Raw genomic sequence first — 72089 nt, forward strand, 5'->3', positions numbered from 1 at the left:
TTATGAGTAAATTTTATTAATTTCTACAGAAAAGGAAGGAAATGCTCTTCTTATTCGAATGTTAATATTGATATAGTACGGAAAAAGAAGGACAAAGGAGAAGACGACGCAGAAGGAAAAGAAGAGGGGAAGAAGAAGGAAATGAGAAGATGGAGGAGGAAGAGGAAATGAAGAAAAAAATGAAAAGAAAATGAAATATGAGGGGGTGAGAAGAAGAAGAAGATAAAGAAGAAATAGAAGACAAGGAGGAAGAAGAAGTGAAAGGGGGAAAAGATTACGAATGTATAGAAGGAAAGCAGCTTAAGAAGACGCAATAGACGAAGAAGAAGGGGAGAAGAAGAAAAAAGAGAGAAAAGAAAGTAAATGTAATAAAAGACAAAGAAGAAAAGGATTTGCTAAATCTTCGATACTTCAAGGCAAGAAGTGCACTGTTTTCTAATCCGTGTAAACCCCGAAGTCTTTTCACTTAGTGCCGCTCACCAAGGCATATTTTGTTTCTTCCTTAGGCGCACCGATACTTAAGCCACATAGATCCCGAGGCAATTTTAATTGGGCGAGATGATATCGTAGTCTTATCAGACAGACCGTGGGCGCTCTCCGTCTACCGTTGTCATAATATCTTGCTGTTGTATATATTCTCTGAAGATAAATCAATTGATTAAAATTGTCATCCTCTTGAGGATAAACAAGATGAAGTAAGGTATGTTGAAATAGAATATTAAATTGTTAAACAATGCAGGGAAGTTATAAACTGAGAAAAAAAAATGTCAGAAAGTGTCATATAATAAAAAGAGATAATAAAAACAAAGGAGAATAAGAAGAAGCCAGGGTAAAAAAGGAGAAGTTGGAAAAGAGAAAAAGTAAAATAAGAAGAAGGAGGAGGGGGTAAGGAAGACGAAGATTAACGGAGGATGAGAAGGAAACGACAGGAGAAAATGGGAAGAGGAAGAAATGGAAGAGGACGAGGATAAGATAGAGGGGATTATAAGAGAAAGACATAAGAAAGAAAGGAAAGAAGAACGAAAAAAAGCCAGAAAAATGAATATCAGACAAGGGGAAATAAAAGAACAAGAACACGATATTGAGATCTCGAGGAAAAGGAGTACATAAAGAGAAACGAAAAGGGGAAAATTGGGAACAAATGAAATTACAAGATTAAAATGAAACACATCATGCGTAACCTATTTCTGGGAAGCCACGAAATCTATAATATCGATGACCGTGTTTATTTTGTTTGTTTAACATCCCTTAACCATTACCATTCGAGGCACGTCTACATTCAAAAGACGGGTAACACAACTGAATATTGATGCTGAAATAAGCAGACTTGTTTTTGGTAAATGGGCTTGATTTTACACAAGGGATCTCATCAACATGATTATTACATGTACTGGCTTGAGAGAAGACTACGTCACAGCTGACATTTTGTAAGTGAATGAGAAACAACTAGGCCACACAATCATACCCTTGGGATTGGGTAAAAAAGAGCACTAATTTCAGCCCATTGAATATCTTACTTAGCAGTACTGAAACGCGCAGCGAGATAAACTGAAGTAATCGCCTAACAGTGGTGACAGTGTTTGCTAATTCCTGCCACTTCCAATACCTTAAAAGTATTTGCTCAAATGTGAGAGGCCATTCTAGGGTGAGGATCGACGAATCAAAATCAGAGCCGACAAAAGTAGGCCCACGACCATCGGCAGCGATTTCGTCTGATTCTGATCCCTGGGGGGAGAGGACAAATGCCCCTTTTCGATAGACTGCTGTACAAAATTCCAAATTTGAGCTCGTACTCACCCACCCCCCCCCCCCCTTATCCTTTATTTCAGGAGCAAAATTAGATTAACCTTAGATTTTATTCAGGTTTGATACGCCTTATATTCTTATTTCAAGGTGTAAGAATGAATAAAAATTAGCGATTAAAGACAGATTAATTCTGACTAGATGTAAAACTAGATGCCTTCATTTTATATCTATGGGTTTTTTCCAAAGTATATACATAAAATAGAAAATACATATTTTTTTCAATATGAGGAATAAAAGCCGATTATGTAATTTCTGAGGTGTCCATGGTAAAGAAAACGATATGTAGTGGGTTACGGTACACCATGTATTTTTCGTTGACAAATGTTGGTCCTGAAAAGACCGCCAGCTGATTAATTTTGACTACTTTTTAACGTTGGGTTGCTTAATTTTATTTCCATGTTTTTTTTTAAAGTGTGGAAATAAAATTAGAAATTCCGATTGCTGTCAATTTGAGGAGTAAATACCAATCAACTTTGGCTATATTTAAAGTTAGGTACTTTTTCTTTATATTCATGTTTGTTTCAAAGTATGAAAATTAAATTGATAATTAGTGATGGTTGCAATTTGAGGAGAAATATCAGATTAATCTTTCAATATAATTAGGTGTAGTACCTTTATAAATTTGACATCCATGTTTTTGTGGGGTTCTTTTAAAAGTAATGAAATAGAAAGTTATTTATTGTTGCCGATTCCAGGAACAAAGGCAGATCATCTTTTACAATATTCAAATTTGGATACCTTTATTTTATATTCACGTTTGTTTTTGAAGCATGTAAATGGATAGAAAATAAACGGTTGATTCCAATTTGAGAAGCAAAAACAGAATAATTTTGAATATATCTAAAGTTAGGAACCTTTATTTGATATCCATACTTGTTTGTTTCCAAAGTATGGAAAATAGATATAAAATTTTGAATTTTTTAAAGTTGGTTACCTTTATTTTATATCTGTTTTCAAAGTATGAAAATAAAATAAAAAATACTGATTGTTGCCAATTTGAGGAACAAAGGCAGATCAAATCTGAATATATTCAAATTTAGATACCTTTATTCTATATTCACGTTTGTTTTTTAAATATGTAAATGAATGGAAAGTTAGCGTTTGATTAACTTTGACTATAATTAAAGTTCGGTGCCTTTATCGTTTTATATCCATGTTTGTTTTCAAAGCGTTGAAATAACATAGAAAATAATGATTGTTGCCAGTTTGAGAGCAAAACGTGACCTATTCTGCATTGCGTAGACCCTAACCCACAGGCGTTCATGAATTCTTAGAGCGACGTCAAGTCAGTAACCTTTCTCCTCGATTTGCTTGAAGGCAACTCGCTCTGACGGGGGAAGATGAATGCTATGAATATATGCAGGAAGTCGCCGCTATCCTGACATTTTGGCACAACATGATATGCAAAGGAGTGTAGAGGGGAAAGATGATTCATGGATATAACTGTAAAGGTGCTTTCATGAACTGCACGCATGTCTATGGCAAGCCAAACGTCCTGTCATACTTATGATGGAACCGCTCTTATGAAGCGCATCTTGCCCATACAAAGTATATGAATTTAATTAGTATTTCTCTTAAAAAAATATTCAGAAAGTAGTCACACTTACATATGAGCAAAACATGATTTCCAAAGGATTGTAGAAGTGGGAGATGATACGTGGGTCCATTCAAAAAGTTGCATTCGTGAACTACATATCTATGACAAGCCAAACGCACATGTAAGTCGTGATTGATTTACTTTTCAGGGGGGATCCAGGAATATTTGAAAGGGGGTCGTCCTGACGGGGAGTCTGGTGGCCCTCGAGAGAGATTTGGAAATATTAACCGGCTTATATGCAATTTCAGTATGTGTGATGTCATTCACTTTATGTCAAAAATTGTCGATTTCAAAAGTAAAATGTGCGTTTTGATGACCAAAAGTTGACGCTACGGAGCTTGATTGAAATAGAAAAGTGATATTGCGGCACGCATATCGCGCAGGTTCGGTAGCATGGTTTGCATACATGTGAACCAACAGAATGCGGTGCCACTGCGGGTAGGCCTATGGGGGTCGGGCCGGCCTTTACGAGGTCGTAAATTAAACATTGGTATAATACCTCCTTACTTTTCTTTCTGTTTTTAAGTGTTTCTCTCAAGTTAAATCGACAACTTCTTTTACTTTATGGTAATCATAGCCTTTTTTCAAGTAAACTGGCTCCATGGAAGATCAGCAGCAATGCATTATTGCAGCTGAATATGGACTAACAGCCGTATAATTTACTTTATTTCTTACCTTTTATTATTGTATCTTAACATTGACCTCATCACCTCATGTTATATGTATTTGTATGTGCTTTGTATATGTTATTTATATATATACGGAAATAAAACAAACAAACACTTTTTCTGCAGGTTGCGCAATAATAGAGGGACCGGCTCGCCCCCCCCCCCCCTGGATCCGCCCCTGATTTTTAGTAACGTTTTGATTAAAGAGACACCTAGTAATCCCAATATAGAATCTTTAAAAGAATCGGTCAAAATTACCTTTGTTAGTGAATATATTTCCACCAATTATGCCACGACCAAAAATGGCCAAAATTAAAATCTTGGAACGATTTAACAAATATATTGGTAGAAAAAAAACCGTCACAATGTCAATCTTGTGTCAAACTAATCAGAGGGTAAGAGAATTAATGTCCAGCATTGATGTGGTCAGGGTGAGAAAAGATTTGAGTACGATTTAACCAATGTTCGATACAAAAGTGAAAATAAAAACAATTAAATTCAATTATTTTTTATTGTCATATCATTAAAAAAATCACACAAATAGTCTTCAGACTCTTAATAACAGATGAGTGCATAGAAAAAAAGTATATATCACTTATCAGTCACATAAATAATGAATGGATACATCAAAATAATAACAACTAAAATGCCTCTGGCGCTCTCACCTGCATCACGCGATTCAATATAGCAGCAGTGCTGACTTTGAAAAACACCATTTAAATAATTATTCACAAAAAACACCATTCATATAATGATACAATACTACGTTCATTGACATTGGACCTTGATCATGTGACCTAAAACTGAGATACTTGATTACCCCTATATCCACATTTTATACACTATATCTATAAACTTATATAATAAAGTTATGACAGCAATCTAATAATTACCTCTAAAATGGCCAAAGTACAATGACCTTTAATGACCTTTGACTTTGGTCATGTGACCTGAAACTCGCATGAGATGTTCAGTGATACTTGACAACTCTTATGTCCATGTTTTATGAACTAGACCAATATACTTACAGAGTTATGATGGTAATTCAACAAATACCCTCAACATGGCCAATAACCATTGTCCTTTGACCTTGGTCATGTGACCTGAAACTCGCACAGGATGTTCAGTGATACTTGATTACTCTTATGTCCAAGTTTCATGAACTAGACCAATATACTTTCAAAGTTATGATGGTAATTCAACAAATACCCCCAATTTGGCCAAAGTTCATTAACCGTAAATGACCTTTGACCTTAGTCATGTGACCTGAAACTTGCACAGGATGTTCAGTAATACTTGATTAACCTTATGCTCAAGTTTCATGAACTAGGTCTATATATTTTTTAAGTTATGATGACATTTCAAATACTTAAACTTAGGTTAAGATTTTGATGTTGATTCCCCCAACATGGTCTAAGTTCATTGACCATAAATGACCTTTGATCTTAATCATGTGACATGAAACTCAGGCAGGATGTTTAGTAATACTTGATTAACCTTATGAACAAGTTTTATGAACTAGGTCTATATACTTTCTAAGTTGTGCTGTCATTTCAAAAACTTAACCTTCGGTTAAGATTTGGTATTGACGCCGCCGTCGGAAAAGCGGCGCCTATAGTCTCACTCTGCTATGCAGGGGAGACAAAAACTCCTCCAAAACCATTGTCAATCGTTAACAATATTTTCAGTCAGATATTCAGCAGCACATAATTAGACCAATGGTTTATTTCGGTACATGGAATAAAACATTTCAGCAGCTCCTATTTTATCCGTTCATCTGTTTCCCATCACCATGTGGGGGTGTTTCAAGAAGCATTTTGCCAGTGAATTTTTCTGACAAATCTCTTCTGAGCCAATCAGATGCAAGGATTTCAGTAGCTTATAACAGTTGTCAGTGAAAGATCACTGACTGTTGTTTCGTGAAATGCTCCTCCGATCCCGGCCAATACTCTCTGCGGGGTGCACGACCGCCACTAGGCCGACGTCAATTGAGAGCTTCTTTCGCCCGAGGGATGGGAATTATTAGGCAGGGTCATTAAGCTACTTGTACGAGCTGCAGGGATCGCATCATTTCAGAATTCCAACCATGTATACGGAGACTGAAAGATGAGGATGGGAGAAGGCTTTGAGAAGGATATTCCATATTCGGTTTGCTTTCCTTACCAACACTGCAGGCTTTCGTTGCTTAATCTATGTTCGGGGCCCGTATACACAAAACTTAGCAATGACCGTTTCACATTTTCTACGATTGATTGCATCGGCTACAATGTACAATCAATCGTGAAAATCAAGCATTCGATTAATCGAATACCTTTGTGTTCCGGGATCGACCCTGGTAAGTTTTTCCACTAAAAGGAAATTTCCCGACCTACGGGAAATCCAGATCATTTGGGGAAAATGAAAGAAATTCTGGGAAAACAGAAAATTCAAATTACACAATAATTTCAATATTTAAAGAGGTATTTGGACTCATGTAATTCAATACCAATTTTCGTCTCCGTAATAGCGCTCGCACTGATGATTTTGTCAGCATTGTAAGAAGTGCATGAACCAAATTATTTTTTTTTTTAATCCTTGATTATTGATCATGAGGCTCAATTGTTTTTTTTTTCATGAGGTTTTTAATAAAAAGGAAAGTTGAAGATTCCAGGAAGCTCCGAAGAATTGCTGTTATCAAAACCAAATAGGTAATAAGGGAGGACCTTTCCTTTTAAGTCACTTTAATACACAAGCCTATTATTTTTACCAAGTAAACTTACACAACTGCATCACGTACTGTTATGATAATTTTCTGTCACAAAATCGATAAAGCCCTCCTAGTTCAGTGATCTGAATCCATATGAATTCTTTATCATCAAAACATTGGCGTGATATGTGTCATTTATTAGCGCTCAGCAGTATAGGTCTGTTTTGATGTATATTGGTTCTAACCACGACAATACGACTCCAAGCGACCTTTACCAGCTTACGAACGACTGATGATCCTTTCTTAGGCACTTAATCAACACGGAAGAAAATGTGATGTATACCATTAACGACAAGAAAGAATCACCATTCGTTCATTAACTCACTCATAACTAACGAACAGCTTTATGAAACACCTATCAGAACCACGTCCACGATTTTAAAAATTCATCATTTTCCTACACTCTCAATTCTTTAACCAACTTATCGAGTTGGTTATGATATGAACTTACCAACTGTTCATGAAAAATAATCCTGATGCGATTTACACGCAATTTAATTTTAACCAACAGTTCGTGGGTTTATTACGTTACCCGACCTATTTATTTCTGAGAATGAATATTCCTTGTGACATCCAGTTTGAAAAAAAGGATATGCTGTTATTCTCGTAAGCTTTTTTTTATTCATATCGATTCAATGTTTGGGTGAGTTTGTCCTTGAATGAGAATGATTTGATTTTATACTTTGGAACATGAATGCACGGTATGAACTCATTACTAGATATCATCCGCATCAGTTGCAAATAGATACTGTGGTAATTGTGTCTCCATCAAGGTTATGCAGAAGCATGTCAAATATTCCGTGCTATGGGATGTGCCTTATAGGGGGCGAGCTGCCCCAAGATATCGGAAAATAAAGATAAAGGGCATAAATGTGAGCACAATAAGTAATAAGCCTATTGATATATATATATATATATATATATATATATATATATGAAGTTTTGTACAATAGAATAACTAATATAACTTATATATATATAATATAAGCTTACCAAAATGTGTAGCAATAATATTCCCTATCTTTTTCTCTAACAAAATAATATCAAGTAATATTTTTAGTCACTTCGACCCCTACCATTTACCCCTACTAAAAATACCCTTGCGTTGTTTTTGCTCTTGAAACTGTCCTTTTCCTTTCTATGTCGATGAAAATATCAGATGACTGGACATTTTCTTTTAATGTTCGGCGATACATTTTACTTCAGCGAAATTGATATTAAAATGTGGGTGATAATTTTATTTATTCATGTTTTATTTAACAAAAAATCGATAAAAAGAACGGTGGAGGGTAGTCCGGTTCAGTTACAAAACTGTTTTACAACGGAGCCCTCCACGAATAAAAAGAAACATAAACATGATAAATGAAAAGCAGAATACATACATAGTAAATGAATAAATTACAGAAAATGAATATAATGAAATAGATAACATAACACAAATCATAATTAAAATTTAAAAATGAAAACATAAACAAAAGCACAAATATAAACAAAAACCATAATTAAGTGTAGCTGCACATGGTATAGCCCCCCCCCCCCTCCCTCCCAAACTAGGCCAGGTTGTAAAGTTAGAGCTTGTTGATGAAAGTTTTGCAAAGTTTTTTTAAGTTATTTAGGGACTTAGAGTTTTGTACGGACAATGGTAATTTATTGAAAATAGAATTTGCAGTGAATGAGAATGATCTTTTTTTGTATTCAGATTTAGGGTATGGTATTTGTAGACGATTTTGGGCGGAATGTCTAGTATTATAAACAATGGGTCGTATAACAGATAATGGTTTCAAATATTTTGGTCCAGAATCATTCCAAATTTTGTAAATTAGAATACATTGTTGGTATTTAATCCTTTGTTCAACGGATTGCCAGTCGAGTGTAGTTAACAAAGAACATTGTGAAGTTGAATAATCTGTATTCAAAACCAAGCGAGCATATCCATTCTGCAATTTCTGTAATCGGGTTATATTACTTTTCGAACAATTTCCCCATGCTGTACAACAATAGTCAATATATGACAATATAAGCGCTAAGTATAACTGTTTTAATTGATTACTGTTGATTAAGTGTTTAATTCTTCTTATGCAAGCGATAGAGCGTGATATTTTACAAGAGATGTATTGTATATGCAAAGACCAGCTTAATTGAGAGTCGAAAATAATTCCTAGGTATTTAATATTATCAACATGTTCCAAAGTTGTATTCTCAAATTTTATTGTGATTGTATTATTTTGTAATTTACGTTTATTACCGAAAATCATGATCTTAGTCTTTTGTGGGTGTAAATACATTCGATTAATTTTGAGCCATTTGGCAATTAAGTCGTGTTCAAGATGTAACGTAATTTAAAAAAAAACATGGTAACCGAATTACCGGTGATAACACATTTATATTTTATTGCGACTATCTTGCGAAAATGGACATATAAGTAATATCCACTTAGGTCAAATGGTTTAGAAATCTTTTGGAAACACTTCTTAAGGACGTTCCTCAGTTGAAGTGAAATCCATGTAATTTTCACCAAACTTTTCCACGTAGATACTTTAGCACCTGAATGTTTCAAATATGCAAAATTTAACATGGGTCCATGTGCTTGATTTGTTTTGCTATAGAGCTTCAAACTTCACCCAAATGGATGTTCTTAAGAATTGCGCATTTAAAAGAATTTGGCATTTAGACTCACGAGATCACTACAATGGGTTTACACCTCTATTGCTCAGTCACAATCCATGAAAATTTCATCAAATTTCACAATATTCCGTTGCTCTTAAGTCTTACAGCACTGTCAGTTCTTTAAAATGGTGTGAAAGATAACAAAAACCCAATCTAAAAAATGTGAAATTTCATTAATAAACTTGAAAAGTACATTAAATGCTGTATTATTCAAAACCCATGTCATTTTCTCTAAACTTTGCAAAGTTTTAAAGGAAGTTATACCTAAGAGGTGCAAACATTAAAAAATAGGGGTCCATATGCTTGTTTTCAAACTATCAGCACTTTTATTGGAGCAAATTTACTTTTTAATACATAAAAAACGCACCAATTGCATTGTATCTATGTGAGAAAAAAACCCAAACCACTGTACATTTTTTTCAAACTCGGCGTCATATTCGTCATACTTTGCAGCACTGCAGAGGAAAGCATTTTGAAATTTTAGAAGTATCTTTTTTAAATGGTCCATGGAATAATTCCAGTGTATTTGTTTCATGAAATAACACATCGGATCTGCAGTGATAATGAGAAAAATCAGCTCATACTACAGCTAATTAATCACCTGTTCATTCATTGTGACGTCAGCGCGCAGAGTGTAAAATATGCGCAGATCATGATGCCCACAAACATAACTGTGGAACGTCCTTTGTAATAGCATTATCTTGCTAGTAACAACAGTAGAAGAGGTTGAAGTAGTAATAGTAGTAGTTGTAGAAGTAGTAATAGTCATAAAAGTAGTATTGTTATCCCAGCAATGGCGTAATTTCCTTCGGCAAGAAATTTATCCACACTGTGCCGCACTCGACCCAGGTGAGGTGAATGGGTACCCGGTAGGAAGAAATTCCTCGAATGCCGATCAAGGTAGCCGTGCTAAAGCCGGGGTTATGATAATAGCAGGGCCCGCTGGGAGAATAGTTTTCGGAACTGAAGTGGCTACCCTGGGTAAATATGCCGTTATTATTATTATTATTATTATTATTGTTTAGTATTAGTAATAGTAGTAGTTGTAGTTATAGTCATAAAATAAGTATTGTTCAGTATTAGTATTATTAGTAGTAGTATTTGGGATTTTTGGTGGGAGGCGTTGACAGGTCAAACTTATATATTTATCCTGCAAATTGGAAATTATACATGTACCATTAAAATAAACAGTTTGCATCTGAGAAAATACAAAGCCTTTAACAATATTTAATATACTATGACAATAGTGATAATAGTGATACGCTTGAAATCATCAATATCATTTCACTATCATCGCCATCATCCGGTAATACCGTATACCTGCTCAATGGAGTATTGAAAACCTAACGAATTCGCAAAGCAACTTAAAAAATCGCCATGACGGCATTTCAATTTATGCACGCATTAAATATGTCATCTAAATCCATGACCCCATTTTTCGGAGGACCCTGTGGAATTGCCTCCATTCGAGTTTGATATTTTGTCACCATAACCCCCTATCAATCAATCACGGTCACGTGACCAAGTGTCCACCTGTCACCATCATTCCATAGAGATTTCACTGTTTAAATGAATGACTGTAATGAAATGAAAACACCAATAGGAGGAATTTTATGATCTATGGTGGCCTCGAAGATCATCACCAGTTCTGAAAATCGTAGACAATGCAGCCACTTCCATGACTTCAAAACTCCTTTGCAAATGTGATAATCAGTTCAACCGTGGAACTCGCCGCAACGTCGACCCAGCGTCTCTTAGACGTCATCAACAGTTGACACATCTTCTCTTTTGCGTGTCCTCAGCATGGCCCTGGAAAGCGGGGGTGCTGCGTGTATTATTCTCTTTCTTATTTTACATCCGATTTTGATTAAATTTTCAGTGTTATGCTTGTATGATATTATCCCCATCTATTCAAATCAAAATTTTTCTGGGGTGGACTTGACCTTTAAAATGAAATTACTCTGATGGATTAGTGTGCACAATTGAACAGGGAGGAAAGGAAGCAATGGAGACGGGGAGAATAAAGGGGGAAGGGGGAAAAGAGTGGTGTTGAGAAAGAGTTTTAGCTAGTTAGAAGAAAATAATACACAGCTTAAGAAATAAAAGTATTAAAAAACATTCATCTAACCATGAAAATTTACAACACACAATTAAGTCTATACGATGTTTTAAAACACGTGTTCTTGTAAAAAAAAACCGGGTGTTTTAAAACGCGTTTTAAATTATGTTTTAAAACGCATTTAAAACATGTTTTAAAACGCACCGTTTAAAACGTGCCAACCCTGGAAGACAAGCCTCCCCGACAGCTCTAAAGCACAAGGCTTGCTTTGAATCGTGAAATACGAGTCCAGTGGATAAACAGGAAGAAAATAAAACTTGCCTGGCCATTTTGATTATCAACAATGAAAGACTTATACGCCAGTCAAATCAGCGAAACCAACCATTGGCCGATAACAGATAATACGTTACTACCAATGATACACTATCGGTCATGTTTAGAGTCGGTTTCGTTGGCGTAACTGTAACATAAAACAAGAGCTAGCTGGAACGTGGTAACATAACTTTAATTGTAATAACTGTTTCAATAACAACGGCAGATCCTTTCAAGTCTGTATCTCTACCACCTTCCATTGTTATCCATGAAAAGGCCAACCAGTATAATGACGTCTGTACAGGCGATGCTGTCTGAAAGCGCCTTCAGATTGATCTTTTATCGCGATTCCACAATATTGAGTGATGGAGCTTGCGGCGTTCCTTCGAGCACTGAGGATATGTGAAACCGATATACAGAGAAAGGAAGATATCGTATTATAATTTTCTTAGAAACAATTACATATATACAGGAAAAATTCGCCATTGTCACGTGATTTTGAACATCGGAGTGGTACTTGGAAAGCACCGAGATCTCGTTAATTGAATTGAATTTGTCAGCATCTACAAGGCAGAAATTTGTCTTCCATCGGATGAACCATTTTATGAACAGAAGATGTGCACAAAATGGAATTTGAATAGACATCCAAAACAGATATAGGGGAAGGCGGGGTAAGTTGAGCATAGGGGCAAGTTGAGCCACCACCCCCAGGCCAATAATGAATGAGTCAGACATTATGGCGGTGTCATGTATTGATGACCCATTACATAACACTTAACCCCACCACATTGATTTCAACTTTGAAACAAAAAGTACTTTTTTAGAGGGAAAAATAAAAATTTCAGCCAAAAAAGTGAAAAAGGGTGTGAAATAGACAAGTGTTTTTTACACACACACGTCTTTACATATAAAAAGACATAAGAACAACATTGTCAGTCCAGGTATGGCTCTTCATTCTTGCCACAGTCTTTTACATGATGGATGCATAAGAAATGTGTGGATTCGAAATTATCACATTAAGTTCGGACTGGGGTAAGTTGAGCCAGCCAACATGGGGCAAGTTGAGCCATTGTAATTCTTATGGTAATGTAAATAAAAAAACAAAACCTTAAAAAGCCTTCGATATGCAGGCAGAAAAGAGCAAATTCACATGACAGTTCTTTTACTTTTAGAGAATGTTAGTATTTATAGAGAATTAGCAAGTGAAAAGACTTTAAATAAAAGATTGACATGCTGGTTCTTCCCGCATACATTTTGTACATAGTTTTTGTGGCTCAACTTACCCTAGAAGGTGGCACAACTTACCCCACAGATGGGGCAAGTTGTGCCACTTGACATCGTTTTTTTCAAAGGTCACAACGACTTTCAGTGTGGGGGTAGAACGTAGTATATAGGTGAAAAAGATTTCCCAAGAATCATATTTAAAGGCAAGGTACTTATTTATACAATATTATTAGTCATATCAATTCTATCATGCAAAATGCAAAAAGTGTCACAACTTACCCCGCCTTCCCCTACCCATGAATGTTGTACTTTAACTACACAGAGGTGGCAAAACATTTTGGCATTGTGATAGCTTCATAAATGACATAATTGAAATTCATTTATTTCAAATCTATTATGTAAAAAAAAAATAGAGGATAAAAAATTATGAAAATGAAAGTAAACAGAGTAGAAGATGAAGAAAATAAGTCCCGACAGGAAAGGTTGATGGGCTCAGAAAGAAAAAAAAACACGCAATCAATTTCCCACCGTCCTCGTTCTCTCACCAGCAGAAATCCATTACTCTTAAATCGTCATGCACATTCGACCAATAATAAGTCTGACGCTGGAGATACTTGTCTGAAGTTCCTCTATTAACAGTTACGTGTTGGCAAGGTGTTATTGATGCGAGGTTAGGGTGAGATAAATTGATAGCAAGGTGTAAGAAAAGACGTGCCTCTCACTCTCAGAGTGTCAGATATATATGTATCGCTGCAATCTACATATGTGTTATTCAACCTCACGTCTGATATCTTAAAGAAAACATCGTCTTCATTTATTATTTCTTTCTATTATAAAGAGCGATTTCTCAAAAGTGGACTTAAATTTCTTGATATGGCATTTCAAAAACAGATTGAATCAACGATTGAATCAACCTCTGTATTTCAAATATGCATAGTAATTTCTTCTGTTTTTTGTAACTTTTTATTTTCTTTTTTTGTTTGTGTTGATATTCCCTGTTTTATGTTTTACTAGTATTTATTTATTTGTTTACACTGTAATTTTTAGAGTCCTGGCTTTGTTTGTGCAGTTCCCAATTTCATTTTAATTTCATTTTTGCTTATTTATTTTCTTATATTTCGTATTTATATTCTTAAGAGTTAATTGAATAAAAGCAAATTGAATTGGAGTGAATATGTTTGTAAGAGCTTTCAACATAATTGATACAGTGCGTGAATATATAAATTTGTCCTGTTTTATTTGTCTTTCTTTTTTTTTGCATTCTTTTAACATCAAATTATTTTTTTACTGGACGTACATTTCGAGGATATGCTTTAGAAGCTTATACTGATATTATTATACTGCATGGATAAAAGTCTTCCGCACTACCGCTACTGATGTACCCAGGTGAATTCAACAGGTTCCAAACCTGAGTACATGGAGTAGATGGTTTTAGGGAAAAGGACCAATAGCCAAACAGTTCTATTTAAATATAAAAGCTGGGCAAATATACCAGCTCTGGTAGGTCCACTCTTGGTTTGCAGTATGTGATGAATTGTTCGTTCCGGTGAATGGATGAACCTTCCTGCAAGGTTTATGCTGCAAACAAAATATTCACTATAGAAACGCTGTTTAAAGGTCAAGTCCACCCCAGGAAAATACTGACTTGAATAAATAGAGAAAAATCAAACTAGCATAGTGCTGAAAATTTCATCAAAATCGGACGGAAAATAAGAAAGTTATGACATTTTAAAGTTTCGCTTATTTTTCACAAAACAGTGATATGCAAAACTAGGTGACTCAGTCGATGATGTCCATCACTCACTATTTCTTTTGTTTTTTATTGTTTGAATTATACAATATTTCATTTTTTATAGATTTGACAATAAGGACCAACTTGACTGAACCATATAGTATTAAACAATGCTAATTCCACATGTTCAGGGGGAATTAATCGTTGTATCACTTGACAATCAAGAGAAAATTCGAATATTTAATATTTCATATAATAAAATACAAAAGAAATAGTGAGTGGATGACGTCATAGTCTCCTCATTTGCATACCAGCCAGGATGTGCATATAACTGTTTTGTGAAATTAAGCGAAATTTTAAAATGTCATAAGTTTCTTATTTTACATCCGATTTTGATGAAATTTTCAGTGTTATGCTTGTTGGATTTTTCTCTTTTTATTCAAATCAACTTTTTGTTGGGGTGGACTTGTCCTTAAAGAATTTTGTTTAAAGATAAATTCCAGTTGTGGTAACGATTTCAAAATGAATTCGTACAGAATCCAATGAAATGACTACCAAAGTGTTTGTTTGTATAGATAAAAATTATGTGCCAAAGGATTCTGGAGGAAATTGTGTAATTGCTGAGAAATTAGCAAATAAGCACTGGATTCGGGTCAAGTGTCGGGCCGACATTCAAAGCAATAATAATACACACTGTCCCACGTGCGCTTATCTATGTTGGTGATCTTCAGTGTGAACATTTTTCAGCGTAGATTTCAAGATTTCACAAAGTTCAGTTTATGTAACTACCAGATCTAGATCCTCGATGATATAGTGTCAATTAAGCTTGGTTTCACACACTTTCTCGTGAAATCAGTGTTTACTGCAACTACTTTCATCTATCTTTAAGCCCGTAACAACAAAAACAAAGCAATTGTTTGAACACTTTTAACTGTTTAGACGCTATGTAAAGCCCTTTGTAAATGATGTATTCGTTGTATTATCAACTACCTCTATTATCATTATTACCATTATGATCGTTATTAAAAGTAGTATTGTCACCATGATCATTATCATAATTATTTTATTCTTATTTCACCATTAGTATTTTATTACTATCATCGTTATTTCATTATTACATGACTATATATTACCATTATTATCATCATTGTGCATTATCGGGTGTATGTTCCGTGGTCCCTTTATAGAAAGTGTTTCGTTTGATTGCAACTCCGAAAAGTTCGCTGCTTATTGGTCAGAAATGATATTGCATTTAATTACAAATATATGCATTAAGCTTTCAAACATGTCGAATGTGTTAGATCTACTGTATTGCTTAAACATGTTATATAATGCGGTTTGAATTAGTATAAAACCATCTTAAAAACTACACAGTAAAAACTAACACGTTCCTCTAACAAAAGTTTAAACTTTTTTTGTAATTGTTGGTTAAAAGGTTTAAACATTTGTTTATGAAGTTTATACAGTAGTTGTTAGAGTGACGGACTCGAACAACGTGCTTAAAATTTTGAACAGCGTTTTTACAGTGTACATAAATGGAAGAATAGCTAATAATAACGTAGTGTTTGTGGAACAATCACATTTTAAAATGGAAATTCTCCTAATGAGCACAATGCGTTTCACGTGATACGTCAGAAATGCACAACTCCGTGTTTGAGGCATGTCCCTACGATTATCTTGGAAATATAAATACTACGTTATCTGCATAATAATCTAGGCAAGCGGCACCTTGGCCCATATTCGCGTGAGTCGTATCCCTTATTTTGGAACAGTTCTTTTGATTTCTAATTTTATGTCACGATGCGAATGAGGTGTTTTACACTGTGGCATTTTCAGCGTTATACCTGTTTGTTGGTTCCCCAAGTTCTATTCACATAAACTCTTGGGGTGGTATTGACCTTCAATGACAGTTTTAAGTTAGGTTTCATTTGCGATTATGTGAACGGGGTTGTTAAACTCCTCACCTTTGTAGAGTAAACTCCTTGGTAGAACGTGACATGGACGTCGAAATAACAGGTATACCAGTGTGTGGTCAAGCGAAGATGCATTTACACTACAGTATATAGGTGAGTAGGTGAACCAATTGCAACGATAGAGGAGGTTTGGCTATTACCCAAGACAGGGGTAACAGCTGCGCATAATTAGCTAATATTTCACCACCACAATTATACTCATTTACTTTTCGTATCCCCCTTTCTATCTCTTTCTCTCTCCCTCTTTTTATCTGTCGACTAGTATTTTGATATTTTGTAGCTTGAACAAATATCTCGTTTTAAGAAATAATTCCTTCATAACACTCAAGGCACTGAAAGGATCATTAAGACATGTGTTTAATATTTTGAGTTGCATCGCTTTATCAAATGGAGAAACTTGAAATCAATTGCAAGTAGATGTTAGGTTCCAAAATCGTTCATAATTCCCGCAATCAATTGTAAATTGTAAGTTTTTGCTGGTGGGTGTTTCATAAAGCTGTTCGTAAGTAAAGAGCGACTTTAAAAACGACTGGTGGTCCTTTCTTATGCGCTAAATATTCACCAGCATATAATGGTGAACATCATTTACCACAAGAAAGGATCACCAGTCGTTCTTAAAGTCGCTCTTAACTTACGAACAGCTTTATGAAACGGACCCCTTGTCTGGTTCTTGCAACAAGTAGTTAAATCAATTTGCTTTAGTAACAATTGATATATCACCCGTAAATTAGCAACATAAACTCGCCATTGATTGCAAATCTTTTCTTGCAACACCGCCTAGTTCTTTTTTATTCTCTGGTATAAAAAGGAGAGAAAAAAAAGACTTACAGACTTTATTCCTCTTTTTTGGTGCATTTACTCGTTATTTGTTAAATCATATACCATTTCATACTGGAGAGTCAGCAGTTGTCAACTTTAACAAAGTACCAAGGACTAATACCTTGATCACATTTGCTCTACGGCGGCCGTACGGCGAGTCGAAAACAGCCGTTTTATTAATTTTAATTCAAACCACCTAATGTAGTTCGACTCGCCGTATACGGCCGACGTAGAGCAAATGTGACCAAGGTATTAGTTGAGACTACACTGTTATAAAGAAATAAAAGATTTTACATAAGAAAAATGTAAAAACAGATTTACAGAAAGATATAAACCAAATCATTCTATACATTGTTATACCAGGAAAGATTTTAAACAAATTTTCTACAATTTTACAAAACAGGCCTGTTTAAAAAAGAAAAAAAGGGGGGGGCAGTTTTATCACAATGAATGTATAAGGTTACATACACTAAATATCAAATTTCTGTAATTTTACACAAATGCATGTAAGATTAGACAGTGCAGTAAGATTACAGGTATTCTTGAGACTGCTGCACGATTTTCTATTGACATTTTCTAACCGTGTAAATGCTGTAAACCATTGTGTGAATGCCACACGTCTTGACATTTTGCAAAAGAAAGGCTGCCTTGTCGATCTATACATTTTTGATTTACTCGTCAAACCCAGTTTGCCGTCCATTAGCAAGATGCAGCAAAGTAGTCCTTCGTTGAGACAAGACAGGAAATGACGTCGAGCTTGAACTTTACGCAACAATGGAGGTCCGATACCTACCAGAATGTGTTTCCTACATGTTTTCTCCACCCTCTCCCTTCTCCATCTCACTTTCGCTCCCTCTTTCTATCTCTTTCTCTCTCTCTCTCTCTCTTTCTCTGTTATATCCGCCTACTTATCCTCCTTCGTCATCTCTCTTTCCCCTTTCTTTGCTGCTCACCTTTTACCTGTCCTTTTGCGACCTCCTCATGTTTGGTGTACATTACTATTGAAAGTACAACCTACAAATGTATAGTATATTATGTGTGTTATGCATATGGTAGTTGAAAAATTGAAGTGCCATGTAATTCAAACTTGGGGTTGTGTGGTTTATTGATTAAATACGATTTACTTCTACTTTCACTCTATTACTACTAAATCTACTACTATCGCGCCAAGACCACTCTGGAGAGTGCTCAAGGCTCTTTTTTTTTGGAAATTATAAAGGAAATTAAGAAGAATTGAAGAGAAATGTTTTAAGGTATTGTTTGACAGTTTCAGAGGTCAAGCACTGTTTAATGTTTTCAGGGAGGCTATTCCATAACTTGGAGGATGAGTGAACAAATGATCTTTCCCCCCCAGGTTTTGGAAACTATTACTTTTCCTTCTACTATTCCTGCCACTTCTACTACTATTACTACTGTTACTGCTACTACTACTATTTCTACTACTCCTTCCAATACTGCTTATACTATTTTCTTACTACTCATTGGCGGAAATACCAGGGGGGACGCGTCCCCCTACCCAAAATAGTAGGGGGGACACATATCAAATGTCCCCCCTACCATTTCTGTTCTTTTATGATGGAAAGAAATACATCATTCAAAATCGAAATTAAACATGTATTTTGGACGAGATGACCTTACATTTTGGGTGATAACTGTTTTTTTTTTTGCTTGTTAAATTTATTTTGGTCGAAATAACCTTATATTTTGGGGTGTTAACCTTTTTTTTCAAATTTTCCGGCCCCTGGTACCCCCTACCTTCAGTGGGGAGAGATTTCTTCCCTTGTTACTACTACTGCTTCTACTACTACAACTACTACTACTACTACTACTATTACTGCTACTGCTAGTAGTAGTACTACTACTATAGTACTTCTACTACTATACTACTATTTCTAATACTACTACTACTACTAGTAGTACTGATACTACTTTTGTTACTAATACTACTACTACAACTACTACTACTTCTACTATTACAACTACTACTATACTACTATTTCTACTACTACTACATTACTGATACTACTTTTACTAGTAATACTACTACTGCTGCTACTACTACAACTACTGTTACTATTACTACTACTACAACTACTATTACTGCTACTTCTACTATTACTACTACTAAGTACTACAACTAGTACTTCTACTTCTATTCTACTATTTGTTCTACAACTACTATTACTACTACTACCATTACTACTACTACTTCTAATAATAATACTACTACTAATACTAATACCATTACAACTATAGTCGGTTGTGCTTGTGAGACTGTAACTTTAGTTCACGATTCGACCTTGTTTTCGCCTCTGGGGTATAATATTCCTCCACTGTTTGATTAATGACTCCGACCTCTGGGGGATTTAAAATGATATATGATGAATGAAAGTCAGATTGCGATGATCGTGATCTTCATCGATTCCCCCGGGTCCGTTATGCGGAGATTATGAGCCGACTTCCCCTAGTTAATCCCCCAATTTATTCACTGCGCGCGCCAGTAGCCACTACGGCACTGCCTCGAGCCAGGCTGTACAAACATCGTACACTCCAATGCGGAAACATGCATGTTTCTTGGTTTACATAACGTTGATCAAAGTGTAATTTTTACACAATGCGGTGTGGGTGTCCCCCATGAGAAATCTTGTAATCATGTACGTTCTCTTCTTACAAAAGGCCAGGGGCCCGTTTCATAAAGAGTTACAACTGTTGTAACTTTGCCATTATATGGCAACTACCATGGGAACAGGGCTCAGCAGCCAATCAAAATCAAGGTTACCATGGTAGTTGCCATAATGGCAAAGTTACAACAGTTGTTACTCTTTATGAAACGGGCCCCAGGTGAATGTTTACTCGGATACATACTAGACAATACTTTTACGGGAGGTACATATTTTTTTTCATTTCACGAATTGTTTCATATCTTCTTTAGATGTATGAAATGTACAATATTCTGTTTTTAGTATTGTTATGTGAAAAAATGTTTGAATAAACCCTGAACATTTGGAATTCTACTGTGATTCAATCAAGCTTTTAAATATGCAAAATTGAAAGGTTAAGCATTATGCTTTATTGCTTCCTTTGTCTTTGTATTTTGCCTGCTTGCGTTGTAACAATACAACACAAATGTCATGTGCGAATAATTTCTAATACAAAAAAAATGCTGATAACTCACCAGTGTAAAAAAAAACATGTATAATTAGAGGGGGTGAGGTTGTGAGATTTCTTATCATCCATCTTCTTCAAGTTCAGGGCTCCATCTTACAAAGAGCTACGATTGATCCAATCAATCGTAACTCTATGGAAATCCATCCGTGTCATATTTTTTTCCACAAAAAACTTGCAAAATGTCCTTTGTAAACAAAGGAGACCACACCAAAATGTCAAGAAATCAATGAATTTATGGATATACATTTATATCTAGAATTTTTTATGAACAAACATGCATTTATATGTTGACTTTGCTGGCTTTCCATAGTTGCGATTGGTCAGATCGATCGCTACTCTTTGTAAGATGGGCCCCTGAGGTGCGATGTAGAAAAAAGTTACGATTAAACGCAGCTATGACGCATTTAATAACATCAGCGTGTTGGCGCCTAAGCATTCTCAAATAATTGTGAATCTCCACCGGGTCCACCCTCATAAAACTAAATACTAGTTTCATTTCACATTGGTTATTCTCTGAGTATGGAATGCCGATGTCACTCAGTAGGGATGGTTTCACCGAAAGCGACAGCTCACTTCAATTATAGCTACACTATTAAATTAAAGCCACAATTTCACATGTAAGCGAGTCTCGGCCTGTCAGGGTCCGTACCACAATCATGGATATCAACGTGTTATCTTGTCAGCGTGGGCCCCATAAAACAAAGTCTAGCAATGATTGTAGACCATTTTTAGGACTGATTACATTGACTAATGTACAATAATTAATCGTGAAATCAATGGTACGATTTAATCGCATAACTTTGTGTTAAGTGTCGAGGAACAGGTCCATGATTTACCAAGGGTTCACCTTTAAAAAAATGACTATCAATAAAAAAAAGAAACACGTTGGCCTATCTGCAGTTCATGTCGAGGCCTGTATAAATGATGATTATCTTGTATTCCTTACAATTACAATAAATCACAAAACTCTGAAGTGAAATATAAGAGTGCGCTAATTTTGCTAAGCTCTTGTTTTCCATCTGTTATAAATTCTGTTTTCATTAGGGCTAAAACGCGGTTTTAGGAGAAAGAACACCATTCAGAACACGACAAGAAAATAGCTTATCTCCTGCATGTCCTGGTTTTACACTCGTCGCAGTGCCACTCTATCGAAACCATTCTTGTTAGGAAGAATCGGATTCAACATATTTCGTTTTGAAAGACGACATTTATGCAAACAGAAAGTACATTTGCCCGTTAGTTCAGGTAAATGAGCGACCGTGTGGTCCATTTCAGCCGATCCTTTATCTGTAAAACCATTTATAAAAATGATGTAAAAATTATCATTGTTCTAAACAAAAGTCTTCTGTTTTTTTCTTTCTCTTTCTTTTAGTGGCTGAGTTTCATACAGAAGTAGCCCTTACCCACCTCGAGTATTCACGCAGTTTACAGTCACTGGTAGAAACATTCAAAGAAAAAACACTTCTAGCCAAAGAGAGGTGAGTATACGATCCAATGCCCACTGGAATTAGTGGACATCCGTGGGTTGAAAGAAGTCTCCACGCACAGACCCAAGTTTGACATTTTAATAAAATATACCCTTTGATACATAAAACAAACAAGATAGAGCATCAACGCGCTCATTTGAGGCCACCGGAAACAGTTCAAAAGTACTCCATATTAAAGGTCAAGCGCGCAAAAGGTGCCTCATTTTTTTCTTCCGGGTGCATGTTGTTTCTTACGTGTTAATTGTGTCACGGAGTACATTTCCTGTACGTTGAATGTTAAGTGTGCGGCAGCATACAACAGCTATTTCATATATATCGACGATTATTCCATGTCTGGAGTGACGACTACACTCCGAGCTCTTTTAGTTAACTATATTATGCCAAATAAGATGCAGGCATATGCATAAGTGGATATAGTCTCACTACCTCAGACTTCTGATTATTATGCATTCTGTGAAAAACAAGGGTCTGTGCCTGCAGACTATGGCACAGGGGGCGCACGTCCTGTGTATATTTTGAAATCGACTATTGAAATTTATTTGATACTGATATGTAATATATATCACTTCAAAACGTAGGGAAATGAACTTCTCCAAAATTTAATTTTAATCCTTGAGGACCCCTCATGTATGACGTATGTGTTTTGCTTGTGAAATTTCATTATAACTATTCTCTGCTCATAGTCTTAACATTATCGAATGGTATGATTAAACGATTATAGATTGTGATATTTTGTCTTTTTCATTTTATGCTATATACTATGATAGTCGAACACAACATTGTTCATCGTCTATCAACTTCGTAAAAATCTTAATTAAAAGATTGTGAATGTGTATGTTGCCAAGAACAATTTGGATAATTTTTACGCATGCATAGGAATTCATCAAAATGCATGATACAATCTACTTAAAAGTGATATTACATCAGAATTTAGATTTATAGTCTACCGTACTAATTTTGAAAAAAATGTGAATTTTGCATGAGTAATTTTATTTTTTCTCTTCGACAGGTGGAAAGAATGTAAAAATCTCTTTACAGTTTGGGAAAATGTTCTGCAGGCGTACGGCTCGGCTGCTCAAGTAAATATATACATTTAATGTGTTTGTAAATTGTTGCAGTTGATCTAATCAACCCAAAATTATGGCAATCAATCGCTGTCATAACCTTTCCTACAGGAAAATTACACAATGTATTTTTTTTTACAAAGAGGGGCATACACGATGAATGTATGAACATACACATTAATAAACAGGACATTGTTTAAGCCTGTCACTCTAACAACAAGTTGTTTAAATCGTTGTAAGTGTTTAAACTTTAAAAACAACGTGTTTGTTCAATTTAAACAATAGTTTTAGAGTGACGGGCATTAACAACGTGCCTTAAATTTTAAACAGCGTTTTTAAAGTGTACATTATATCTAGAAAAGGTTTTAAACAAACATGCATTAAATAATGTTGGCCTTGCTGACTTTCCATGGTTGTGGCTGATTGGATGGACCGCAATTCTTTGTAAGACGGGGCCCTGCATGGCATGCCTGGGATCCGGTTTAAAATTACTGAAGATTATGGTATCGCTGCCAGTAGGATAAGAAAATAAACCTTGAAACGATGAGTTTGTTGAGCAGCTTAGCCTTGCTGCCATGGTAATTACCCTATTAGCATAAGGCTATCGTAATAGCCGAAGGATCGGGTTACCATGGTAATCTGGATTGGCTCCTAAGCCCTGTTACCATGGTAGTTGCCATGATGGCAAAGTTCCCTTTAGGAAATGGGCCCGGGTCACTGTGCTTCCACTTCAATAAAAAAATCAAAAATATAACAATATAGTCATGAAAACAATATAACTTTATGTAAATTGATGTACATCTATATGAAGGACGACCCTGGGATTTTCTTAACAGTGAAGGAAAAGGAGAAGAAATGATAGAAAGAGAAAGGAGGAAGATTATTATGACGAAGAATGATCTGGTTCATGTTGCCCTATAATGCCCCAAGGCTTGTTATTTAATTCAGAAAAATGACTTGTTATAGAAGTTATGCAGAACTTGTCTTGATGACAAGAAACTATGGCCATAAATTCGCTGACCCTCTTTCATTTCTTCAGGACCATAGTGACCTTGGTGAGGCTATTGAGGCATCAGTCACTGACCAGTTGGTGGAATCAGCGAAAAACAAACAGCAACTTGTGAAGATGTTGGACGTGTACAGAGATGATTATATCAAACAGTCGCAATCGCTCGATGCTGTCATTGATAAGGTATAGCATTGTACGCAGACAATGGCGGCGAATTGTGATGTATCCCGTTCTCTGATTGTTTTATATGAATCACATGATCTGAGATATTCTTGTTTAGTTACTGGTGCTAAGGAGAGTACATGTTTGGGTGTTTTGACCTTCCCCGCAAGAGGATCTGCAAGGAAGAACGTGACAAATAATTGATTATACAACTTTTATCGCCGTTTGTAAGTTTCTGTAATTTAATGAATATATTCTCCCAGGTGATAAATTAATGACAGTACATTTGAGATATTATTAGGCTCTTAAAATTGATATTATCACTATAGTGATCATAAAATAATACCAAAATAATTTTTACTAGAGTTTTGTGCAGAAAAATTTGCTCTACGTTTTATTGCTATATCAAAATGGGCAAAACCAAACATTGTATACAAACGTTGGGATTTCGAATGAACGAAACAAAATGAAATGAAATTATCATCATTAAGTAGTTATCTATTTAAATGGTTTAATTTGATTTAACTATTTATCCTTTTTCCAATACAGAGTGAAAAGGAATACTTTGAAAGCTGGTCGAAAATGAGCAAGGATGGGATGAACACTATAAAGGTATCGACCGTAGAGGGCGTGATCACTCTGCTATCTAGAAAGTGTTGACTGAAATGTGACTCCAAAATAGTGTGCATACACTGAGAAATTGCATTATGGTTGAGCTAATATAATCTTACCATCGGGTAATCCGACACCTTCATGCGTATTTTAAGAGTGTGTGATTTTTTTTTGGGATTACCTTTTTAAATGCATAATGATGATTGAATTCTGTGGAAATTAATAGCTATTATGTTATTATGTCTGATTACAATCCGTCCAATTTCTGTTTTCTTTGACCAGTATTTTCAGTTTTATTCTCCTTTTCTATTATCGCTTTACAAAGTCTGCATTACATGACCGGCGAACTGCTCGCACGTGACGTCACAAAGCAATTCTAAAATATCATATCTGTCACTAGATTGATACTTGATTCATGCCAAACCTCAAATATGTGCGTCATCTTTTCTGCATTCACTATTACAAACTTTAGATTTTTTAATCAACTTCTTCAATATATACCTTCACTATTAATTTCGTTATTTCAATTTAATGCCTTTCTTTTATTGATAATTGTATTTTTATTTATCTTTATATAGTGTTTTTTATGTAGTTTGTTTTTCTTCTAAATGCATTTTGTATATGATTCCTAAATGCGAATGTAACTATGTTACATGCATTTTTTTTTTCATATCCTACAGAATCACAATACGGCGTTCTGCTACAATAGATTAAATGATTATATCCTACAAATACAGTCAGCAAATCAGTTGAATGAATCTTTATCTACCGCAGTGCTTCCAAAAGTTAATTCCGTAAGTGTGTTCTTTTTTCTCTCTCTCTCTCCCTTTCATTCCTTTCTAGAACATCGGCCGTTTATGATTACACAAATGTAACAATCATCGTATCTTTTCAATTAACGTTATGTCTTCATCACTTTTATTTTTATATGTTCGTACCAAACGAACGAAAGAAGCAGTTATTAGGGTGAATGTTATCTTCATACCGTCCTGTACAATGTACTTGCTCTGTACCACTTGCTTTTCTTTTCAAATCATAGTTAAACTCTTGAATTCGAATGCTTGTATTTTGTTTTTCTTTAAACTATTTCTAAAGGGAATAAATACAAAGGATTCTATTTTCCATATTCTGAGTCCGACTTAACTAATGCCGTGATCTAAGTTTGTGCTAACATGGGAAACCAAAAATGACAAAATTGTATTTACATCATATGTTTCCTATCTTCACTAGATACTTTCCTCATATTTTATTGATAAAGAGAACTATTCCAGTAATTATTGCCAGTCAGATGTGAAGGAATAGACTGTCATATTAGCTTGCAAATTGAGCTGGTATATACTGTTTAGAGATGCCTGTCGAAATCGGCTATCCACAGGTCAACTATACCTTTAGACCAGGAGCCCGTAACACAAAACTTAGCAATTATCGAATCCATTGACTACAATGTACAATCAATCGTGAAAATCAAGTGTACGATCAATCGCTAACCTTTGTGTTACGGGACCCACGGCTCCGTAACAGAAAGGTTTGCGATGAATTGCAAGTATGAAAGAACGGCACCGATTGGTTCCCGGTCAGTATTTTAAACAAAGTGCGCTTGCAACGACGATCTTGATTGGTCGTTGGTATTTAGCGATTGATTGCAAACCTTTGTGTTACGGAGCCCTGAGCTTAGATTAAACCGGAGTGCAGAATACCGTCCTATGATTTTCAGACTGAAGATAACATGGCGCTTAATTTGAAGCATATTCATTTTATTAGAATGTTGTGCTTTCTTTATTGTTCTGTTCCTCAATTGCTACCACAATTTACATAAAATACTTAAAAGTATTTTCTGTTTATCCGTTGCAGGACTCAGATTTAGTCCGTCATGAAATTTCAGAATCAGGAATATCTGGACTAGTATGGCATTCCAAGGTTCTTATAGCAAAGGTAATTAAAAACTAAAAATAAATTGTGTACAATTTTCAGTCAAATCTTGAATTCAAATTTCATATGGTACACATAGGTACGTTATGGAGAGTGTGATGGTGTGTGGATGGGTGTGTGTGTTTGAGTTTGAGTATCAATCTTGAATCCAAATATCATACGTTATACATAGGTACGATATGGAGGGGGTCTGTGTGTGTTTGAGCTTCAATAATAAAATCTTGAAACCAAATATACGTTTTACATATAGGTACGATATGGAGGGGGTCTGTGTGTGTTTGAGCTTCAATAGTAAAATCTTGAAACCAAATATACGTTTTACATATAGGTACGATATGGAGGGGGTCTGTGTGTGTTTGAGCTTCAATAGTAAAATCTTGAAACCAAATATACGTTTTACATATAGGTACGATATGGAGGGGGTCTGTGTGTGTTTGAGCTTCAATAGTAAAATCTTGAAACCAAATATACGTTTTACATATAGGTACGATATGGAGGGGGTCTGTGTGTTTGAGCTTCAATAGTAAAATCTTGAAACCAAATATACGTTTTACATATAGGTACGATATGGAGGGTGTGTGTGTGTGTTTGAGTTTAAGTAGTCAAATCTTGAATCCAAATACCATACGTTATACATAGGTACGATATGGAGAGGGTGTGTATGAATGTGTGTGTTCGAGTTTTAGCAATCAGGGGGCTGTTTCATAAAGCTGTTCGTAAGTTAGGAGCGACTGGTGATCCTTTCTCGTATATGCGCTAAACCATCGCCAATGAATCTACCATAGACAAGAAAGGATCACCAGTCGTTCTTAAAGTCGCTCTTAACTTACGAACAGCCTTATGAGACACCCACCAGATATGACTATTTACGTCTGGGATCGACATTTAACGTTTCCATTCGAAAGACATGACTAGGGCTCGAACCTCTGCATCAATTTGTAATATCCCCAATGTACGTAGCTTGGAGTACAGGCGCATACTACAGCACCCAGCATGAAAGTTGTAGCTACATTATTTCATTCATAAATTCCAGCGGCGAAAAGTGTTGCCCTTTATGAAAACTTTAGCCGCGTGACGTAACATTACATATTTAGGGGAAGTCTTTTCATCTGCCAATAATGCAATAATAATGCCATGATGCTATGAATGAAAATGATGTCGCCATAAGCATGAAAAGGGGTCAATTTTCTGATGAAATTTTCTTCAAAGGGAGCACTTATCACATACGTTCCTGACGGAACGGAGGGTCTTTAAATTGCGCATTAATTTTGTTAATGGTTTCTACTCGTTCTATTCTTGCTAGTTATCGGATGAGATGCGAAAGCTTGAGGTCATCTCGAAAAGATCATCATCAGAGAAACCAAAGGGGAAAGCAGAGTCCTTTGAAGCCAAGCAATACACATTCAATAAACCACAGCCAGCAACAGGAGGGGTAAGACAGTGAGCCCGTTTCATAAAACTTGTTATGATAACAGATGTGCAATAATAGTTTTAAGCTACTGAAATCATTTGATTTCATTGGCTGAAACTTGTTCCAGAATATGTGAATTTGTTAGTATAAGTCTTAATGAAACGGGTCCATTTTTATCGGGTGTTCAAATGATGAAATCACAGTAATCATAATATATGAACAAAAAAACATACGAAATGAGTGATCAAATTACAGGTTGTGACATTAACATGATGACGAAAGACAAAGTTCGTATAGATATACTTCTCTCGACAATGTAAAACTCTGGGTTGTTCAAACTGGCAACAGTTGCTGTTCCTTGAGGACTACACCACGAGATGTTAAATTACACCTTAAAAATTGGACGTAACACCAAAGCGTGTTAAAATAACAACCGAGGGTGTTGTAATTGAGTGTTGAACTAAAACTGTAAAGAAGAAAAAGAAGAAGAAGGGGAGGAAGAAGAATTCTAATTTTTCAAAAGAAAAGAAGCTGATAAAGGTTAAGAGAAAATGAAAAATATTAAAAAGAAGTATTTAAAAACAAACAGGAATTGGAGGAGGAGAAAGAAGCAGCATTAGAGAACGAAACAAAAATGTCAAATCAATTGCGAAGTTCCAAATAGGTCAGGATAGTCCGCCCCCCCCCCCCTCCTTCCGAAGAGAAAGGTCACTACCCTCATTTTTTTGTTATTTTTGTCTCTCATTTTAGGAATTTGCTCAAAATAAACTGGTGCTCAACTCAGCTACTGAAGGTAATCTCAGAGAAAAATACGACTCACTCACCAAAGAGGTAAGCTATCTTCCCTTTCTCTCCTTCATTAAAAAAACTCCGATGTCAATTTAACACCAATCTGTATTTAAGGACCTTAAGCTTATACGTCACCGCGTCGCCATGTTAGAGGTCAGCGCCATTGCCTTGCTGCGTAAGTGAGCCACAGCTGGTGCATATCTACTATAGCCTCTGAGGGCGATATGAGATCATGACGTCACATGCATAAGGTCCAAGCCATGAAAAACTTCCTAACAATTATGCTCTTTAATATATTTTGAAAATTTTGTAAAATGTCTGGGTCTATTGATCAGAGATAAAATCCGTTTAAGTGACATTCACATGCACTTCAAGAAAATAGCACATTGTTTAAGCCAGTCACTCTGACAACAAGCTGGTTACACTTTTGTTGTTATTGTTTACAATTTTTAAACAACTTCTTTAAAAAGTTCAAACCGTTGTTTAAACAGATTAAACAATAGTTGTTACAGTGACGGGCTTAAACGGCGTGCTTAAAATTTCTAACAGCGTTTTGACAGTGTGCAAATGGAAATTATTATTCGTCAGTACCCTACATTTTTTTTAAAACAATGAAAAGAAAGATCTTTATGGCCAGGATACATAATAAAACGCTGTTTCGAATTTTAATACAACGTTGTTTGCTATATAAACTTTACAGTATTAGTTAAATAGTTTATACAAGTGTTTGAAATCTTAAACAACAAAGTTGATTTATATATATCGATATATATGTAAATATATTTATTAGTATTCAATGAATTAAGTATGTTTGTTTAAACTGATAAACGACTACTGTTAAGTTAAAATAGCATTGCATAAAACTATAAACAGAGTATTACATTGTAGTCATATTAGTTAAATTTAGTGAGCACTCATATCCAAATATAATTGTTCGAAGACGCGAAGTTCACTCTGAAAAACGAAAAGCGACGAAGAGCTAATTTAGCTCTTAACGTATCTTATAGTGACTGCACTTCGGGTTGCTGATTTATCTCGTCCAAATTTGAAGTAGACAGCACTCCGAAGTGCAGTCACTATACACTCTCTTTAAGAGCTAAATTAGCTCTTCGTAGCTCTTCGTTTTTTTAAAGTGTTCGTTTTCCGGATTTTTTTTTTCTTGTTTTCAGATCCAGTCACTAGAGACGGAAATAAATGTTGTCAAAGACCAGACTAATCGGTTAAAGAGACAATATGAAAGGTAATATATTAATAACCATTGTTCATTTTTATTGATAGAAACACTTATGATTTGAAGCCATTATCTAGACCTAAACATCTGTGATTTACTTTTTCCTATGATAATTCCATTTCTCGGACCAGGATATTTTCTTTGGTTTTCATTTTAATATTTCATCAATACATAAGTGTCCCTGAATTTTAGGGCGATTCCATAAAATTATCAACCTTTTTGTACGTCCGACCTCTATTTTTCTCCATTCTTACTTCACTTCATAAACTAACCAAGTCATATTCCTTTGAGAACATTACAGACTGTCAAAAGAACAAGAAATCAGAGACAGAAAATGTCATGAATGTCCCACATATAAGGGGTCGGACGTACATATTTTATGTAATTGCCCATTAGTGAAAAAAGTCGAGTATGCATTTTGTTTAATATTTCATTGAAAAAAAGCAGTTCTATATCAAATTAAGCAAAGGGTCCTATTGCAGGAAAGTTCCAATCGAATTGAATCCCAAAATTATTACTAATTTAATGCGAATCATTGAATCCTTTTTCTTGTTTCATTATTTTTCTCTCACTTTTAGCATCAAGTCCAATCAGTCCAGTAAAGCACATGAAACGTTACTTGAGATTCACAAGCTACGTAATGACAACAGGCAAAACGAGACGAACCTCGCCTGCAAAAGAGCTCAGGTAAATGTTTTTTGTCATTGTTGTATAGATACGGGCACTTAACCCCTCCCCCTCCAAAAAATTATAATAATGAATAAATAAATTTGAATAAATAAATAAAATACAATAAAAATTAAAATAAAATTTAAAAAAATAAAAAAAAATGTTTCACGACAAAGTGAAAACAAATAAAGAAAAAGGAGGCGAGGTGAAAGAAGGAAACATAAAATGGGTGAATAATATTTGCTAATAATATATGTTATTAATACTATCATTACATTACCATTTATTTCATATTATCAATTACTATAATAGTAATATTTACTGTTATTGATCATGTATATTCAATTTTCGACTTTCATCCAGTAAAAAATATCGCATATTCGATCTGATAAATACATGTAAGTCAGAAAAAATCTTGGAACCAGCAGAATTTGGTCCGTTCATGTATTATCGGTCAGCGACTCTACCACCAAGCCGTCACTGGTCCATGGCAAGGTCACAAGGCAATATAATAAGAGCAGATATCTCAGTACCTCTGATTTTTAATCTGACCAGTAGTCCTAGTCGGCAATGGATGATAATAAGAAGAAGAATGATGAAAATAATAGTAATGATCATTGGTGTCATTATTATCAATATTGTATTCCTCCCTACTTTTTTTTCGCATTAATATCCTCTTTACCATTGTATTCCTACCAACAGCTTTTATTGTTTTCACCCGAATGGTTTAAAACCCGTCTCAGCAATGGCCACGCTATCATGGCATCGCCGGAGAGACGAGCTTCAGAATCGGGCGATTCCATCCGAGAAATGGGGGTGTCAAGTAATGGATCGATCAACTCAAAGTCGCATGTCTTCCAGGAATATAACTTTATCAAACCAACGTTTTGTGATGATTGTAAGGGCCTGCTTAAAGGTGAGATGCTAGTTTCAATAAGCTGTTCGTCATTTTGCGCACAATCATCAAATTCCGGATTCTAGGGATTTTGCTCTGAAGAGCCAAACATAACCTCAATTTTTGCCAATATCAGTTTGTTATCTTTCTTTAATGTGATCTTATTTGTTATTATTATTATCAGTATTATAAACATTGTTATTTGTTCGTACGTACAGTTTTGAAAGTCTTCCCAAAAGGCTTCCGATGTTTACTCACGTATTTACGTCACGGCACGCTCTCACGTTTTTAGTACTTTCGTAAAAACGCGTTCCCTGATCTACGAAGTGTAGGGTCTACACTTTTGCATGCCGGTAAATCACAAAAAGTCACAGTTTTGCATATACGTGACATGAGTTTTTACGCACTTTACCCAACAGTTTTTCAAGATTATAAAAATTGCAAGCGCTTGTTTAATAGTAAGACTAATCACACACATCACAATGCACCCGCACACAGATTGCAATGTATCTGTGCAAAAAAAACATGCAAGTCCGTAAGTCTCAACCTTTAAATAAGCTGTCCTGTATTCATTTTAATTTTGCAAAGTGGTAACGCATGAAGCAGTTTAATCTCCGGTCGTAACCTGCCATTTGCATTTTGGTAAATTTTTTGCAATTTCGTAAAACTAGAGAAATTCCGGCGGTGTTCCATGGAACCCTCGTTGTTTTCAGGTTCGATTCACAAACGTACCTGTGCCCGGCGGTCGGCCGTATACCGTGCGAGGGTGTTAGTCTGTTTTCAATGACAATATACAGTACATTGTTTTTGTTAACGTATTACGTGATGGTTCGTATTTTGCTTGTAGCATTTCAAATAGATTATAGGACGCGTTTTGACGAAAGTACTCAAAACGTGATAGCGTGCCGTGACGTGATTACGTGTGTAAACGTTGCAAGCCGTTTTGAAAGCAGGGCAAAGATCTAGAGTAGATATAAACATGGTTCAATGGGAATTTGAACGAGTTGTCAATTATCCTCACCAACCACATCTACATTTTTTTACTATTGAAATTATGATTATTCCATGAGTGTTCGAAGGAATAGAATTCCACAGTGTGTACACAGTGTGTATATAGTGGACCATGTGACAATGTTATATTCGCAAAAACAAAATGCTCAAAATTAACACTGCCGAGATAGTTTCAATGTAACTGAGTGCTCACACTGTGATCCTCGCCAAGAACATACTGGTAAACTGTGTCCTTTCGATCGGGATCACCAATTTATTTAGAATTATTTTCAATGCTTACGAGTGTAAGGCCAGGCGGGTGTTTCATAAAGCTGTTCGTAAGTTAAGAGCGACTTTAAGAACGACTGGTGAACCTTTCTTACGCGCTTAACCGTCGCCAATGAATATACCATTTACCACAAGAAAGGATCAACAGTCGTTCTTAAAGTTGCTCTTGACTTACGAACAGCTTTATGAAACACCCACCAGAATAATGATATCGCCCATTGGAAGCACACAGAGACGCTAGGCAACAACTAAGCAAGAATTTCATTTTATTATCATTGTTATTATTATTTCTTCAGGTATAATGAGACAAGGTCTGAGATGCAAAGTATGTAAAGCCAACGTTCACCATCGCTGTATGGAATCTGTGTCATCATGCTCCGGTCCAGCATCAGTAAATATATCTTTTCTCTACATTTTAAATGGTAGAATGATACATTGGCGGATCCAGGGGTACGACCCCCACCCTCCGTCCGGACCAAATCCGTATTACTTTTTTCGACTTGGTTATCTTTTCATATTTTTTACCAGTCTGGAAAATGCGCCAGTAAGAGAAAATGGCTTTCTTCGTTTTTATTTGTATTGCTTGGTAATATGTTTAATTTCTGAAAACTCAACTCTTTAATTTTGTAATTCCTGGATCCGTCACTGACAGCTAATAAAATATGTATAAACATGTTTTTAATTATGTATATGCATGGCGTGTGCCATGGTCATCATTATGATATGAAAAGTTTTCTAGTTCTGACCAAAAACTTCTCGATGCAAGGAATTTCCCGTTTTTATCATGTTTTAGTTTTTAGATTGTTTCCAAATGATGTTTACACAATGTACAGGTTCGATTCAGTTCTCATTAATAGACCCATTTCATGATGAAATGAAAATAAAATAAACAGATCAGGGGCCCATTGCAGAAAGAGTTGCAATCAAACGCATCTCTAAAAAATCATGCGCAACTTCATTTTCAACCAATCACCAGCGCGCATTTTGGACTTGCGATTGATTTTTTGACTTGCGTTTAAACGCAACTCTTTCTGCAACGGGCCTCAGTAGACACTTTGTTGTTGTATAATTTTGTTTGAATCGATATCATCAGGGAATCTAAAAATAAATATGACTACATCATATCTATACAGTTGAATTATTAATGGAAACGTTTTTTTTTATAGATAATTTATTCTTATTCGTTCTTGTTTACCCAAAGAACAATCATCACAGCCTGTTTCATTTTGTTTTCCGTTTGGTCAGTATACCTTTGAAACCTTCATTTTATAATCTCTATCATATTTCAGTTTGATAATCCACGGAGGGTTTCTCGGCGGTTTAGCTTCCGCGATCCCGGTTATTGGGTATAATCTCGCAGCTTTAGTGTTCTTGAAATAAGAAATACTAATGTTCTTGCTCTTTGTGCTTTAATGTTTTGTTTTTTTAAACAAAGTAGTGGAGAGACTCTGATATTGCAAACAGAGTTTTAATGGGGGTCAAAAGCGTTCCTGTACCCTTTTTTTAACTTCGATGGACTTTTGTTTCATTGTGACAGACTTAGAAATTAATGACACACTCCCAATCCCACCCCTGCTTTCCGGATATGAATTTTATTTTAACATGAAAATAACTCCAGACCATTTTTCATTTAATCATCTTTATTTTCTATTCCAATTGATTATATTCACAATAATGTTTTAAAACAACCCAATATAAAATTCGTAATTTTCATAAGTATAAACAAATTGACCTCGATGAGTTAGTCAAAATGACCGAAGTTATGTTTTTTAAGTGTTTTGTTTATTACTGTTAGAGTTCGTTGAGTTCTTTTGTTTGGTTATTTCAATTGTTTCACTCCGATCGAGAATTTTTTTTCTTTTCTTTTTGAATTACAAAAAAACAAAAGAATTCAGGATATATGTCTCTGAAACTATAGAATTTTCTGTTTTACAAATTGTTTAGAGTTTATTCATACTAATGTATGTCACGTGGCGAGTGACTTTTTTTTTTTAATTATCTACCTACTGCTACTTGACACCAAATAAGGAATACGTAAAACTGATAAATACAGTTAGTAAAAGATTTAATCAAATCTTTTCAATCATTCTGTTACTTTCTTTTGATTTCTTTTACAATGATTATACTGATAACAAAATATACATGGATATTGATAACAAAATATAACTTAACTTAAACAATAGTTGACTAGAGCCCCCATCATCTCGTCTGGCCTGGCCTGACATGCCCCACTCAGCCCTGGTGGTCGGTCGAGTTCCTGGGCTCCGCAGCTTGCGATATCTCTTCCACTCGGCCTCGGCCTCCGCAGACTGTGTTGCCCCTTGATGAGTAGCCCCCTGATCAGAGAGATGTGGCTTCAACGAATTAGTGGACGAGATCGAGCCCCCAATAATGACATGAGTTTTGACGAATCATGTCGGTGGAGAACCGGCGGCAGCTGGGGTCGTTATCTCGTCACCGACGTAGTCCCTCAGTTCTAACTTTGACTGCCTATAGTAACATCCGTAGTCTATTCTAGCTTAGGTGGTTCTCCACCGACATGATTCGTCAAAACTCATGTCATTATTGGGGGCTCGATCTCGTCCACTAATTCGTTGAAGCCACATCTCTCTGATCTGGGGACTACTCATCAAGGGGCAACACAGTCTGTGGAGGCCGAGGCCGAGTAGAAGAGACATCGCAAGCTGCGGAGGCCAGGAAGTGGACCGACCACCAGGGCCGAGTGGGGCATGTCAGGCCAGACGAGATGATGGGGGCTCTAGTCAACTATTGTTTAAGTTAAGTTATATTTTGTTATCAATATCCATGTATATTTTGTTATCAGTATAATCATTGTAAAAGAAATCAAAAGAAAGTAACAGAATGATTGAAAAGATTTGATCAAATCTTTTACTAACTGTATTTATCAGTTTTACGTATTCCTTATTTGGTGTCAAGTAGCAGTAGGTAGATAATTTTAAAAAAGTCACTCGCCACGTGACAATGTACATTATAGGGTCTGTTCATATACTGGATGATTTCAAGTTCAGTGTTGACCTTTTGGTGTTGTTGTTTAGGTCAATTTTGACATGAGTATAACAACAGACATAAAATGAAGATGGTCCCGAAAAGTCACTCACTAGTTGTTGAGATGTCATTAATGTGATCCGGGTCAGTTTTACAAACTCTGAATAAGTTTTGGAGCTAAAGGAAGCAATCTAAATTTCAGCGCCAAGGCCAACACCAGACTTGAAATCACCCATTGTATACAAAATACAAAAGAAGCTAATATTGCTACCCAAACCTCAACTTGTGACATTAAAAAAATGTTAATAGGTGCATTATTATGTTTCAGAAAAGATTTATGTATTTGCATTTTCTGCGGAAAGGATGCAATATTTTACCTTAGAAATTTTTCTTTATTAATGCATCTAGAGTTTAAAAAAATTCCTATTTTATGTGTGTATTTGTAAAGTTTTAGGTCTCAATGACTGATTATGTTTAATGTTGGGGAAGCGGTTGCACAAAATGCACATGGAAGAGGCCATGTGGTTTATATGTATTGTGCTATATTTCAGGAATGAGGCCGTAAAATGTTGTATACGTTCTTTGTGCTCAATTATGTTTTACAGCAAGAAGGGCGTAGCGGGAAGAAGCTGTTTGTTCGGCAAATGAGCGTTCGAGAGATACGGAATCTGGTATTGGGAAATTCTGATATTATGCTAGCTCCTTTCATTCTTCAACTCTCTTCCTTGCATTTTGTAGATGCATGAAAGCGTAGAGTATGCGGGAAGCGTTTCACAAATGTTTCAAAAAAATAATACGTGAAGAATATATTTGCTAGAAAAAGCGGAAGATACAATCTTTATTTCGCAACGAAAATCAATAAAAACAAAAGGTGGTCAAGTAAGAATTTAAAATATTTTGTGAAACGATGATCCGTAGTTCATATACAATAGATGGATATATTCGTATTGTATACTTCTTCCAATTTAGAACCCAAACCTGCTTTTTAGACAAATTCTAATAATATTACAAAGTATTTATCCCCGCTAGACGCCAGTATACCTACATGAACCTGTAAAAAGATTTACCTCATCTCTCCCAACTTCTCTTTTCTGCTTACATTTAGCATGTGCTAGCCCTATATATTTTGTGAACCATTTGTAAGAAATAAACAAGTGAGTTCGTATATATAATCAGATAATAGAATACCGCAATCAGTAGTTTGTCATTGCTATATGATAACTTTTGGGGTGAAAGGCCAGTCATGGGGAACGTTTCATTGGCATTTTACTTCGACAAATCGGACAACTTTCCTTGATTTTGATTGGTTGAGAAACACGGTTACTATGGTAACGGACAAAATGGGACGTCTGGTAAAACGTCCCACAAGTCATTTCATGAAATGCTCACCTGTTCATCCATTCCTTCCTTGTGGTATGTGCCATACGATCTATTTATGAAAATAAGTAAAGGAAGCGTTTCCATTATTGTTTTGCTGTCTAACAAGGTTTACCATAAAAGTTAATTCGTGCAGCAAGCTGCCAAGAAATTATGGTAAAAACATTTTAGTCAATTACGGTATTTTCGCCCGGATATTAGGCTGGAAAATATTTAGTTCTCCCTGTAAAAAAAATCCGGTATACTTTCGCAGTGTGGGCGGTATATCAAAATGAGATAGCTAATGACTTAAGTCATGACAAACAAATTATTATTTTCGGGTTTTTTTTTTCATCTATGAAATTTAAAGCATTTCGAAATTTCAGTTATACCATTTTACAATAAGCATCATAAGCAATCACTATTCTGTTACCAACAAAAAGAAAAAAAAAACAATCACGATTCAGGGGTTACATAGCCAAAATTAGAAGGATGACATTTCATAAAAATAAAATAGGAAATGAATTGAATCTGATGTCACTTAAATACATGGATATATGATTACCTGCAAAACTCAAATTTTATTAACATTTCAGTCTTAATTTGATCAATTTTTGTACATCTCTGCATTTAATAATGTTCGGTATACACTTTAATTCCTCTCTCATGTAGTTGCTTATATACTCAACCTTTCAATGTTTTATTTTTTTAATCTATTTATCTTGATTGTTACGGCATGTTTTCCAATAGCATGTAGTTTTCCTTAAAAATGTTGGTGCTAAATTCCTATTTCGGTCAGTGCATGACAACATATATCGATTTTTTTACCTGTTTTTCCTTCTTGTAGAGAAATAACATTTGCAGTGCATTCTGCTACATGCATGCGTAACCGACTCCAGGGACAAACGACATATTTGCAATTTTTCATCAGCTCCAAATATTAGGACGATCTGCTGTCCCGGTTCAACAATTTTTGACGATGACCTCTAATCTGTTCGTGGGATTCGACGGGATTTTCTAAATATTTAAATTGTTCTACAATCCGTCCTCATCACAATTGAGAAACTCGCTATTGCATAATTACCATTGACATACCTGGAGTCGGTTTCGTTGGTGTGACTTTAATAGCATTGGTTATGTAAATAAAATGTGGGAACCAAAAGTTTAAAAAAAATCTACGTATACCTCCATCAAATAACATTTACAAAAGCTTTCCAGAGCAAATATCCCTTTAATATGATTCTTTTGCATTTAATCGTCAAGTTTTCAATTGCTTGATAGCTTGTACTAAACAGATTATCACATCTTTTTTTATCTTATTCCTTATTTCAGTCATGTACTTTATGCACTTTTCATAACTATGACCCCTCAATAGAACAAGTCATCAGTACCAGTCATTATCACATTTGCCCGTTTGCTATTATTAAATGATGACTGAGCACGTGATGAATTTCAGCCAATCGTTTCATAAAGATAAATGTCACCAGCTTACTTCAATTAGATATTCCAAAAGTGTATCCCCATCCCCGTTGTGGCATATCTGTAATGAAGGTATGTACGCGAAATTATTGATTCCTTCTTTCCATGAAATAACAATAAAACAATTTTTACCAATAACTTTTCTCTTAACTTGAAAGCCTGACAAGCGAAAGATGCTCCGTAGACAGAAGAGCACGACTGATCTTGATACAAGAAGTTTAAGTGATGTCAAAGGAACAATAAGAGAGGGTAAGAAACTCGAGGGCGCTCACTAATAGCTACAGTTTGTTATACCAAAGATTCGTTTATGCGAAGGTACAAATGCTCAGATTGTTTGATATTCCGATGCTTTGAAAGTCCGGAAAATAATTGATACGAAGGTTTTTTATTCCAAAACAAAAAAAGATTTCGGTAGTCAGAAAATTAAGAAAGGTTTATAAAGTTCATGAATATCTTTCGTAATCACGAATCTTATTTCATTTTCGGACTCTTAAACCTTCGTATAAACAAACCTTTGATTCTTTTTTTACTCCCCCCCCCCCTCCTACAGAACCAGTTGATCCCATCTACCACACGATCAAGTGTGCTGCTAGTTTATCAGGGTCCACTACCGACATGGCCCGTCGAGGGTCAGTATCATCAACGATGTCTTCAGGGAGTCCGAAAGGGACGCCCTCTAAGTCCAAACCGCAACAGGCGTCACCTGCTAACAACGAGGGTAATTTCCTGTTAGCACCCGATTCGCCGACGCGGAGATCGGGAACGCCAAAGTCAGCACCGCATAGGTTAGTAATGGTTCCTCTTTGGCACACTTGACGTGGAGCGTCGTGGCCCAGTGGATTAGTCTCCGGACTTTGAAACAGAGGGTCGTGGGTTCAAATCCCAGCCATGGCGTAATTTCCTTCAGCAAGGAATTCATCCACAGTGTGCTGCACTCGACCCAGGTGAGGTAAATGGGTACCGGCAGGAAGTCATTCCTCAAAAAGCTGTGTGCACCGAATAGGTAGCCTAGCTTAGCCGGGTAATAATAGCAGGGTCCGCTGGGAGAACAGTTTTCGGAACTGAAGTGGCTACCCTGGGTAAATATACCTATATTATTATTATTATTATTATTATTATTATTATTGACAAATAATTATTCAATTACCATCATTCAGTTCATTCTAAAAGTTGTCTTTTGATCGAATTTACAAGTAATGAGAAAAATATCACCACTCCGTTGATATTTGAGAGTACTACTTAGTAGCAATATTCATTATCGGTCAAAGACAACAATATACGATTAGGTGTTTTACAAATATGACACATAAAACGTTGTATGTAGTGTGCCTCATTTAGTAACAAGGGAACTTAATTTGTCACAATAGGCTTTATTTTTTTAAATACATCTATGTTTCCATTTTACAACGCTTTTTTTTTTCTTCATTGAAATGTCCAAATATTAAATGATTTCAGAGCTAATTATATTTTTTCCTTTACTTCCTCTCCATTTCATCCTACCTAAATTGTTTTACATTAATATCGCGATGTTCTAATAAACAATAATGATGTTGATAACATAATTTCAACAATTTTTGTTCTGTATTTAAAATTAAACAACTTTTGTATGTAATTAAAGGTGAATTATGTCATCTATTCATTATTATTGTTATTTGATATACATGAAAATTGTGTTTTTATTCTCAATATATATTTGCCACAAATAATATTTAACCTATCTAACACGTTTGGACCAAAAGTCACTGCACTAACTTAATATTCTGCTTACCCTATTCCCCTTCTTTTCTTCTTATGGCATGCATATGAATCTGTTTCTGAAATGCAATTATTTTTTTTCACTTTTATTCCTTTATTTCATCTTTGATATATGAATTAATCTATATTCATTGTCGATAAACGATGATTATGCCGACATTTGACCGACTAAAAATATTTTATACAAAATACTATCAAAATTGAGAATTATTAATTTTGCCTACTACTGAACCGATGTGAAATTTGATAAACAATTAAATAAATATATTTCCCTATCATGAAATTCATCTTATATGACAATGCGTATTAATACCCATGATAATTTATTTTATGTTTTTTTATTCCTTTTATTTTCGCTTTTTAACGATTCATTCTATTGCGATTAAACTTTTTTATGACTTTAAAATCGGAATCGGAATTCTTGGTATTAAATCGACCTAAAAAAACGAACAAAAAAACACTGCATGTATTTGTTTTTTTACCATACTACCACTATATCAACGTCACATGCATGTTCTTAGCAATGTCACGTGCATGTACATGTTCTTATTGTCACAAAATACCACATGTTTCTCCGTTTGTTGTCACACATTCTTACATTCACGTCCGTATGGTGTCATACACTGTCACATGCATGTTCTTTTACTGTCACACGCATGTTGTTACACTGCCACATACCGTCACATGTTCTTATATTGTCACACCCGCATGTCCTTATATATTCCCAACTTGCAAAATGCATGTCCTTATATTTTTACAAAATGCCACCCGCATGTCCCTATATTGTAATACACTGTCACCTGCATGTCCTTATCTGTTTCTTACCATATCTTTGTATTACATCCGCATGATTTTATGCTGGCACACGTTCTGTTAGATATACTTTTTTTTCTCGTTATGTTGTTATTTGCATGTTTTATTCTGTCCTCCATTTCGATTGCATACCTCTTCTCCCACACTAATACTTTCATAACTTACTATTGATACTGTTACACTCTATCCCACATGTCGTTAAGTTGTCAAAACGTTGTCCTTTCTTGCTATCAATGTAAACTCTTACCTTAAAAAAATCCACACCGCACTTTACCTCATTGCACCTCCTGAATCCAACCGACACCCTCACTGCATCCATTTTACCCCTTACACACCAACACGCCCCTCGCTTACACCCTCCCCTCGCTTACACACACACGCTCCATCGAAAAACACCCATCAACCATAATGCACAATGCCCTTACCCTCATTGCATCCACCATCCCCTCACACACCAACCCTTCCTGAAAATTAATGCACCCCGCCCACACCCTTACTGCATCCGCTATAATGCTCCCACACCCACGCTCCATCGAACTCACCCATCAACCTTCATGCACCCACACCCTCATACTCCCATGTTCCACCGGACACTACCGCCCACCTTGACAATCCTTTACCCCCATAGATCCGTAGCGCAGTTTGGTAGTCTCGGTCGTCACTTTTCCTCCCCCCTCCATGATATTAACCAAACTCGGGAAAATCGTGTTTTTATTTTACCGTCTGCCGCCCCCACCGCCCATTCTACTCCCACACCCACCTATGTGGGGCGCCCTCGTGTCCGGTCGGCCATCAGCCCAAACCAAGCAGGAGAGGAATCAAGAAGGAAGATTCTGCAGTCTTACGGGAAGAGCATGTCCTTTGATACCGAACCATGTGAGAATCTAATGAAATATCAATTTAATTTCTAAAAATATCGAATATCTATTACGTATAGAAAAATACATATTTTTGGAAGTGGGGTTTCCGCAGAATGCTATTAATTAGGCAACAAAATAGAACTAATTAAAGTCCAGAATAGAACATCACAGTAGTGTCGAATAAAATCTTGCTAGAAGGTCTAATCGGTATAAGGGTGAACCTGAATGGGGTTCAAGCACTAGGTTTGATGATATCAAGAAAAGGGCTGGTCTTAGTAATATTGAGAGGAAGAGTTCACGAGGAAAAAAATAAGAGCGCTATATTCACAAGTTCTCTGACTCTGACTCAGATGAGAGAGGAACGGTGATAAGATTTGTGAAATTGGAAAGAAATAATTTATTTACGGGAAATGTTCTGAAGTTGATGGAATGTCTGTCTTCCAAATTCTGATATGGATACGTTTCGTTTGTGTTAGTCAGATGTGGACTTTAATATGAGATGAGAGTGCGGAGTTCCTTGACATTGAAACTCTGCGCAAAATGCATAGCACGTCGGTGTTTGTGCAACACAATATTCCTGTATCGATCATTGCAAGTTTAGTTTACTTGAAATAAATCGCCCATGTTCATTTATCACTCTGATGTTTCTTTACACTCTCTTTGATCGAAACAAATTAATTCATATAAGCCAATATCAAGTGAAACACAACGTTATGGCCATTATTCCTTTTCAGCACACAAATCAAGCACAAATGGTCGAAAGAGCGAACCGCCACCTCCTATTGAGAACGTAAGTATGATGGACACAATGCAATATTCTTCGTATTCTTGTTTACACATATCTTTCAGAATGACTTTTATCTCTATCTCTATAGAGACTAAATTTTTTAAGTATCGAACTTTTTCACCGATAAAGCTTCGCCAAATTTATGTCACTCAGTCTTCAGATTATTCATCTATTAAACAAAATTTTACTCGAAATGCATAGATGCCTTCCTTCAGGGACATGGTAGCTTATTTTTTTACCTTATTATCTTTAACATGTCTAAGTAAAAAGTTTGAGCAATTAGCTAGAAAGGATATATGTATATGATAAAACAAAATTTAAAAGATATTGTTATTGATAATGATAAGTATAATAATAATTAATAGATAAATAAATACACAAATAACGAATTAATATGTATCTTTACCACTTGTTTTATATAAAGTGTATAGATAGTATACTCTGTGTACCTGTATGTCATATACTGACATTTTGCCATTGTAGATCAATAATCTTATGGAGCATTTTCTTCTCAATTGAGTAATTTTTTTTCCAAGTTTGCAGTGATATTTTTTCACCTCTTTCCTTCTTTTGCCGTGAATTTGCAATATGGGTGTAGCAAAGTGGTTTACTTTTTGTTCTATGAACTTCTTAAGTGTTCGCATTTTCACATTTCTTCCTGTATATTCAGTAAACTTGATGCTGCATAGCAATGATCATTTGTTTCAAAACAAAATAGAATTGTAATGGTTCATTGAGGTATATTACTGATGTACGTCATACATTCTACGAAAATTTATATTAAGAGTTGATTTATCTGAAAGCTGAATTGTTGCCCTTCGTTTCCCATAGCTATATATTTTATTTCTCCCAGATTTCATCCTGAAGACCTCGTCCCTATTATATGATAATTATCTCCCCTTTCCCCGTAAAGAAAGGTTGAAAATCATCAGATTTGGTGTGAAACTATTTGGTAATTAATGTATTTATTTTTTGCATTGACCCATTTCCCTCGAGAATAATTTTGACTTTGAGAATGATTTCCCCCTTTGCGCTACCATAGAATCCCCCACGTCACTCCTCTTCTGCCTCTGACGTCATGAATGTGCGGTTTACGTCCACCCTTCCAACCCGGCAAAAATATTCTGGTCGCGTTATTTCAAGTTCAGTCAAGTGTTGTAAGGTGACCTCAAAGAGAACATATTATATTTTGTCCATTCCGTTGTTATGTGTATATATCGGCAATATTTTTGTTTTACTTTGCACGGTTATAAATCCTATCCGCATTTATTGGTATGTATACCACGCAACCTTGGCTGAATGTGGTGTATGCAAGAAGAAGAATGACGAATGTAGGCGGATTTATTGTGTTTGTTTCTTTTGGCTAAGAAATGTGACTCAAATCTATCATATTCAAGCCCCCCCCCCCCTCCTCTATTAAGCTAATTGGAAATGAAACACATCGTTATTTTACTTGTAACGAACTTTACCAAAAATTTCCAATATGGCTTGAATTGGCGGGTAAAAGTTGTTTATACCTCGGGCTATTGTCAAGACAGAATTTACCCAATACATTGTGCTATACAAACGATGTGTAAAAGGACAAATGATTATAAATGCAAAGTAGCGCGTTGATCAATTGGCTTTTCCACCTGTTTGATTTTTAGGAATACATTTTTGGGGACAATTCCAGTAATGGATTCGATAGGCCTACTTTTTTTTATTCAATTCAGCCAAGATTGTGAGCATGTAGATCTACATGAACCATTTTTTTGTACTGAATGCTCTTGTCTCTCAGTTTAAGACTATGATTTCTTGTATTTATGCTTTATTATTGCATGAATAATTGCGTGGTACGTGCTACTAACTTTACTGACTTAACCAACATGCTTTTTTTTTTTTTGGTTTGGTTTGGTTTTATTTACCGTATAAAAATCACAATAAAATACATTTCACAAGATATTATATCAAATATAAATATATAAACATGCACATAAAAATATACGGATGGATCACTCTATTCAGAGCCATTGATATAATGGCTCTGTTCTTCCTAGAGGTCCAGTCAAAGTAACATGATAAATAATATGACATATATATATAATGACACATTGATGATAACACGTATTTACAATATTATTAATTTAAAAAAAAATAATAATAATAATAATAATAAATACTACACAAAAGCGAGTGGTAAACAAAATAATGATAAATTTACTGTTATGCATTGAGATAGCAAATGATTAGAAAACTCTCTCTCGTTTATAACACGAGTGTGATTTATTATTGTGCGAAACATAACGTATACACTATGGCATTGGCAAACACACATCATTACGTCCAGGCACAATTACATTTTCGCGCTTTCATCATCATACTTAACACTATTTGTATTATCAACAGTCCTTATTACTATTTTCTTTTTTTTTCGTTATCATTTTTCAAATGAATATCACTGTTACCACGAATATCACCGTTGTTATTATCATAGTCTTTTGCTATTAACTTCATCATCATTCATAATCACTTTTCGATCGTCATAATGTCGCACTTTATTTTCATATGAATTCACTTGCTATAGATTACTTATGGAGTAACATCTTATGAATTATGATGTACTATGCTAACATGTAACTGTAAACTAACATTTCGATATATTGTGGTACGATGGTTTGATTGTTTTTAGAATGGAATAGATCCCTCCTCTCACTATCATTATCTCACAAAATCACACACAACCCTCACCCAGGTTGTGCATGTACACTATAAAATATGACAAATATTTAACCATCGCTGGTATTCTATTAAACATGCGAAACTTTTGATCAACATGAGTGCCACAAAAAAATTGTGTCCAATTTCTGGTCGAAACTTTGACCACCTATTTGGTGTTCAGTAAACAGCTTTTCAAAATGTAACTTGTTCTAGATTGGTTTTGATCAACAGTAAGTGAAAAGCTTTTACGAAAAACTGGTCACAATATTTTTTCCAGCCCTGTTTCGTCTAAAGTATTTAAGAACAGTTTTGTATGTTTGATAGGATATCAACATTGGTCATATTGGAAGCGTATGTTAAATAATTTGTACGTAGGAATCCCATGAATGCTTAAAGACAATAAGAGGAGACGAACTCGCATGAAAATAAGAACTAACCTTGTTAGTATTAGAGTGGTTATATCGACCACAATCGTTTCATAGTATGGTAGAAATTAATGATCAATCTTACCAATATAAATTTATAAATGTTTTATTCTATATCACGATTGTAATGAGCGTAGTAAGGTAGTGTGTATTTATTTTCAAACAATAACGATGATATTAATTGTTTCTAACAACAAAATTTTGGTTAATCTGCATGTTAGAAACATAGTAATAATGTAACATTTGTTCTGTAATTTTTTTTTTTTTTACATTAGATTAAAATTCGTGTTTTGGGGATAATGTACATTTTCAATGGTATAATGATACTAGTCTTTTGAGTTTGTCCTATTTCTAGCAGTGTTCCTCAAGGTTTCTTATTTGACCCATTCGTATTTATTGTAACGCTTGTGAGTTCTAATTACCATTGCACAATTCAGAATGTAAAAAGGTGACAAATGTTTACACACGAAATTGAATTAAGAAAGGGGATTTTTTTTTTAATGTAAATTAATAGAAGTTGCAAAGCTAGCATGTAACGTTCAGGTGGAAACTTTATATATATATATATATATATATATATATATATATATATATATACCGTGTAGTATTCATAACCAGTATAGTAACTTTTCTTTATCACCTGTCTCGATTTGCTACACACATACACACAAGTAAATTTTAATACTAGGTTATTTTGTTTAGTCACGAGGAGTCGAGCAATATTCTTGGAATCTTTTACTGTCAAGACTAACATTCTTTGTATTTTATTTTCATTAGGATGCATCGACGAGCCCTGCGCCGGGGAGGGAGTATGTGTGTCTATATGACTTTGAAGGCATGCTCCGGGACGACCTATCACTGAAGTAAGAAGCTGTTTTTATATTTCTATAGAAATGGGTATAAAATGTGTGATGTATATTTCTCTTTACCCACACAGATACACAACTAAAGCCTTATTTTAATCTCCTTTTCCTCCTCAAATTTTCATAATTTGTTTCTTTAAACCGTTACATAATGTGGAAAATCAAGTATGCATTTTATTAACATAAGTCAAAATGTACAAGATTCGCAAGATTTCAATTAAAAAAACCCTGTTTTTTATCGATTTTTTTTTCAATTTAGATAGAAAATAATTTGCTTCAAGTAAACATTTTTACCAGGGACAGCACAATATACTCCAATGAAAGTGATATCTTTATTTAGTTTCACATAGGTGGATCAAGGATTTTGAAAAAGAGGGGGCGCACATGATAATTTTGGTAATTTTAGCTATTACTATGCTCAATGGGTAATTTCATGCTATTTGTTCCTATATCGGTTGGTATATTATGATTTATTGCATATTCCTATTTTCTTATTCCAGGGCTGGCCAGAAAGTTCGAGTAGCCGAGGACGAGGGATCTGATTGGTGGAAGGTAAATATGTTGTACAATTACTTTGTAGGGGTCGATGCTATCAGAGTTAATGCAACAGAGAAGAGGGGTGAAGAGATCCCATTTGATGGAAAAGAGGCTACCTAATGACGGGCATTTCAATGGATGGAAAAGAGGCTACCTAATGACACGCATTCCATTGGATGAAAAAGAGGCTACCTAATAATGACGCGCACTCATCACCAAATTGCAAAGAATTGTTTTCATAGTTTAGACAGTTTTACATTTACGCGAATTTTCAATAAGATTTTTACCACCTATTTGGCGCTGAAATTATGAAATATCGTTTCTTCCGATGCTACGTTTATGAATTTAGCAAAAGATTTTGACTAAACATCAAATTAGTAAATGAATTATAACGTTTATTGTCGTAATCATCACTGTCGTCATGATAAAGAATTGTACAGGCGGCCGTCATCTTAACTTGTTCTCCTGATATTTGCCTTCCAAGACATGTTTCTCAAGAGGAACTCATACTCATAATGTGTTACAATGTGTTGGTAAAAGTTGCTTCACACTGCAGTTCCTCTGTTCAGGCACATTAATTAGAATTCCAATTCTTATCTTTTAAGGTGCAAAGTGTACTATATGAATTTCATTTTGTATCTCATATAGGATATGTAGTGTCAATCATAATTGACAATATTTTGTCTTCTATGTTCTCCATGTCACTCTCCTCTTCTTCACCACTTTCTGTTTTTCTCTCTACGTCACTCAATTTTCTCATTCTATTTTGAGGACATACACCCTCTCTCCCTCTCTTTCTTTCCATTACTCTCATTTCTCTCTCTCTCTCTTCGTCTTCTTTTCTCTCCCTCTTCCCCTTTGCTTATTTCTCTCTCTCTCAATCTTCTATTTATGAGATACATCCTTTAATTGGATCTAAGTTTTGATATAGAATACTGTAATACGTTTTTATTCATTTGATTTGTTATATCTGTATATTGTACTTCATGAATTTTTGTAAATTGGCCCTTTCAGCTTGTGCTGCTGGTCAATTTTTATGTGCATATATACCAATAAATAAATAATAAATTTAAACTTGAAAATTTCTCCGATTAATAAACATTCATGTATTCAGTCGTTATAACAAAGATATTCTGACGCTTTAGTACCTCAATACAACAAAGTGAACTCAGTAATTACGGTTTTTTTTTTCTTTATACTCTGAAGCGCATAGAGGCAGAGTAGTTACTTTCTGTGATATATACACTCCGTTAGATTTTGTTATTATCATCATCATCATTAATGATTGTATTCATTATTATCATTAATTTATTTCCCAGGGAGATTGTGATGGTCGGTTTGGATATTTTCCAGCATTCTGCGTGACCTTCCTCCAACCCTGGGAGAGAGTAATGGTAGTAATACATAGCTTCAAGGCATCCAACGAGAAGGAGGATGGGCTTACGCTGCGGAAGGGACAGGTAGGGGGAAGATTAACGCTGGAAACCTTACCCGTTACAGTAGTGCCAACGAACGTAGAGGGCGTCAACGCTTTGTAGTGTTGACGACCTCTGCGTTCGTCGCATGGTAGTGCCTATATTGAAGTGAACTTCTTTGTTTCTTTTCCTTAGAAATAAAACAATTTTTTTTTATTCGGGAAGAAACTAATAGCAATACAATCATTTCATTCCCAAAAATCAACACCATCTTTCGGTGTGCTTGTTTTTTCTTTAGAAGTTGAATAGCTTTTTATTAAAGAAAAAATCCCAAAATTTGCACTACGTTTTATTTACCAAGAGTCTATCAATATTTCTCATTATTATTTTACGTTTTATCCCTCCGTAGGTTGTGATTCAGATGTCCCCTGAGGATAATGGTTGGAGTCAAATGAGGACCGGGCGCAAAAGTGGTTATTATCCGTTCCAGTATCTCGAAGCATTTGGAAAACTGAAATAAACTTTTTTTCTTTGGTTGCGGTATTCTGCCCATGAGTACGAAACCATCCGACTGTGACGTCAGAGATGGAAGCTTCCTTCTGGCGAGCAACCATTAAAAAGTAAAATACGTGGTCGTACTTGCAGGCTTAGTAATAATAATATGTCCATTTATATAGCGCAGTTACTATGCATATACTCAACTGTGCTTTGATACTTGGTATCATATTATTACCCCTGCCGTAGCTGAGCCGCCATATTAATAGAGAGTTTAATAAAGCGTTCAAGGAATAAATCCTACCGGGTACCCATTCACCTCTCCTGGGTCGAGTGCAGCACAATGTGGATAAATTTCTTGTCGAAGGAAATTACGTTATGGCTGGGATTCGAACCCACAACCCTCTGTTTCAAAGTCCGGAGACTAATCCACTGGGCCACAACGCACCGTTTTATTTACATTTTATTCATTGAAACGTGGTTACAACTTTTTTACTCGTGTTGGTCTCGCAACCTTTGTGATTCGATCCAGGTCTGGCAAGCTGCTCTTGAACGCGGTCGCGCCACTGTGTTTTCATGGAAAAAGTACCTAGATGTTCGCCAAGATACGTCAATGATCCAAAAATGTTTTATTTAACGTGCAGAATGGGTCGTCAAGAGTATTTTTTGCAATGATTCGCTGATGAGCAGAAAAACAGTTGGATATTATAGCGTGTTCAATACATGGTTCAATTAGCTTGTTTTTATGAATACACAACTTTTTGTGTGGATACAAAAATCAAAACAAAAGTTCTTGAAAATCAATTCATAGAACGTGACATTGTTATCTGATACAGTACATAAGTAGCAAATGTAACATTTATCCTGTTTGGTTTCAACATGGTTAAGAAAGGTTTAAAATGGGGACAATTGTCCAAAATCTTACGTGCGAGTTTTTATTTCTTAAAACTCGCATCACCAAAGATATGTGTCATCTTTTTGACAAGGTGTACAACGTTTAGGTCTTGCACCTATTTTTATCGCTATTTTTATTGGAATCAATTTCCATTATCGTGCAAATTGTGACACCAAATTGTACAGTTGTAATTGTAAATATGTATTTTAAAGAAGATAGTCAGGTGTACATATATATTTTGGAATTATTTTAATGATATAATCGTGTTTTCTAGAGCATTCTTTGAATTGATTTTATTCCATCCCCGTGAAATGGAATAGAATATTCCCCGGTTTATAGAAACCAATTACCTCACCCAAAAACGATTTAGCGGAACAATCGAAAAGCAGGGGTGTTTTGATCGATGTGATTACCACTTACAAAATGTAAATGGAAGACCTAACTAGCAATATTTATTATGAACAAAATATATTTATACCACATGAAAAATACATTTATTTTTTAAAAGTGTGTTGCAATATTTGTTGGTAGATGATGAAACATTTGTGTGTGTCCATGTTATTTTGCTCTTTACTTCGTGCATTCAGTGGCAGCAAAAACTTACTCAATATGACTTTATATATTTATCACAAGATCGTCCGGTTGATTTAGAACAATGAATCTTGTTACACTTTGCTTAAGAAGTTTAAAACCCAGATGAAAAGTGGTTTATTAATCACTTGTAAGTATTTACAGACCTCTGTTTCTGTATTCTAATAATGTAATAGATATTTTATATAAGCCTTATCATTTTCAGACAAGAGATCATATGTGCAGCAATTCAGTAGGTTTAGTAATACTGAATAATAATAATAATAATATGGTCCATTTATATAGCGCATCTACTGTAATTGCATATACTCAACTGCGCTTTAGCTGTAGCTGAGCCGCCATATAGGCGCTAAAGCATTTAAGCAATAAATCCTACCGGGTATCCATTCACCTCACCTGGGTTGAGGGCAGCACAATGTGGGTATATTTCTTGCAGAAATAAAACACGCCATGGCTGGTATTCGAACCCACGACCCTCTGATTGAAAGGCGAGAGTCGTAACCACTAGAGTCTAGTGGTTACGACTCTCGTCTTTCAATCAGAGGGACGTGTGACTAGACCACGACGCCCCCCATATCAAAAGTAGTGGGACACTGCTCGTGACTCTGATAATCTGATACAGTGTTGACACAATATAAAGAATAAGCCAGTTCGTAGTTCCACTCTGCGCATGATCAGAGGAAGTTCAATTTATACTAAAGTGACATGGTGGTTTAAAATTTAATGAGATAAGCACTATCTTTGATGTCTTGATTATTCATATATTCTTTTGAATTGTGTTTTTTTATTTACATCCACAAAAAACAATGCGTACACGAACGACTGGTATTTCACAGTTTGCCAAGTTCATTGTACAACATGCTCTAATATGCATTCAAAGTAGAAATGCAACAAATGCCTTCATAGAGTGTTCAATGGTGTGCTATTCTAGTCACCTGGTCTATTCAATTTCTTCAACCTGCTATGTAAGGCATCCTTACATAATATCTTGATTTGAAATCTGCCTATCTCAATGAAAGAAATGAAAGGTCATTTGACCAAAATTGTCCATGAAGTAACTACGAACTGGTCTATTATAGATCAGGCTACTCATTAATCGTGCAATCCTAGGTCACAAAACTGTTCATTCTTAACGCGAGGTATAGGTTGAATAGACAACGGAAAAAATACCTTTGCTCATTGGTGTAGTGCGATCAAAAATGGGAAATTACGAAGCATTCTCGTTTTAAATGTACTGAGAGGGGTTTTAATGAGAGCATGTTTAGTAGGGCCATGGACCTATGAAAAGATGGACGATTAACGCGAGCATTTCTTTGATCCAATGATAGCCACTGTCACCTGGTTATGCGCATCTTAATGGAACATACAGGTGTTGTAACAATAGAAATTACCATGACTACCAAGGGTATCAGATCACTCAAAGACGGAACAGTTTCCTGGTCTTGATTTTTATTGGCTGATACCCTGTTTCAGCATGTGCCTTTCAGTCAACATGCTTCATGGAGCAGCAAACTTGAGAAGCAAACGATTTTTATGATATGAAATATGATATTATTCGATCCGCTAACTACCGCTCACAAATAAGGACTTCAATAACATTGAGAGATACACCATCTATACATGTTATGTGCCACGTATATCTGGAATATTATGGAGAAAATTGGGAAAATTGAATTTTAAATGTTAAACAATCAATCACAATATTGCCTCTATATTAAAATATGCAGACATTTCCCCAAATAAAACACATGGAACTTGTTATCAACTGCGCATATAATTTGTGAAATATAAATGTCCAATCGCTAACTGCTTCAGTCCCTTCCCACGGTCACGATCATAGGACCAAAGAAGACTAGTATGAAGAGAATGTTATTCAGATGACAATTACAGTCACCTGTTAGTGAATTCATTATCTAAGCGATGAATGTCCATCTCTTCATAGGTCCATGGTAGGGCCTACCAATGTTTGCACGCGACGGGTTGGCTTCGCTTCCGCATCGTGGTTAATGCACAAGCCATTTGTTAGCTTTTGGCAAAGTTTGACCCATGAGAAATGTTAAGGTTCACTTAAATAAACAAGTTTGAATGCGCCATATACGGTATTCCTTTCAAATGGTGAACCATTATAAGTCTGCATCTTGCCACGAGTTATATTATTGCGCCTTATATTTTATTCATTGCATCGAATAATCTCGTTTGATTGTTGTTGTTTTTTTCAAATGTAATTGATAGTCTTCCACTGTTAGTTATTTTAGTCAATATGTGGTGATGTGCAATTCTTGAAAGTGTGTGTATGCGCAAATCTATATTCAATGGCAATGCTGAGAGGAATTCTCGTTTATTGATTGATTGATAACTGATTGATTATGTTTATTACGGAAATGACGCAATGCAATCGGGACGGGATAAAAAGCATAGCGTTATTTTAATTTTGAACACGGCAATCTTTTCTTGCTGACAGCGGGTGGATAATCATAATCATTTCGTTACCTTCCTTTACGCATACCCCTCGCGAAGGAACGGTGGATATTTCTGGACGTCGAACGTAAAAAATGAGATGGTCAGTTTTTTATGTGCCTATATAGGCCTGATTATATCGGGACTATTACGTGTAAGTCAAGTCCACCCAAGAAAGATGTTGATTTGAATAGATAGAGAAAATTCAAACTAGCATAATGCTAAAAATTTCATCAAAATTTGATGTTAAATAAGAAAGTTATGGCATTTTAAAGTTTCTTTTATTTTTTTTTTTACAAAACATGCAGTTATGCACAATTTAATGACATGCAAATGAGACAGACGATGATGCCCCGTACTCACTATTTCTTTTGTTGTGTACTTTTTGAATTATACAATATTACATTTTTTAAAGATTTGACAATAAGGACCAACTTGACTGAACCATATAGTATTAAAACAATGCCAGTTCCACATGTTCAGGGAGGAATTAATATTTGTTTCACTTGACAATGAGGAGAAAATTAGAATATTTCATATAATGAAATACAAAAGAACTATTGAGTGGATGACATCATCAGTCTCCTCATTTGCAAACCAACCAGGAGGCTTATTATAATCACTCGGGTCGCGTTCGCGTTCGAAATCACTCGGGTCGCGTTCGAAATCACTCGGGTTTTGGATTTTTGGCGATTTTTTTTTATTTCGATGCGATTTTTTTTCTAACGGTGTCTTCAATGGGACAAACACGCTGGGCAAATAAAATGAAATTGAAATTCTAGTTTCGTTTTCAGCCAGCAAATGCCTTAAATAAAATGCATCATCTTAAAGGCGCAAGTGCAATTAAAATGTAATAGAAGTCGCAAGCACGCGCGATGATTCGGAACATGTTATTAAAATGCTGTGGGGAGGTAAAGTTTTCAAATCAATTTATTACTATCTTCAGAAATTAACTTTTGATAACCAAGAACAAATATAAAAGAAGCGGGGTCCGCTATCACCACGAGGTTGAAGAGAAGTGTCTATCATCATAAAGGAGGTAAGAGAGTAGTGCAGTGATGTCCGTCGATAATACGACCTTTAAAATTTCACGGCGGCGTCCGCTATCACCACGAGGTTGAAGAGAAGATATCTATCCTCGTAAACATCGTCAGAGATAATACTGCGTCTTTCTCCCTGATTAATGCGACCTCTAAATAGCTAGCACCTCAAAAAAATCTTATGTATATATGTTCTGAACGATCACGCACTGTAACTAGATCTACGCCGATATTTTATATCCGATTTTTCCTTCAAGGGGCATGATCGAAGATTGGCAGGTGATCGCGCCGATTGTGGTAAAATCGGGTAAAACCGGGAGCCGATTTTAAAATCGGTTAATTAGAACAGGTACAATTACGATTTTAAAATTTAAAATTAATTTTAAATCGATTTCCAAAATCAATTTCAAAATCGATCTAAGATCAATTTTAGATCAGTTTTAGTATTAGTTTTTAAAAGCCCATTCACATTTTTACTGATGCTGACGAAAAGTTAGTTTGGTTGTCAGAGCGTTATTTGTCCTGCGTCTAAATAACTATGTCCGATCGAAGGACCGTTTTAATTTCGGAAAGGTAGGAGAGACAGAGAGAGAGACTGATCCCCGTTCAGCTCAACGTATACGTTTGGCACGCGAGCACAAAGAAGATCAATTAAGCACATCACCTAATGCAATGTTTCGAGAATTTAGGTAGGGAATTTTTAGGTCTCCAGTTACTCTCCAGTTACTTAAAACATGATATGGCCATTTTATCTATAAAATAAGACAAATTTTATGAGAAATGGACAATAGTTAAGAGCAGAATTTTAAAACGCCTATCGGAAAGATCGTCCTCAAAGCTCATTACGTATTAGACAGCTGGCAGCCGTCTGTTTCGAGTTTTTTAACATTTTTATTTCTCCTCGTACACAGACGGCTCGCTATGGTGCAACCATCATGACGGGGTTAACAATGCAAAATCCCCCATACGGCGCTCATCGATTTTTGTCTTTATTTCATAAAAATATATGGAAAGAACTGTATCAAATAAATATTATTATTCTGTTTTGTCCTAAAATGCACCAAAAAAAGAGAAAATAAACTTAAAAGGGGAAAAACAGTAACTAATTGCTTCGGCTGTCGCGCAACTTCACTTCCCCGTTTTATTGGAACTTAATGCATAAACATATGGCCATTGAGTCCCTGTACAGATCGAGCTAGAACTTCGGTCTCTGTATTGGTGAGTGGAGCTAATGGAGTTCAGCGGAACAACGAACATTACAGACTGGAGACCGAAGCTTTTGGTCTAATTACGTATATATGCATTAAACCACGGATGGCTGGCTATGCATACCGCTGAATAAAATACTTTCGGACGAGCTGCAGACTGACTGGCACTGTAACGTGGGATCTAACTCGGCTGGACTCACGTTACCTTGCTCCATGCTACCGATGCACGCCGTGTCCGACCGTGGCCGGGTCCCGCCTTGGGGCCATTGCATGCAGGCATACATGTCCGTACATGGGAATGACGATGTAATATCGATGTGGCAGATATGGCAAGTTCCGACTCGGAGTCCTCGTATAAAAACAGTAGAAGTCTGGATGTATTCTACTTCTAGGATAGTTGAGCCACATGGCTGATTTGCTTGTTTGTTATGTTAAGCAGTAGGCGAGTGCCTTTTATTTAAGGCACTTGCCGGCTTAAAACGAAACTAGAATTTGAATTTCATTTTATTTTCCCAGCGTGTTTGTCCCATTGAAGACACCGTTAGAAAAAAAAATTGCATCGAAATAAAAAAAATCGCCAAAAATCCAAAACCCGAGTGATTTCGAACGCGACCCGAGTGATTTCGAACGCGAACGCGACCCGAGTGATTATAACAAGCCAACCAGGATGTGCATTTAACTGTTTTGTGAAATTAAACGAAACTTTAAAATGTCATAACTTTCTTACTTGCAATTAAATGTTCATTGTTATGCTTGATGGATCTTTCTCTATTTATTCTAACCAACATTTTTGTTGGGGTTTACTTGTCCTTTAGATGCACCATAAAATCCTGCGTCGTTTTCACGGCATATACGAAGTCAGTGGAGTTAAGCACCCCAGTACATGACAGGGCATTCTCAAGCATCTATTCCATACTGCCTATCCACTATCCTGGTGAAAGGGGTAATTTAGGGAAAAATTGATGTTTCAAGTAGTCGATATGTCGGGCAATGTTAGTCGACTTTGTGCATTATCTGTGTATTGTTGCTTCACTCCACCGACTGGTATAAGTCTTGAACACATAGCAGGCGACTATGACGTCGCCTTGGGTGACGTTCAATTCAAAAAGTCCCTATCGTTAGCCTGACCAGCACTAACAGACTTGGTCCTACTTGATGTATGCCCTTTATCCCTCTCACTGGGGAGCATTCCAAGAAGAATCCAACCCCAGATTGTCGAGCGATCTTACTGGGTACCCACTGGCGGATCCAGGGGGGCAGCTGGCCCTTACCCCCCCCCCCCTCCCCCCTTTAGAGGCACAACTAAAATATGTAATGTAAAAATGCCGTTAAAACAGAAATGTGCCCCCCCCCCCCCCCCCCCTTTGAAAGTGAAGACCTTTTTTTTTTTTGTCAAATTTTTCCTCGGGAAAATGTGCCCCCTTTTCTAAAAGAAATCCTGGATCCGCCCCTGTGGGTACCCATTAACAACTTAACGCCTTGCCAATCAAACGTTAGCACCGCGGCGGGATTCGAAGGCACGATCCTGATATAATCAAGGTCATAAAGGTTAACGAATTGTTAACCTTTAAGGTTGATAAGTTTGGTAGACCAGGGCCCCTTCCTACAAAGAGTTGCGATTTATCCAATTAACCAAAACTATGGAAAGTCAGCAACGTCAACAAATAAAGCATGTTCAAAATATTTCCTAGGATGTATATTCACACATTCATTTGTTGAAAGTTCAGTGTGCAAGGACATTGTGCAAATTTCTTGTAGAAAATATTAGGACAATGATGAATTTCAATATAATTCAGGTTGATCGGATCAATCGTAACTCTTTGTAAGACGGGACCCTGGTTGCCGTTTTACAAAGACTTAATTGTGATTAACCTCAACTTCACAGAAATCTATGTCATAACTTTCCCAACAAAGAAAATGCTCAATCTTTATTTTGTGGAGCACACTGATGAATGAATGTACAAAAATCTCGATAACATTTTGACAAAACATGCATTGAGATGCTGGTGCTGCTTGCTTTCCATAGTTGTTGATCGGATCAATTGTAACTCTTTGTAAGACGGGACCCAGGGTACCATTTAATCAACGTTTGGCAACTTTCTGTCACTTCGATTGGCTGAAGATCGGTATCCGATTGTTGCTACGGTAACTGTCAGATAGAACCGATGTTTCCAATACATCGACCTTTTATGAATGTGAATGTAATGACGCTGACGCAAGTCATAGAGTATTGTTCACCAGTTTACGGTATTCTATTTGGGTTATTTTTCGAAGTCTAAATATTTTGAGAACCGTAAGCCCAAAGAATGGCGATCGAAAATTATTGATTGATTAATTGATTGGTGTTAAGATGAACATAATTTTCAAAGGTGCACGTAATTGTTTTCTGTATTACGGCTGTTCAGAGAGAACTTCATATTACTGTGCATTACTTTGAATATTTATGCGCTCTCGAAATTTGTTTTAACAAACACAACGGTTGGTTAAATCATGGAGCTCCATAGTTAAATCTAGATCTACCAACTGCATGATCCCAATTCTTTTTGCTTGGTTTTGTCTACAGCAAACATTCGGTATGTTGATTTTTAAAGTTTGAACAACTTATACTTTAATTTTTTTACACTTCTGAGGGTGTGGGCGTTAATACTCTCTAAATGCAAAGGGGCTCATCTGGCCCCTAATCACACTCATCAGAGTCCTGATGGAATGAAATTTCAATCTTTCAAGAGTGATTTTTGACCTTTCTTGGAGTGAAAGTGTGCATCTTTTTACATATTCACTCAAAAGGGTAAAAAATCAAAAATTTATCAGGAGTGGTCTCTCATCTCACTCTGAGAGGATTGTAGTTAGGGACCAGATTAGCTCATTTACATTTAGAGAGTATACCGCTGAAATCAATTTCCAATATGATAAGGGAAGGAAAGGATAGAAAAGGGGGAATTATATACACCCTTTCCAACCTTTCATTTTCAAAATTTACGACTTCTGCTTCAAGCGTGTTGCTCTCAGTTTTTTTCCTGTTTTTATGATGGAATGTACATGAATATTTATTTTAAACATGCTGTATTATAAATATTGTAAATAGTTATGTACAAATTGTTAATATTCCAAATGTATATAGTCGTATTATAACATATATTTTACAAAATGATGTATTATGTATTGTTTTTGTTCACACCATTCATGATCTATGGTATATATTTCGCAATACAATCGTTGCAATTGAAGGGTTAATATAAAAAAAACGTGTAGTTTTAATTTGTACCATCATCTTTAAAAATAACTGGGGCCTGTTGAATAAAACTTTTTACCTGAGAAAACCCTGGTAAAAACTTAAAACTAAGGTTGGTCTGATTTCTGCCATTGACTTTAACACAGGGCAAAAACTCCGGTAAAAACAACCTGAGTTTTCTCAGGTAAAAAGTTTTATGCAACGGGCCCCTGCTCTCCATCTAATAGTTTTATTCAAATGAATAAGCAAATCAAACAAGCTCTATAATGAAAATGTTTGGGAATGAAATATGAATACAGTGAAATGCATCATATTAGTAAAAAATGAATTTGTTAAGAAAATTGCTTTTTATGGAATTCATATTACATGGCATATAGGAGAATTTGTAACTTTGTTAATTTTCTATGAATTTTCACAAAATCTTAACTAATCCGCTTCTTTTATATTTTTGTTTTTTTTATTACGTTGATCGTGTTTTTATCCTTGATAACTTGATCATGTTGATGCTTTCGTATGTGGACATGGTTGATTTCCCTTTTGATATGAAATTTAAGGGGGACACTTTTTGATAGATTGTTAGGCCGAACAAACTTTACATCTGGAGCCCGTAACACAAAGCTTAGCAATGATCGTAGAACAATTTTTTACGATTGATTGCATAGACTACAATGTACAATCAATCGTAAAAATCTAGCATACGATCAATCGTTATGCTTTGTGTTACGGAGCCCAGCTCTAGTTTATGACGTGAAGAAACTGGCACAGGATATGATATGATATAAGCTTCTAGATAAAAAGCAACGAACGTAGAGAGTAGCCGTGTGTTGCTGCCCTCTACATTCGTTGATTAAAAACTATACTTTATTCATTTTTATCTTTTTGGTCTATTGGTGTTTAGAAAAAAAATTTGAACTCCAACTTCCGGCAATATCCTAAGTGCTTTTATTTATGTCTCAATTGTGTTGAAGTAGAATAGCGATAGCAACCAATCGCATTCACTAATCTGTATGACGTAATCATTGGCAAGTATGAGATAATTGCGCAGTAGGATGAATATACGTATTTCTGCGTACGTATTTTATTTCTTAGTCACTTCAGGATAATTATAAAACATAATTTATTGATTACAGAGGCATCCTATTGTTTAGAAATCATACATGATTATAAAGTACCCGTTTGAAAATCCAAGAATCATAATTGAGTCTGAAAAATACATAGCATTTGATTTACGGATTTTTTTTCCATATTTAAGTTTTTAAAACAAACCGCGTTTGGAGGTGTTTGAAATGGTCAGTAAAAAAAAGATACAATGAACGATAAGAATAAACAGAAAAAAATTCATGAAATCATGAACATAGGAATGATTTCAATATTGTTTTATTATTTGAAATTTAGCACTAGTCATTATGATTTATTTTTTTCTTTCTATGCATCTATCTGCTGATAGTTATTTCTCACTTATATTTTCAAGACATTTGTGTTCATATATCCCATTAATTTTCAAAGAATGGCAAAATGGTTTTCGAAAGATTAATTTACAAAGTTATGTATCATTTTTGTCAATGTGCTTTCGACACATGGCTTGAAGAAACCAAAGATATTTCAATTAAAGGACTATATCACAAGGTTGCTAGTAACAACTCTGTCACATATGTTCTACGGCCGCCGTACGGCGAGTCGAATACAGCCGTTTTAACATTTTTTGTACCAGCTAAATATCGGTGGATTGGATAAAAATGAATATAACAGCTGTTATAGACTCGACGTACGGCCGCCGTGGAGCAAATGTGACCGAGGTATAAGGTAACGCAGTATTCACTATAGTTGAAGTTATTTTGGAGTTGGATAATTTTCCTAATTCTTTCTGAACGAGGCCTGTTAGGCTATGGTATTTTTTACGAATTCCTCCTAGAAACCCTGTAAGAATCGTTGTTTTCTTCATGAGCCACACACCTACATGGTTATCCTTTGAAATGATAAAGACTTTGGCCCGTATTCTAAAGTCGGGTTTTTCTTAGACCATAGACCGTGTTCTAATCTCTGTGCTAAAATTATGAGAATCCAAACATGTCAAATTTTTATTTACATTGTATGCTTATGTTTACTGCGCTCTTTCTTAATCCGTTAATGGTGAAGATATCTATCTCATCATTTCCAGACAGTTAATGATTTCTCGAGTCAAATGACCTGAAACATGGAATCTCTACTCTTAGACTTTAAATTAGACCAGAGTTTGAACTAAACTCGACTTCAGAATACAGACCATAGACTTTTATAATTATTAACCTGAACAAAGCGATGCGCTGTGTTTGGATAATTAGGAGGTCAGTTAAATTTATACGATGTTTTCTATACTTAAATTTTTTAATTGTTTCATTATAATTGACGTTATATTATATTGCAATGGAAACGGTATCAGCAGATACAGAAGAGAATAAATTTACTCTCAACTTATCAGAGAAAGGCAAATATGTTTGCAGATTTTTATCCCTTTTCTATCAATGTTAATTTTAATTTGTCATTTATCATACAATAGTAAGAAAGAAAGAAAGACATTGTTTTGTTCTATGCGATTTTAGGTTTGAATTTTTTTACTTCGTGATCATTCAAGATACTCTTTTTCATTGCGCACTTGAATTTATTTCTTGAGCAAGTTTGATTGGACGTGTAGTTCAAGAACGATAAACATTTAGCTTATACGCTGGGAAAGTTGTAGGCCATACGTCAATCACTCTAGTGCGCATGTCCATTGCCACAAAGGGGCGGAGTCAAATAGTTCATTACTCTCGTCGCTATACTTGGAGACTTCTGTGTATGGAAGTGAAAAGAAAAGTAGCTATTGATTTCGAAATGTCATGGGTCAGCTAAAACGACGTTAACGATTCCCAGCGTATATACCTTAACTTAAACCTTACTTTAAAAGTACAATTATTGAAGGGCATGTATAGGTTAGAAATCGTTTAAAATGGGTTTGCCATTGAGATGATATTGCACCTAGTTGCCATGGAGAGAAAATAAAAAAGAAATCATTTTTGTGAATCCCTATACTCATGACTCGACAGAATTTTTTATCAATGCAAGTGGAATATTTGTGTTATTCTGTATGCTTTATATTATGTGTAATAGAAACTGCGGTTAAGAAAGAGAATGTTTAAGTCTTTTGAGACAGCACGTCGGAATAGCCAGATCGCCCTGGCCTGCTCTAACCCAAGATTGAATCATGTTTCTGAGACATAATAGCTGGATTTTCTAAGCGCTCTTTGCCTGAGGATACGACTTAGAGCTGATAATATTACCCCAGCTAGTCGTGTTGCGTACAGGCGCTCTGGTATTCGAGAAATTTCTTCCCATTCACCTCACCTGGGTTGAGCGAAGCACAATAAAGGTAAATTTCTTGCTGAAGGAAAACACACCATGGCTGGGAATCGAACCCACATCCCTCAGATTGAAAGACTAGAGTCATAATCACTAGATCACGTCTCCCCCACAGAATCCTGTATGGAGTACCCCAGGGCAATTATTTCGCACCTTACGTTTTTAATATTCCATCTTGTTTTGGACAAACACTTTCACATATCTCCTCTGAGGAACAGAATAGTCATGGATGCTAAATAAATCCGGACACGAATGGACGTACCTCAGAATAAAAAACTTTAACTTTGAAAAGACAAAGTTCGTATATTTCAAAATCAACTGACTTACCGGATCCAGGATTTTGAAATGTATGACACACGAATACAGGCGCGGATCCAGGATTTCGTAGGGAGGGGGGCCCAAATTCGACCTGATTTTGGCGCCCCTGTGTACTTTTCTGAAAAAAATGGCGGCCCCTCCCTCCCCAGGCAATCATAAGTGCCTTAAATGCATGTTAAATTATCTTATTTCATAGGCACATGAAGAAGAGGCAATTGAATAATGGTTTTATAATGATGTGTTCATGAATAAATGTAATATCACTTAAAAAAAAAAGGATCAATGCGAGCGCGAAGCGCGAGCGATTTCTACTTTAATCTTTTGATGCTTTCAATCTCGTTTAACTTATCATCAGAGTAGGCCCTGCTAGAATTATGTGAGCGGGAGCCAGGCGCGGATCCAGGATTTCTTAGGGGGCCCTAATTTCAATTTAAGTAATAATCGTGCCAAAATATTGACTCCCATTACCGAATGGGTAATGTCTAGTTACTTTACACAGAAACATCTCTTGCATTGTATAGGCATACTCCGTTCTTCTGGGTACTCCAATTTTTTTCTTTTCTACTTTTTGTTTCAGGGCTTGAAAAATCTTACGGGGATGACGCCCCTATATCGCCGCGTATGAACACTGGTTGTGCAATAACTAAATTGCATATTCTGCATGAAAGAAAATTAATGTTTTATTTTGGGTAATGTATTCTTGAAAAGATATACATGCTTTTTATTATAGAGTTGATGTAGACTCAGTAGTCAGCACTCAGCATTTACTAATTGGGAGTGCACTGCCTACTTAGATCTGTAAGTGTTTGGATATATTATTTAATTTTTTTGTTATTCGCTTGAAATTTATTCAAAACAGTGAGTTGTCTCGTCAATCCTATTAAACAAACATTGGCTCTTCCGATCTTGTAACAGTCATATCAAGTATCAAAAGGTTATGTATCTTATAATCTTGCTCAAATTGTATATACTCCAAATAGATTTTTTTAAAGAAACAGAATGCGTGTAAACGGTGTAAATAAAACAAATATAAGATACTAAAGATAAATATGCTGTAAAAATATACTTTATTGGCAATGTCTATATAAATATGAAAACAATGCTCTTACGTTCGCATCATTTTGGACGATAAGTTCTTATCTCTCTCTTTCATACAATACAAGTGAAACATGAATTCCAAGGTCCCATGTATCTTGTATACATCAACCAGTGGCGTACCGTGGGCCACGGCATTGGGGGGGGGGCACCAGCAACAATTTTGAGTCACTTAGGGAGCGCGCGAAGCGCGCTCAGTTGTCAGGTATACTGACCTAATAGAGATATTTTAAGGACATGCAGTGCCATTAAACGGATATGTACTTCACTTATTAGATAATGCGAAGCGCGAGCTGAAAATTTTTGATATTCAGAGCTAAAATGGGACATTATAAGCAAATTTTTTGTAATCATGATACGTAACTATCTCGCTAAACAACAATGCGAGTGCGAAGCGCGAGCTAAAATTTTTGTATAAATTGACCCTAAACTGGGAAATTTTAAGGACTATATTTTAGAATCCATTAAGAGTATAAATATCTCACCATAGTCATCTAATGCTAGTGCCATCCTTTGCTGATTTTGTTAGAATTACATCTAAGCACAGTCATGAAGCACCTTTTGTAGCTATTGTAATCATGATTGTCATACGCATCTCACTAATCAAATGCTGCGAGCGCAAAGCGCGAGCTGAAAATTTAGGAAATTCAGACCTGAAGAGGGGCATTCTAAGGCTTGTTTGTAGGAATTCTCTAAGACCGTACGTATTTCACTAACCAAATGATGCGGGCGCGAAACGCGAGTTTAAATTTTTTTTTATATATTGACCCCAAACATGGATATTTTAAGGAATCCATTAAGAGTATACATATCTCACCATAGTCATCTAATGCGAGTGCCAAGCGCTTGCTGATTTTGTTAGAATTACATCTAAACACGTGAAGCAAGTTTTGAAGTCATTGTAATCATGATTATCATACGCATTTCACTAATCAAATGCTGCGAGCGCGAAGCGCGAGCTGAAATTTTTTGATATTCAGATCTGAAAAATTGACATTTTAGGGACCGATTTTAGGAGTTCATGAAGAGCAGAAATCCCACAATCAACTAATGCAAACGTTAGCACGGGCAGGAAATGTTTTATATTAAGAACTTATAATAGGGCAATCACTTTAAGTAGTCATGAAAAAGAAGTATATGTCACTACATAAAACAATAATAACTCGAATTGCGAGGAAATATATTTGTTGTATATTGATTTGAAAACGGGAGGTTTTAGTAAAACATTATTATATATCTCGTTAAACAGTCTATGCGAGCACCAGGGGAGCGTTTCATGAAAGGACTTGTCGGACGTTTTACTCGACAAGTCCTGTTTAATCCGACAGTTACCATAGTAACACTGCCTCTCAGCCAATCAAAATCAAGGAAAGATGTCAGATCTGACAACTTTTCGGACAGACATGTTGATGAAACGCTCCCCAGGAACAATGAAGACACAATGAAGCAAATAATGTTTCATAAAGTTATGAAAAAATGCTTCTTATATTTTTCTCATTATTTATTTCAATAATTTCTTCTTTCCCCACTACGTTTCTCTTCCTTTTTCCCTCTTTTTCTCCTTTTCCCCGTTTTTTTTTTTTTTTTTGCCAGCCGATTGGGGGGGGGGCACGTGCCCCCCATGCCCCCCGTAGTTACGCCACTGACATCAACTATTTCAAGATGTAACAATAAATGTAAATGATAGCAATACAGTTTAGGCCTAAATAAATAAATGTAATAGTTTCGGTGGAATTCGTTTAAAAAAATACATGATTTCCCACTGTAGGTTGGTAACGAAAAGGTGTCGTATCATCAACTGTATCTAGCTGTCTTTTTATTACTACATGAAACAAAAATATTGGAACGATATAAACATGTAAACCATAGAGTTATTTCAGTTATTTGAGTATTTGACGATTCGTCAAAAAATAAAAAAAAACGCATCCGAAACTTTCACCATTACAATGAAAGTTTCATTTATTCCTTTACATATTGTAAGTAAACTTCAACATTTCTGTAAATAATATATATCAATATATCTATACACAATTAAGTTCACATGGTGGTATACTGCACATCCTATTTCAGAATATGATATGCGTTGTGGTATGAATGTCTACCCACCTAGAACATGCAAAACGTTTACTAGTAACTAGTGACTATACTACTAGACCGATTTTTACTCAAACGACTTTCCAATAGAGAAATAACAAGAAAACATTCACCTAAGAATAGAAATCCTCATTTGTTCTGATAAATATCAAGAGTATCAGTACAAAATGTTAACAGTGTCAGTATAAAATGTAACTTGAAATTAACAGAAATGTCAAAGAAAATCGGTTAGGCCTATTCAATCTGCTCAGATTAAAGAATAACATATAATGTTATGCAGGGCCCGCTGGTAACTGAAGTGGCTACCCTGGGTAATAAAACGTTATTATTATTATTATTATTATTATTATTATTAAGAATAATACTCTCACTACTGCTAACGTTATATAATTGTTGGCCGTGTACTCCATTCACCGTCCAATTGAAACATAGGACATATATATAATATTATATTCCACTTGTTAACATTATATTTTCCAATCCGTTTGGGATTAGTGGCTTAAGTGTTGCAAGCAATATAAAAACAACAGTTAAAATCACACGCTTCTCATACATTTGTCAAAGTGTAGAGTGCTTCCCTTCATGCAAGAAGAATTCACAACTCTTATTCATATTTTGTTTCTTAGCCTTTAATAAACAAGAGCGACTTTTGTTAGGAATAGAGTTATGGAGTGCTCAGCTCGTGAAGCTCACGAATTACTCATGAAAATATTGACGAATTGTATACGTGCCCCCTACTAAAACATGTTACAAAAGTCGCTAGGACAGAACATAATTTTTGTCTCGCCTACATAGCAGAGCGAGACAATAATTGGCGCCTCTTTTTGACGATGGGGACGGCGTCAACACTGAAATCTTAACCAAATTTAAGAAATGTTATAGTCCATGAAACTTGGAAACAAGGGTAATAAAGTATAGCGGAATATCCTGACTACGTTTGTTTAAGGTAACATGACCAAGGTCAAAGGTAATTTAGGGTCAATGCAGGCCTGGCCGCCTGGGTCAATGAACTTAGAAAATGTTGGGAGAATCAACATCGAAATCTTACCAAAATTAATTTTTTGAAATGTCGACATAAATTAGGTTATGGATCTACTAGTAATTCATGAAATTTAGACATAAAAGCAATCAAATATCCGCTTGTTATACGTTACGCGTTTCACTTGTTATACATCGTTAGGATCATCAATGACACAGGAAAGCCTCATCTTTCGAGGATGGGAAGTGGCGAAATCCTTGACAACTTTGTCATTGTCGACTTCAAGGTCTCTATGTAGCAACATCATTGCCAGTCCATTCAGTCTCACCCATGCGCGGAAATCTGTCCCCAAAGGTAGGGGGGGACCACAGGGGCGGATCCAGCCTTCGCCAATGGGGGGTGGGGCAAAAAAAAATTTAATCCCCGATCGGCCGCTAGAAGATGATTTTTGTTTGTTTCATTGAAGGGGTAGTCCTCATGGTCACTTCTAAGCTTTATTCTTATAAATCAACATAAATATATAATATCATAATCCTTATTTATATAATGCGAGCGCGAAGCGCGAGCTAAATTTTTTTGGGGAAATTTTATGTATTTTTTCCTAAAATCTGAACAATCTGGGCAATGTTTGTTATCCTGAAAAAGATGTGTATGCAACTAAATAATTACTTTGAACGCGAAGTGCGAGCAGAAATGAACTGATGGAAAAGGTACCTGTTAAAGACTGCTTGCAGTTAGCCATGAAGACGTTACATATTTCAACAATCAAATAATACGAGCGCAAAGCGCGAGCTGAAATTTTGGGAAATTTTTACCTCAAGAATGGAAATTCTAAGCACTTTTTGCAACTTAAACAGAATAGGTATATAACTAAACAATTGATGGAAAATGAAAAATTTTGAGATTTAAACATAAGAACGAGACACTCTATTCATGTTTTGTAAATCATGAAAAGGATGAGTAATGTGGGGTCTTTCTACATTAATGAAGCGAGCACAAAGCGCGAGCAGAATTTTTTGATATTGTGATCTAAAACTGGATGATTTAAATAGAGAACGAGTTGAATATCTGAACAAACATGCGCGCACGTGTTTCAGATTTAGACCTAGAAAAAAAAGTCAATTTCAGCTCTATATTTCAAGCACTTTGTAGGAAAATAGTGAGGTGGATATGGATCGCACTTCATAAAGAGCTGATATTTTTCACTATTATTTGAGTTTTTACATAGGAGCGGGACATCCTTAGGACATGTCATCATATGAAAATTATGACTATCTTCATATTCTTCTTGCTAAGTGCGAGATTAAACAAAAGGGACAATTTAATCATTAAATTAATATCTTATTTATTAATGCCTAATGAGGGCGAGAAAATCTGATTATATTTTGGCCTGAAAACTGGACATTTCAAGCACTATTGTAATCAGTGGCGTAACTACGGGGGGGCATGGGGGGGCACGTGCCCCCCCAATCGGCTGACCCCCCCCCAAAAAAAAAAAAAAAAAACGGGGAAAAGGAGAAAAAGAGGGAGAAAGGAAGAGAAACGAAGTGGGAAAGAAGACATTATTGTTCATTATAATGTTATATTATAATTATGTTATGTTATATTACATAAGAAACTTTTTTTTTTTCATAACTTTATGAAACATAATTTGCTCAGGGCCTATGTCCTCATTGTTCCTGGTGCTCGCATCGTCTGTTTACCGAGATATATAATCCTGTTATACTAAAACCTCCCGTTTTCAAGTCAATATACACCAAACTGCAAAATATATTTCCTCGCACTTCGAGTTATTGTTTTATGTACAATAGTATGCTTCTTTTTCATGACTACTTAAAGTGATTGCCCCATTTTAAGGTCTTGATATAAAACATTTCCTGTCCGTGCTTACGTTCGCAGTAGTGGGTTGGTGAAATATGTCTGCTTTCCATGGATTCCTAGAATCAGTCCTTAAATGTCCCTCTTTCTAATCTGAATATCAAAAATGTTCGGCTCGCGCTTCGCGCTCGCATCATTTGGTTAGTGAACTACGTATGGTCTTCGTGAATTTCTACAAACAAGCCTTAAAATGCCCCTCTTCAGGTCTGAATTTCCTAAATTTTCAGCTCGCGCTTCGCGCTTGCAAGATTTGATTAGTGAAATGGGTATGTTAATCATGATTACAAGTGCTTTATGTGCATGTTTAGATGTAATTCTAACAAAATCAGCAAGCGCTTATTGGCACTCGCATTAGATGACTATGGTGAGATGTGTATACTCTCAATGCATTCCTAAAATATAGTCCTTAAAATCTTCCTGTTTTGGGGTCAATATTTACAAAAATTTCAGCTCGCGCTTCGCGCTCGCATTATTTAGCGAGACAGGTACATATCATGATTACAAAAGATTGATTATAATGTCCCTTTTTAGGTCTAAATATCAAAAATTTTAAGCTCGCGCTTCGCGCTCGCATTATTTGACCAGTGAGAAACATATCCGTTTAATGGCACTGTCCTTAAAATGTCTCTATTAGGTATACCTGGCAGCTGGGCGCGCTTCGCGCGCTCACTTAGTGACTCAAAACTTTTGCTGGTGCCCCCCCAATGCCGTGACCCACGGTACGCCACTGATTGTAATTATGAATAGGATGCATCAGTTAAAATATTTTTTAACCATTAATGAGAGCGCAAATCGCGAGCCAAAATCTTGATAAGCTGAAAATCAATGTTGAGACATACATAACTCGCCAATCAAATCTGATACGTTTTGACAATCAAGACTTGAAATGGGATATTTTCAAAACAAAATGGAATACACGAAAATAATAGGTACTTGATAAATCGAAATTTGCGAGCGCGTAGCGCGAGCAGAAAATGTTAATATTCAGGCCATAAAGCTGTCATTTTTAGAAAGCACTCTTTAAAAATCAGTTTTTAAATCAAACAAAATAACGAAACTTCGATTTACGAGGTGAAATGTGTAATGTGAAATGGTGAAATGTGATAATGTGTAATGCCCATCCAGGAGGGCCCCTCGGGCCCTCCTGGTAAAAAAGTAAAGTAAAAAAAGTAAAGTAAAACAAAAAAGAAGGTTTTCACCCATTTAAAATGTAAGGTCATTTTAATAGTTTTAAATACATGTATTATTTCGAATGTGAATGATGTATTTTTCTCCATCATAAAAGACCAAAATAGTAGGGGGGAGATTTGATATTGTGTCTCCCCTACTATTTTTGGTAGGGGGGACACGTCCCCCCTGTCCCCCTGTGATTTCCGCCCATGGCGCCCCCTAGTTCAAACATCAATGTGGTGCCCCTAGTTCGAACATCAATTCGGCGCCCCCCCCCCCCTAGTTCGAGTATCAATTCGGCGCCCATGCATGTAGGTCCAACATCAATTTGGCGCCCCTAGTTCGAATGTCAATTCGGCGCCCCTACATGTAGGTCGTTCATCAATTCGGCCCCCAGTTCGAACATCATTTTAACATCCCTTCGAACATCATTTCGGCGCCCTCCTAGTTCGAATATCAATTCGGCGCCCATGCATGTAGGTCCAACATCAATTTGGCGCCCCTAGTTCGAATATCAATTCGGCGCCCCTACATGTAGGTCGTTCTTCAATTCGGCCCCCAGTTCGAACATCATTTTGGCATCCCTTCGAACTCAATGTGCCTTCCCTAGTTCGAATATCATTTGGCCCCCCCCTAGCTCGAGTATCAAATTGGCGCCCCCCTAGTTTGAACATCAATTCGGCGCCCCCTAGTTTGAGTATCGATTTGGCGCCCCCCCCCCCCCTAGCTCTAACATCGATTCGGTCCCCCCCCCCCCCCCCCCCCAGTTCGAGTATCAATTTGGCGCCCCAGTTCGAACATCATTTTAACATCCCTTCGAACATCATTTCGGCGCCCTCCTAGATCGAATATCAATTCGGCGCCCCTACATGTAGGTCCAACATCAATTTGGCGCCCCATAGTTCGAGTATCAATTTGGCGCCCCCTAGTTCAAACATCAATCCTGAGCCCCCCTAGTTCGAGTATCAATCTGGCGCCCCCAGTTCGAACATCATTTTAACATCTCTTCGAACATCATTTCGGCGCCCTCCTAGTTCGAATATCAATTCGGCGCCCCTACATGTAGGTCCAACATCAATTTGGCGCCCCTAGTTCGAATATCATTTCGCCCCCCCCCTCCTAGCTCGAGTATCAATTGTCGCCCCCTAGTTCGAACATCAATTTGGCGCCCCTACGTCGAACATCAATCCCCCCCCCCCCCCGTTCAAACATCAATTCGGCCCCCAGTTCGAACATCATTTTGACATTCCTTCGAACATCATTTCGGCGCCCTTTTGGTTCGAACATCATTTTCTTTCCTCCTCTTCCTCTTTTTTTTTCTTCTCGTCCTTCCCCCTCTTCCTCTCCCCTTTTTTTCTTTTCTTTCCCCTTTCTCTCTCTTTTTTCTTCTCTTCTTTCTTCCCTCTTCCTCTCTCTTCCCCCCTCTTCTTTCTCCTCTTCCTCTTTTTTCTCCCCCTCCCCCTGCCTTTTCTTCTCTTCCTTCCCCCTCTTCCTCTTTTTTCTCTTTCTTTCCCCTCTTCTTCTCCTTTTTTCTTCTTTCTTTCCCCTCTTTTTTTTTCTTTTCTTTCCCCTCTCTTTTTTTTCTCTTCTTTCCTCCCCTTCCTCTCTCTCCTTTTCTTTCCCCTCTTCCTCTTTTTTTCTCCCCTCCCTTTTCTTCTCTTCCTTTCCCCTTTTCTTTTCTCCCCCTTCTCTCTTTTTTTCCTCTTCTTTCTTCCCTCTTCCTCTCTCTCCTTTTCCTTTTCCCCTCTTCCTCCCCCCTCTTCTTCCCCCCCTCCCCCTCCCTTTTTCTTCTCTTCCTTCCCCCTCTCCCTCTTTTTTCTCTTTCTTTCCCCTCTTCTTCTCCTTTTTTCTTTCCCCTCTTCTTTTTTCTTCTTTTCTTTCCCCTCTCTTTTTTCTTCTCTTCTTTCCTCCCTCCTTTTCTTTTCCCCTCTTCCTCTTTTTCTTCCCCCTCTCCCTCCCCTC

At 36.0% G+C, this 72089-nt stretch overlaps 1 protein-coding gene across 2 annotated transcripts; it reads left to right on the forward strand.

The window, feature by feature from the left end:
- Positions 1-22148: 22148 nt before the first annotated feature.
- Positions 22149-51180, forward strand: LOC129263744 (uncharacterized). Of its 2 annotated transcripts, none has more exons than XM_064101076.1 (21): positions 22149-22249; positions 23268-23337; positions 24362-24514; positions 25043-25105; positions 25786-25899; positions 26957-27037; positions 28338-28466; positions 29196-29276; positions 30404-30474; positions 31044-31152; positions 31837-32050; positions 33604-33698; positions 39307-39397; positions 39699-39933; positions 42513-42592; positions 43311-43366; positions 44406-44525; positions 47263-47348; positions 47849-47900; positions 49205-49345; positions 49710-51180. In XM_064101076.1, exons 3-21 carry the CDS (start codon positions 24449-24451, stop codon positions 49818-49820), a joined length of 1995 nt encoding a protein of 664 aa, XP_063957146.1. In that variant the 5' UTR covers positions 22149-22249; positions 23268-23337; positions 24362-24448; the 3' UTR covers positions 49821-51180. The 2 variants fall into 2 exon arrangements, with proteins under 2 accessions (XP_063957146.1, XP_063957145.1); XM_064101075.1 differs by having other exon boundaries at positions 42345-42592; positions 49710-51174.
- Positions 51181-72089: the final 20909 nt, after the last annotated feature.

This window comes from Lytechinus pictus, chromosome 6 (genome assembly GCF_037042905.1).
Source record: "Lytechinus pictus isolate F3 Inbred chromosome 6, Lp3.0, whole genome shotgun sequence".
NCBI lineage: Eukaryota > Metazoa > Echinodermata > Echinoidea > Temnopleuroida > Toxopneustidae > Lytechinus > Lytechinus pictus.

Coding starts and splice junctions, on each gene's coding strand:
- LOC129263744 (XM_064101075.1), top strand. CDS start 24,449: ATGTTGGACGTGTACAGAGATGATTATATCAAACAGTCGCAATCGCTC. Junction 29,277..30,403: donor ACGACTCACTCACCAAAGAG/GTAAGCTATCTT, acceptor TCTTGTTTTCAG/ATCCAGTCACTAGAGACGGA. Junction 39,934..42,344: donor CCAAAGTCAGCACCGCATAG/GTTAGTAATGGT, acceptor TTACCCCCATAG/ATCCGTAGCGCAGTTTGGTA.